Source organism: Abrus precatorius, unplaced genomic scaffold (genome assembly GCF_003935025.1).
Source record: "Abrus precatorius isolate BTA unplaced genomic scaffold, Abrus_2018 Scaffold3, whole genome shotgun sequence".
Classification (NCBI taxonomy): Eukaryota; Viridiplantae; Streptophyta; class Magnoliopsida; order Fabales; family Fabaceae; genus Abrus; species Abrus precatorius.
In genome coordinates this window covers 12,628,478-12,700,566 of record NW_020874373.1, presented here as the reverse complement: position 1 = coordinate 12,700,566, position 72,089 = coordinate 12,628,478, and the positions used below count along the sequence as shown (strand labels likewise).

The 72,089-nt window shown below is 30.8% G+C and overlaps 1 protein-coding gene across 3 annotated transcripts; it reads right to left on the bottom strand.

Annotated features, from left to right (window-relative positions):
- Positions 1-28,534: 28,534 nt before the first annotated feature.
- On the bottom strand, positions 28,535-66,140 carry LOC113861571 (protein NRT1/ PTR FAMILY 3.1-like). Of its 3 annotated transcripts, none has more exons than XM_027494485.1 (4): positions 33,610-33,777; positions 32,225-32,442; positions 30,019-30,578; positions 28,535-29,720 (listed from the first exon to the last, which is right to left on the bottom strand). In XM_027494485.1, the coding sequence occupies exons 1-4, from the start codon at positions 33,737-33,739 to the stop codon at positions 28,775-28,777; spliced, it is 1,854 nt and encodes a 617-aa protein (XP_027350286.1). In that variant the 5' UTR covers positions 33,740-33,777; the 3' UTR covers positions 28,535-28,774. The 3 variants fall into 3 exon arrangements, with proteins under 3 accessions (XP_027350286.1, XP_027350287.1, XP_027350288.1); XM_027494486.1 differs by lacking the exon at positions 33,610-33,777 and adding an exon at positions 65,971-66,110 and having other exon boundaries at positions 28,548-29,720; XM_027494487.1 differs by lacking the exons at positions 28,535-29,720; positions 30,019-30,578; positions 32,225-32,442; positions 33,610-33,777 and adding exons at positions 61,554-62,718; positions 63,200-63,759; positions 64,850-65,067; positions 65,971-66,140.
- Positions 66,141-72,089: the final 5,949 nt, after the last annotated feature.

Genomic DNA, 72,089 nt, shown 5'->3' with positions numbered 1-72,089 from the left:
CACTTAAGGACCTAAAGTTAAAAGGATTGAAGTCTCATGATTGCCATATATTAATAGAGAATTTAATTCCTATTGCTCTACAGTTTATTCTATCCAAAAAGGTTCGCATGGCAATCACGAAGTTGTGTTTCTTTTTCAAGGAAATATGTAGCAAAGTGATTGATCCTGGGAGATTACCATGTTTGCAAAACCAAAAAGCTGAAACTTTATGTGAGCTCGAAATGTATTTTTTACCGTCATTCTTTAATATCATTGTTCATTTGACTATTCACTTGGTGGAAGAGACAAAATTGTGTGGCCTTGCATATATATGATGGATGTATCCCGTTGAAAGATATATGAAGATTTTAAAAGGGTATGTTAAGAATAGAAGCAGTTGAATTTTGCAATGAATACCTGTCAAATATTGAATCATGTGGTATTCCAAAATCACGTCACACAGGAAGGACTTTAGGGGAAGGTAGCAGTGGTTGTCAACAAATAAAGGTCCCTAGACTGCAATGGGAACAAGCACACTTGTATGTATTACAAAACACCCCTGAAATTGAACCATATATAAGCTTGCACAAAGAGACACTGAAGTGTAGAAATCCTACCAAAGGTGAGAATTGGATAACAAAAGAACATAATCAGTGATTCATTGGATGGCTACAAGAACATGTTGGTGAACAGTTGATACAGAATAACAATTATGTTCAGAAATGATTCAATGGTTGTCAAAAGGTCCTTGTATTGATGCTTTTTCATACACTTCGTACTTAGTCAATGGGTTCACATTTTACACAAAAGAGCATGACGATCAAAGCCCAATGCAGAATAGTGGGGTCACTCTTGTTGCTAAATCATTGCATATATATAATGCAAAGGATAGAAATCCAATATATGCAAATATGTCATAATTTGGAGTCATTAAACATATATAGGAGTTGGATTACACTAACTTTCGTGTAGCAATCTTTGAATGCAAGTGGGTAGACAACAACAATGGTGTTTGAATTGACGATATGGGCTTTATAAGGGTCGATTTTAAAAAGGTCGGTTACCAAGATGATTCGTCTATCCTTGCATCTTAGGCTCGACAAGTGTTCTACGTCCTAGATCTTGTTGACAAGTCATGGTCAATTGTCCTAATGTCTAATAAAGTAAATGTTTTCAACGGTGGAGAATTAATGGAAGAAGAAGTTAATGTGGAGGATGATCCTTTGAGAAGTGTTGAACACATGTCAATTATAGATACATTAACAGATGACGAGGATTTTTATGCAAGACATGATCATGAAGAGGGTATTTGGTTAAATCCATCATTTCATTCAATAAAAGGTCATAGGAAACTTAGTAAGGCTCCTAAAAAAAGAAAAAAGGTGCATCTATTATTAAATTTGAATTGATTATATTTTGTTTTTATGATTTTACTTTATCCTTGAATGTAATTATTTAATGTTAAGCTTTACCTTTTTTCTTACAGAGATGACTTCTTCAGATAACATGGACAGGAGTACCCCTCATCACTCTACTGAGGCAAAAAAGAAAAAGGGTAGAGGGATTACCAAACTTAAGTCCATTAGCAAATCAAGGAAGTTAGGACAAAAGCTATAAGTAAATTGTCACCATTAATGAATATTATTGATATTCAAAGATCTTTTATGCTAATATTAGTAACACTAAAATGTCTCAACATTTATATTTATATATAGATTGGCTGGAATGCAAAAGGTCAACCAATTGACCCTAACAGATCAAAATTTGCACATTTCATTGGCTTTGTTACTAGGAGTACAGTGCCAATGAGTTATTCTGATTGGACAAATGTCCCTAGTAATGTTAAAGAACACATTTGGGAGCAAGTTCAGATACACAAGTACACTTTCAGTAAAGTTATAGTGGTTTACGGAAGAGGGTTTATCTGATATGTTTTTTGTTCCCAATGTAGCAAACTTTTGAGGTGGAATCTATTCACAAAGATTTTGTTCTTTCATTAGCTAGACGGGACCTTCTTGCATTCTGCACACGTTTAAGGAAACATATTTGTGACAAAGATGGAAATTGTGTCCCCCATCCTCTGAAGAAGTATCAGAGATTCATCATAGTCATTGATCACTGGATGGACTTTGTCAACTAAAGCTGCACATAAACTTTTAAGGTAAATTGTCACACATTATTACTTCAAATTACTGTCACCATCACAATTGGGAATTGATTTGGTACATTTCTGGATGCTTAATTTCATAAAGAAAGTAAGGCTAATGCACAAAGGGTGAAAGGAATGTCGTACAGATACAGGAGGTCAGCTAAGGGATATGCGCAGTTAGAGTAAGAGTTGGTATGTATATTTGTGTCTAATGTAACAATATGATGTTTTTTCATAAACTTATGTTAAACCTATTAATGAGGGCATTTAATCTTAAATTTTGTGTAGATTGTTACATCTGGGTCTAATTTGACCTCAGTACCTTGACATGTCCCTTGGAAAGCTGCTAGGGTAAATAAACAAGGTAGCATTGATGACGAAAGAGTTCAAAAAATGGTCCATGAATTTGTAAGTAGCTAGGCCTAATGTGTTAGTATTTTCAAATACATTAAGTTCTATTTGAATTTTCCTTTAATGACCTCAAGGTATTTTGTTATGTTTATTGTAGAAAACCTTTTCACAGGTCACTCTAGACACTGAGACTGAATCAACAGCCCAAAATGACATACTCTCTCAAGCACTTGGTGTAAGAGAGCATCTAGGTCGTGAGGGCTGTAGGTTTTGGGGTGATCCAAAACTCTACATTTGGGCGAACTACATGTCCACATCCTTCATCTACCGAGTGGCAAAACATGAAGCATTGGGTAGCGCATTTGACCAATATAGTGACACAGTTGACAGGGGTCAGGGACTACCCCTATTCATGTCAGGTCAGACGTCATTCAACCCTACTTATTCCCCACCACCATGTATGCCACCTCCTTTGAATATTGCTGCTCAAATGCAACCAATGGCAGACATTGGTCCCCAAACACCTGTAGATGCACCTTCTACCAGCCATAGAGGCAGTTGCACACCAATTGCATCTGTTGAGATTTCAGAGGTATTTAAGCTACAGTAAATCGTCATTTAGCTTTTAATGTTTAATGCTTTTGATTTAATTTTTGCGGAATATAACAAACTTCAATTTGTAGGGTGATCATAACTATATGCTATATTTGAACAAACCTTTTTGCCTGGTTGCAAGAGGTAGAGCATATCATACAGTGGCCCCACTCCTTATATAATATGGCTCTTCCTCTAGAGCATGGTAAGGTTTCTATAGAGGTAGTGCAACGACATGAGGAGGACTCTGCACTGCCTGTCCCAAATGAACAAGCAAACCTGTATTCCCTGAGAGATGTCATTGGTACTTATGTTGCTTGGCCATTGTCCCTAATCACTTTAAGACCCAAGGTATGTATACAAGCTTCTTTAAGGTTTGGAAGACTAGATGTTAAAATTAACAAATATATATTTCAGGTTGCCCCTTCATCAGCTAAACGGTTAGGGAAAGAGATAGGCTACTCAAAAGAGTCCATTGCTGGTCCATCCAATATAGGTAGCAGTGCTTCTATATCATCATAGATTCTTAAGTTGGCAGAAGCCCAAGGTGCTGCATGCTTGGATATGATGAAGCTGTTTGTGAGAAGTGATCAAGCCATTGATACAACTACAATTCAACTAACATCTAAGCACTGGGGTAAAGAGTTTTGTGACATTGTGGGGAAGGAAAACATTATAGAGGTCATACGTCGACATTGGTTGAGCGCCTCTAGAATTAACCTTTACATACGGTAAATTAATTTTCAAATTATATAATTCTTTAGCAATTTATAACTTTTTGAACCTTGATTGTATAATGCATTGTACTTTTGCAATACAAGATATTTGTGTGAAGGTTATTTGCATGGGACAGCAATGGCAAATAGATTCTCATTTATATCTCTGTATGAAATGCACGAACCGCTGAACCCACATCAACATATAGCTGAAATGTTGAAGCGTCATATGGGTGAAGATCACTTGATTTTTGCAGCTTATAATGTTGGGTAAGTCAATCTGATTGAGACTCTGCTTTATGTTTTATAATTTAGCATATAACTTTTAATTCTTGTAATCTTAAACATATATTTATACTCGTGGTAGGCAACATTAGGTCTTGATTGCCATCAATACTGCTGACGAGACTATGTATTATATTGACCCTCTATGCAAGCAGTTGAAGATCAGAACACATATGCAGAACCTATTTAATAAGTAAGCATTCATTTATGTCAACCAGCTATGATTTTAATACAATGTGGTTCAAATGTATCTAAGTTATTTGATGCACCATTATTAGTGCTCTTCTCACATATCGAGCAGCGAGGGAAGTGCAGTTGTCTAGGACAAAATTGACTCAAACAAGATGGGTCACTATACAGGTAACACTATATCATACAATATGTTTTTAATTTTTAGGTAAATATTAATTGCATTGTATATCTGTCTTAGTTAATGCTGGTTTTTTTGTTTTTATCTTCCACATAGTGTCCAAAGCAAACAAATAATGATGACTGTGGATATTATGTGTGTCTATTCATTGGGGATGCTTTGCAGTATGGACAAACTGTAATCCCAGTTAATGTAAGAATGTTACATATGGTAACTGTTTTCAATATGCTTATTATTTGACTTAATTAATTAAGCTTTGTGTTTTTACTGTTTTGTATTCAGTACTTTCAGAGGTGCAGATGCCAACTTTTCCTAACAACAGAATTCATCAAGTGCAAAAGGAGTGGTGTGTTTATCTGTACCATACATATTTAAAGGAGACATTAAGCACAATTGATTATTAGTGTTTTTTTTTACAATATTTAGACAATAAACTTATTCAAGGCATTAGGAAAAAAATGTAAATATGAGATTATTTTCCTCCTGTCAATGTAAACTCTTATTGTAATCTGTACATATGAATTATAATTGAATAAGTTTAATATGCAACTGCTTTCAAATTCTGGTATATCGGCTCTGTTTGAAATTTATATTCCAATTAAACTGGTTCTGAATATTGCATGTTTTACCAGGTATGCTAAAAATAGAAATTATGACAATTTTATTAAAATAATTAAAAAATGTTTCTTACTTTGGAGAGCGGTTCATGAACAACCACTTTGCAAAGTCCACTTGTGAGAGCAGTTCAACAAATAACCACTCTCAGAAGTACACTTAAGAGAGCGGTTAAACGTGAACCGAAGTGAACCACTCTTATATGTTTGAGATTAGAGAGCAGTTCATGTTTAACTGCTCTCTTAAGTGTACTTCTGAGAGCGGTTCATGTTTAACCGCTCTCTTAAGCATAGAGATTAGAGAGCGGTTAACCGCTCTCTTTGGTCCAGCTTCTGAGAGTGGTTCACTCATAACCGCTCTCCAAAGTATTAAAACTCTGAAAGCGGTTGCGTGCTTAACCGCTCTCTTTAGTGAATTTCTTAGAGCGGTTAACCGCGTAACTATTCTCCAAAATATACATTTGAGAGCAGTTAAATAACCGCTCTCTAAATATCAAGATATTGCATAGCGTGACATTTTATAGCACTTATAACCGCTTTCTATGTTCAACCGGAATTGCTCTAACATCTCATTTCTGGCGTAGTGTATTTGTCTGATAATTATGGAGTTAATCGTGAATTTAGTCTTGATATAGCCGAGAATAAATTGTTGAATGGTCAGATTTTAGATTAAAATCCAAAGTAGTATAGCTGAGTATATTTCTTAGTTGCTTAACTGAGTTGATTTGGTTTATAAGATAGATATATTCGTATTAGATGAGGACCAGTCATTGTATGAACACGTTTTAGGATAATACTCAAAGTATGTAAGGTTGAGTATATTTCCCTACTGTAGGATAATTGTTTAGAAAGCTGTGGTAGAACATGATGTGTTATAATGTTGTTTTGTATATGCAGAGGATGTTAAATAAATAGAAATACTTAAATAATGTTTTAAGCGGCTTAATTTCATTATTTAAATAAGTGCTGGAATGTTTAATTAATGTTGTGGAATACTTGATTTTACTGTGATAATATATATATGGGTTTGCTGATAATTTTGGATGAAAATGAATACATTGTTGTGATGCTTAAATTGAAATTAGATTTGATTCTATTGTATCATATTGATTTGGCTGTGCTGCACCACATTCATTTTCATCATTCCAAAGCTACATAAATTGTTGAGCTGTACTTGTTTGGATCCAGATACTGGGATGGGTCACTCCTAAACCGGAACAGTTCCTTTGCATTTGCATTAGATGGGCTGGGAAAGGGGCTAGACATGCTGCATTATTTGATTGAAATTGCTGTGTTGGTTGTTGTAAACCATAACTGCTATGTAAATGATTTTGATATATTCATTCTCTATAATTTATTAGTTTTATTTATATAAGCTCACCCTTGTGTTTGTTTGTGTTGTTGCGTGTGTGCTACGGTGATTGTCTTATGGTACATGAGTAGGAATGACAGGTGGAGTGTCTAATTTACCTACTGGAGAGTCTGGCTAAAGAATAATACAGGCCGAAGATTTTGGGATATGTATTTAATTTTAGCAGTTTAGGTTTTTATGTGAATTTAAGGTTTTGGTGTAACTGTTGTAGGAGCTCTACTTGGAGTCACTGTTGTAAATATATATATATATATATATATATATATATATATATATATATATATATTATGCTATCTTTATGATATGTAAAAATATCTTTATTAATGTGTTGATTTTTATGTTAAAGTCAAAAAATTTCTTTATTAATTGTATTATTGGTAATATATTTGTATTGACTCATAACATCCGATAAAAATTGGAAGTAGTAAGTCAGAATGTCATTAATCCTTACAAAAATTGGTCGTGACACACATGGGACAAAGTGACACAAACATCATCTTTTCAAGGAACCCCTCCACCGAGTGAGTTAGATGCGTCGCGTGACGTAGCTAAAACAAAAACAGGAAGAATATATGGCCTTGGATTGGAGTTTATTGTGGTAGCTAGTAGACCGTTTTATCATGGTTTAAGTTCTTCATCATCGAAGTGGGTACGAAGAGAGGAACTTCAAGAATTGAAAAAGAAATTAGAAGTTCAAACTGAAAGGGATGACCTTTGTACTAGGGTGGCAAATACTGAGAGAGATATTCAATTGAATAACTAATTATTACGAAAAATGATGGAAAAGATAGACTTCTAACCTTTTGGTTTACAATCAATGTAATCTATTTGTGAAGAAGCAACAAATGGAGAGTCAGAATGAAATATTTAATGTCTCTTACCTTATATTACTTGACATATATTTTTCTATTGTGTATGAATTAGAGACTTATGTAGTGTGTATGCAATTACAGACTTTAACAATTTGTATTATGTTTTAGATATTTATTATGTATTATTGTGTATGGTAAAGATGTCCTTATGTTTATGAAAAATAGCGATTATTATTAATGATATATCTCTGCCTATCAGGTTCAATTATGATTAATCAGTTTATATATTTTAAAATTAATATTATATTATTAGTGACCGATTTTGACACTAAAAACCAGTCTCTATCAATTTTGAAATTGGTTGCTAAATCAGTCTATAAAATTTGTCACTAAATCAGTTTCAAAGGTTAGTCACTAAATTCGTCTGAAAAGTTCATCACTAATTTTGTCACAGAATTAGTCTCTAAATCTGTTGCTAAAGTTTGTCACTACTTCAGTCTCTAAAATCTGTCACTGATTCAGTCTCTAGTTTTAGTCACTAGTTCGGTCTCTAATTTCAGTCTTTAATTCAGTCTCTAGTTTCAGTCACTAATTCGGTTTCTAAATTATCAGTCGCTAAATTCATTGTTAACCATTAGCCACCATACATTTAGCAACCTAACAATATCAGTCAGAAAATCAGTCACTAATTAGTTTAGCGATCAAAATTTTTTTATTAGTGACTAAAAAATCAGTCGCAAATAACTATTTTTCTTGTAGTGATAATTATATAACAAATATCATTTTATCTACTGTTGATGAGGTTGGAGCACAAAATGTTGTCCAAATAATCACAGATAATGCACCACTTTGCAAAGCTACTGGATCTATTGTTGAATCCATGTATCCTCATTTTTTTTGGCCACCTTGTGTTGTGCACACATTAAATCTTGCACTTAAAGGTATTTGTTCTCCATAAAAATAAACCAGCAGTGAGGTTGGTTACAATAAGTATAGTTGGACCTCTCAACTTACTGATGACGCATACTTCATAAGAAATTTCATTATGAATCATTCTATGCAACTTGTCATGTTCAATCAGTTTAATTCAAAATTGCTTGCCATTACCAAGACTCAATTTGTATAAACCATTATCATGCTTAAAAGGTTAAGAACCCTTAAGCATGGTCTTCAATCTATGGTGATTAGTGAAAAATGGTCTCATTATAAAGAAGATGACGTCCCAAGAGCTACCTTTTTGAAAGAAACAATTCTAAATGATAGTTTTTGGCATAAGATTGATTGTATCTTGAGTTTCACGAACCTTGTATATGATATGCTCCGTTCTTGTGATACCGATGAACCAACTCTATATTTGGTTTATGAAAAATGAGATTCCATGATCCAACAAGTGAAATTTGTAATATATTAACATGAGGGCAAGGATTTAAATAAAGATTCATCTTTTGATTGATAGGTAGACTAAAAGTACTAACACACCACTTTATTACTTGACTCATTCACTAAATCCTAGGTAAAGTTAATTAATTTGCAAGTTTCAATTTAATTACTTGTTGGGTTATAGTGAACTAACTTTAAGTTATTGATAGGTATAATTGAAGGCAATGGCTTGACGAAGCACCAAATTGAGTACCTCTACACAGGGACAATGAGATTTGTATAAGGAGAAACAAATATTTGAGAATCTACTTTTTGTATCCAAAGGAAAGATTAGAGGCATTAGAGGAATTTGTTAAATTCTCAAGTGATGGAGAAGAGATTGGCCAATTTGATTGTTTACAAGATAGGTGGAATTTGAAGTCAAAAGAATCATAGGTCATATATGGTGCTGCATTTCCTAAACTTCAAACCATTGCCTTAAAGGTCCTTTCGCAACCATCCTCTTCTTCTTGTTGTGAGTGAAATTGGAGCACCTGTTCTTTCATTCATTCCATCAAAAGAAATAGGCTCAACTCTAAGCACTACTAGAAAAGCGCTATTTACAAATGGTCATTACAGAAGGATAAATAAAGACGACTTTACAGATGGATTTTTGGATTTTTTTTAAAATTTTCTAAAAAATCTATTTGTAAAGTCTGTCTGTAGTTTGTGACGCCTAAAAAAATAGCAGGATTTTTTTTTTAGTACGAACATAACCTCTCTCTTCATAGAGAGTTTTAATTATACAAATAATATTCCGTATTCCATAGACAATCATCATTTCACTTTCCAATTTCAACCACATAGTGGGATAAAGACAAACATAACTCGTGACATAAAGGTACCTCAAGGTATTTAATCATCAGTTTGGTAGAAATAGTAAAATATTCAGATAGCGTCAAGAGCAACAAACATTAACCCAATCCATCAAACATAATCACAACATAAGTAAACTAAAAGCCCTACGAGCAGTCCCACTAGGACAAAAACAAACAACAAACGTCACTCATAAGGTGAATAATCCTCAATGGGATCAGACCCCTCAGAAGATGTCGGGGAAGCAGAGCTAGAGGAAGCAGCGTCCTAAGTGTCCTCTTCAATCTATCCAGCAGTGTGAGGTGGTGAATGGATGATAGTGAAGGGCGAATAGGTGTTTGGGTAAGTAGGGAGCATGTGGGGCAGTACATCATCACTCCTCACTGAGGGTTCTGCCATATGGACATCTCTCTCATGGCCACAGGGGGTGGAGCAGGATCCTCAGTAGGGAATGGTACAGGTGCAGGTACTGGTCTAGAATTGGGAGTACGGGGATCAACAGACATGGGAGAAGGAGTAGCTGCAAGTGCAAGATAAGGTAGGTGAGAATCTCCAGGTGGGGTGGAGAAAACAAGCTCGATGGGGTGTCAACCATAAAGTGGGTGGTCCATGAGTGTCTGACATCCTGTCTATGAATCACTCATGCCATTTCATGGAAGATGCTTTGCTGTGCTGTCCCGTTGAACACCCAAACGTCCTCCTCAGATGGCAGGATCCACACCTTCACTCGGAAGCTGGTTATCTGTATAAGGCATATACAAAAGTACAACAACACACACAAATAGGGGTGAGTTCTCCAAATACAAGCAGACATTCAATAGCCGTACCCCAAGGAAGGTGGCTTTTCACACCATCACCCAAACCACATCATTATCCAATCTCAAAACAAACATTGGTACAATATAAGTTAGTTCATACTTCTCATAGATAATTCCTAGGTTCATCAAACTAATAATGCACATGATGCATGAATGCAAATTTCTTTCCTCGCTATCCATCCCTCGAATTTTCGTTTTAATGCATATGGTATGCATGGGGATCCCTTACTCTACTGCCAGTGACTTGCCCAGCATTCAGTGTAGAGTTAACAATTTCATATCCAAGTCGTGTGGCGATTAGAGGACTCCATTCCCTGCATCACAATTGCACAGAAAAGAGTTTATATCATTATTCAAAAACACCCAAACTGGTGTTGGCCCCAAACTCGGTCTCTTCGGGAATGGACCTCAATGACCCTAGGATGTGAAGTTCTTGTCGGGCTTGGCTAAGGCTTGCAAGTAGGGTCACGACCCGGCCACTGAGAGCTCTGCTGCGCCATCTAGGTCGACTGTTCCCCCTTTCGCCACCCCCGTAGGTTTACTCGGGACCGAACCTCCAATACCTATAGCTGTGCCTCTGTTATGCCATCAAGTCGTTCCAAAGAAATGTTATGATGCATGGAGCATGATTTTCTTTTCTCTCCCCAATGTTTTCTTAATCTTGGATCACATGGAATTCAAAGCACAGAATCAAAGCCCTCACAAGGCCTGCTCAATCATTATTCACTTTCTCATCCAGCATAAATTTGTTAAACAACAAGGTTTAGGAATTACATACAAGCTTCCAATCCCATCAATACACATCCACTATTTCTCAACACATAAATTTTAGTAATTTTAACATAATCCACTCAGATTTTCCTCATCCAATTCCATTATAATAATTTACTATATCACCATCGCTCATTTTATCATTTCCATCGTTATTAACTATACTACTTCCTATTTAGATATGACTTGTTTCCACTTTCCTCTTTCTCTCTGGTTTTTCCATTTATTTATTTTCTAATTACTTGTATTGATTCCCGACTACCTATTTAATTCAAGGTTACTTAGTTTAGTTCTAGCTCTCTTTAGGTTTATTAATATTAAGTCCTCACGCGATGGGTTCTATTAAATAGCTAATAGTGAGATCTTTCCAAGAATGACTTTTATCAATTAACTACTATGTCCAGACACTTAATTACCATCTCCATACCTTTAATTACTATCTTTTTAGTTTGGGTAAACTTTTCATCAAAAAGGGCTGCACTTGATTTTCCTTTTTTATTCCTTATATAATGCAATGAACATGATGCATGATTCATCTTAATACTCACGGATTCAGGTGCAAAAAGCAAACACACCTTATCATTATACAATCCTTATCACTCATATTTCACCAAAATTAACACAATTTCAAGTACAACTTTTAGGATTCCTTATCATAAAAACTGAGAGTGAATAGTTCTCACTTTCTTGTCCACCACAAATTCCCAAAGCACCACATGCATGGAACTTTTTAAATCAAGTGGAAACGTACATCACAATCAATTCAATCATCCATCATCCAAACTAGCAAGCAACCATTTTCATGCAAATCATACAAAATCCAACACGGTTTTCAAATTCTAAAGTGTAGTTCAATTTATTTTTCCATATGGTTTGAGTGTCCAAAAATTAAGATTTTCCACCACAATTACCTTTTCTTTTTGTGTGACTTCCCTTTATAATTTTACTAACTTTCCTTAAATAGATTTTTTTTTTGAACTTTAAGTACAACGTTCTAGTCTTTTACATGAAAAATCAAATCTGTCCAGCCTTTCCACTAAATTTCTGTCAAGTTAAAAATAGGTAACACAAAGGAAATTAACATGCAATGACATAGTTTCATCGTCCAAGTGCAGGGGCAACATTTCCAAGTGACATTCAAACTTCCAAGGGAAAACCGAAACACTTAGGGGCTGAAATCAATATGCAATGGCTTCCATTTCACATGCAATCCATGGTTTATTGATTACAAGGGTGAATCAACATTTTAAACAAAGAATCCAGCCAAACAAAAGCGAAACCGAGGCATGCACAAAGGGATCCAAAGCATTTAATGGTTAAAATTCAACATGCAAGTGAAAGGATATGTTAATCAAGTTCACGGTTCATGGTTTCAAGGAAGAATTATCATTAATTCAAGGATTTCACCAAAGGAACATAAAAATCGAGACATGTACAAGGGAAAATCCACATCCACACATCAAAGTTTCAAGCTTTTAAGGAACAAAGTTGATTAAAAGTGGAATCAAACTCTTTAGAATGTAACCGAGGCATGCAAACAAGGAAATCCACACACTTTTCGGATAAAATTTAACATGCAAGTTTAGATTTGAAGTTTTTCAAACATGCAGTCCAATATACACTATTTTTCAAAGGGAAAATAAGCAAAAACAGCCAAGAAAGGGACATGCAAACACATCTATGGTGAGAACTCCCCCTTGCCTTGAATGTGTCAAAAATTTGTGAGCAAAAGGAGTTAATCTTGGCTGGTTCTTCAAAAGAAAGGTGCTGGACCGAGAGGATGAGTTTCAAACTTCAATCTTTCTTCTCTTGGTTAGGTTGTCTTCCTCGGTTCTTTGAAGAGAAAAGGGGAAAAGCTTCAAAATGGTTAAGATCAAAGTGAAAAAGGAAGTTTTAGGAGCTTTTGGTGTTAGGCTTCCATGGTTCTTCAAATCAAAGAAAGAAAAGGATGAGAAAGCTTACTTTCTTGAAGGAATGGTCACGGTTTTGAAGAATCAAGCAAGAGAATGCAAGGGTGAAAGCTTGGAGCTCCTTGGCTTGTCTTGAAAGGTTGAGAAAATGAGAAATTTTGAAGGGATTTAGGGAGAGAGGGTCTTGGTTTCTTTGAAGAAAATGGAGAGAATGGGAACTTGAAAGAATTTTGAGAGAAAGAGTGGGAGGCTCACGGTTTTTAGAGTGAAAAAAAGAGAGGAAATAAGGTAGCTTGACCTATTTATATGAAGTGTTCAATTTTCCTTTGCCAAATGTAACTTAATGCTCACGGTTTGGGCTTGTGGGACAAGATTCAAATGCTAAAACTGCACAAAATTGATTTGAAGCAATTTGAAAGTGAAATTTGGTGAAAAACTTGAATAATAAGGGTGCCACGATTTTTGTGCATAAATAGTGAATTCCTTTTGCAAACTTGCAAGTTAAGTAAATACATTTTGGCAAGCAAAATGCATGGAGGAATGTGGAGGCTACATGCACACGGTTTGGAGTAGAAAATTCCAAGAATTTCACAAAATTCCAAAGGCTAGATTCTAGGTAGCAAATGCATGCAATGTGATTGGCCGACGAGGAATTTGATGTGACAAGATTGACTTTTGAAGGGACATTTGACATGGTGCAAATTTCAAGAAAAGTATTTAATTAAAGTAATCATGATGCCAGCCTTTTAGAAGACAAGACAAGAAAGTTCCAGAATAATTATGTCTACAAATCGGGAGGCACGAATCTTTTTGCATGAAATTCTAGTGGCCGATACTAGATTTGAAAATCTTTACAGTAATGATTACTAGATTTCATGAGATTCCGTGCAAAATTTCGACGGCTAAGGAATGATTACAAAATCTTAGCAATGATTACAAAATCTCACGTTTTTCAAGGCAAATAATTTTGATTTGATAATTTTTTAAATAAGACAAAAATTTAACTTTTCTGGATAAAATTATCAGGGGCATTGCAGACAGTACAGCTGAACATACTCAAAGAAATCCTTGGATGATATTGAAACCATATATTGCATGCAGTTACCCTAAAATACCGAACTTAGAAATAAATCAATATTCTATCAAAATAAAATAATTTAACCTCTATCTAATTATTCCGATACTAATGAACCAGAATAAGTAAGTAAGTACGATTCAAGGGTTGCTAGCTAAATCAGGAGAATCGGGGCGTTACATAGTTGATCGACTATTTGGCGCGAAATATTATAGACAGGAATTACAAACAAATTTTTTCATCTATAATTTGAAAATGAGAAAGAATTTGGAGTGAGAGTTACAAATAGGAAAATCCGTCTGTAAATATTGTCATTTTTTACCGACTTTTCATTTGTCAATTTACAGACAAATTTTTCTGTCTATAATTATATTTGACAAATTTATAGACGGATAAATCTATTTGTAATTGAACCTTTAAAATGCACCATTTCATTACACCATTTGTCACAACCCCTTTTTATAAGGATTAATGACATTCTAACTTACTACTTCCAATTTAGTTTGAATTATGACTCAATACAGATATATTACTAATAACACGATTTCTAAAGGAAATTTTTTACTTTAACATAAAAATCAACACATTAATAAAGCTTTAAAGATATTTTACATATCATAAAGATAGCATAAGAGTATATATATTTACAACGGTAGCTCCAAGTAGAGCTCTTAATACAAAATTTTTGTATCGTACGATCATTGCAGCATAAACACACAATAACACAAACAAATACAAGGGTGAGCTTATATAAATAAAGATCTTAATTACAGAATATGGATATAGCAAAATCATTTGCACAACATTTATGGTTCACAACAACCAACACAACATGTCCATCCTCTTTCCCAATCCATCTAATGCAAATGCAGCGATTCAGTTTCCAGCTGGTTTTACAGCCTAAGTAATTCAGAGGAACTGTTCTGGTCTAGGAGTGACCCATCCCGGTATCTAGATCCAAATAAGCACAGCTCAGTGATTTATGCAACTTTAGAATGATGAAATGAATGTGATGCAGCACAGCAAAATCAAATTTAATTTCAATTTCAACAACACAACAATATATCCATTTTCATCCAACATTGACAGCACACCCACACATATATTATTACAGCAAAACCAAGCATTTCAGTACATAATATCAAATAAAACTAAACAGGTCAAAATATTAATTAAATATCCCAACACACGCTCTCGATCATAAATCACTGCATTCCAGCATATTATATTCTAGCACGATTTTCTAAATAGTTATCAAACAGTATAGGAATCTTCTTAACTACTCAAACTCTGGATTTTTCCCCAGAGTTAACTCCTACAACCTATTATTCTCAGCTAGAATGAAATCTTTTATCTAAACATCTCAACCTCTACTAAATAAAATAGATCAGTTTAGGTAAGCTCCCTTTACCTTGAACGAGTTCCAAGATCTTGTTTCTCGTGAGTTCCAAAGAAATACACCAAGTGTTTAAGTAGAAGATACAGCTCGAACGGTGCAGATCTACTCAAAACAATGCGTATAAGTCTCTTGAGAAAGAAAAAGTAAGAAATAAGAGTAAAGATAGAGAACTAGCTATAGGAACTCACCTAGATCTTGATGAGGTAGATGATATCACTTTAATCGTGAAATAAATCAGATTCAAATGAGTTTTCTTTAGGAAGAAGAAGTGAGAGAACAGAGAGGAATGAAAGAGGAAAGTTGTCTAGCGAGAAAATTAACATTTCTAGCGCTGAAGCCCCTTAAATACCCCTCCAGATCCACGCACACTCACTTGGACAAGCTAATTCTTGCTTGAGCGAGCTCCTTTCTCGCCTGGGCGAGAAAACTAGAAAGTGGAACCTCCCAGATTTCTACAATTCTCACTTGAGCGAGGTGACCTCTAGCCTGAGCAACATACCTTCTCGCCTAGGCGAGGGAACAGTTGGAGAGACCCTATCTTGTCTCGCTTGAGCGAGAAAACTGTAGAATGTTCCATTTTGCATAACTCAGTCTCGCTTGAGCGAGAACTACCTCGCTTAGGCAAGACACTCAGCATCCCAAACTCTCAATTCTTCCTAAAATGAACCAATAGAAGTTGTTGGCTATAATTATTAAGTTATCACACGCACAACACACTTAAACTTAATCCCTCACCCGCACTGTTAACCACTTACAACAACACCATCATACCTCACTCTAAATACACTGCTCTATGTCCAGCCATTATATAGCTTCCTCATAGTCCAAGCATATACTGTACCATTCAAAAAAATTAATACTTATATATATAAATGTTTGATATCTAATCAAATTCTGCACTACTAGTCTTATTCAATGGTCAACCAAACGGCACTACAACTTAAAACTACCATCTAGTAACTGCACAACTTATCCATTCACAATCCAGCATGTGGAAATACATATTGTCCAAATATATGTGACATAATTTAATAGGAATAATTCATTTATAAATATGCTGACCTGACACCATTTACAGATGGATTTTTCCATCTGTAATGTGCAAAACACATAAAATTGTGCCTCCTCCTTCTTCTTCCTCATTTTGCATAATTTCCTCTCTCTCTCTCGCCTCTCTCTCTATGTCTCTCTCTAGGAGCTTCAGGTTTTTGGCCTTTGCGAGTGATTGGAGCATCCATTTGAAAGATAATTTGCATCATTGTGTTCTTGGTACAATACTCTAACTTTTAATCGGTTTAGTTTTTTTATTTTGATGTATTTTAGAGGCTTAAAATTTCTAAGATAGAGTTGTAGGATTGGAGATTGTATAACTAGAAAGAAGAGCGTAAAGGTCCTTCTCTGAACCTAATTATTGTGTGCTGTGAGATTGTTTGTGTTTGCAGAATTTGTAGAATATGCATGTTGTAGAGTTATAAGAGAATGTGCTCTAGAATGGTTTAGGATTATGATGTATTTGTATTTTATGCATTGATTAATATATTGTTATATAATATATTAGTTATGTGATGAAAATTTTGATTTTTGTAAAAAGGTGGTAAACAAACGTAAGGAAATTGACATGTATTAAGGGAGATTCTGCCAAAATTTATATTAAAAATTTGTGTAATGTATAATAAAAGGTTGATACAACATTGTGTATTTGTATTAGGTTTATATAGTTCTTGATTCAGATGTTTCTCAGAAATCGTCAGTGGATGTATCATAGGTTGAACCTAAGTTGGGGAGAATAACACCTAAATTCTTTGAGGGTATAGAGGAATTCATACATGTTTGTTGTAATTCGTAGCAATTCATCACCAACCAAAAAGGTAGGTGTCCATGTTCTAAGTGCAAATGTAGAAAGTTTTTGGATATTGATTCAATTAGGTATGATTTATATAAGTTTAGATTTAAACATGATTATTGGATATGGACTAAGCAAAGGGAAGTAGTTAACGTGAAAAATCAAGTAGGCAATTCAAATATATTGCAATCAGGTGAGGGTGTAGGTAATGTAAGTTGGGAAGAAAGCAATAGTCGTTATCAAGAAATGGTTTATGAGGCTATTGGCCTAAATTTGGAATTTTCATGATTTTGAAGTTGAACAAAAACCTAATAGAGAGGCTACAAAGTTTTATAATGTTTTAGAGGTAGCAAACAAGCCTTTATGGGATGGGTGTATGCATTCAGAGTTATATTTAACAATAAGAATTTAAGCATAAAGTCAGAAGGCAATCAAAGTCAAAGTTTATTTGATCAATGGGCTACATTAATTAGTGAACTTAGTCCCCAACCTAACTCAATCCTAAAAGACTTTTACCAAGCAAAAAAATTAATTTCCAAACTTGGATTAAAAGAAGTCAAAATTGATTGTTGTTTGAAAGGCTGCATGCTGTATTACAAAGATGATGTTGTTTTGACCAATTGCAAATTCTGTGAAGACCTAGGTTTAAACCAAGAAGAGGTGGTAGAAGTAGCAAACATAAAGATGTACCGCAAACTAGAATGCATTATTTGCCTTTAATTCTTAGGCTAAAAAGGTTGTATGCGTTTATGAGTTCAGCTCCTTACATGATGTGGCATGCTGAAAATAAAAGAAGTGATGGGATAATGACTCATCCATCTCATGGTGAGGCTTGGCAACATTTTGATCAAGTGTATTCTAAGTTTGCATTTGATCCTAAAAATGTAAGGTTAGGATTATGTGCTGATGCGTTCACTGCAAACAATCAATTTAATAAACCATATTCTTGTTGGCCTATTATGGTTACACATTTTAAACTTCCTCCTAAAATGACCACGAAAAATCCATATTTGTTCTTAACTTGTATAATTCCTTGTCTAGAAAATTCAAAGGCTAAAATTGATGTATACCTTCAACCTTTGATTGATGAGTTGGAAGAGTTATGGTGTGATGGTGTAGTAATTTATGACCTATCAAGGAAGCAAAATTTTAATATGAAGGAAGCACTCATGTGGACGATAAATGATTTTCCTCCTTATTGAATGTTGTCTGGATGGATGACTCAAGGGAAATTAACATGCCTAATTGTATAAAGGATACAAAGGCATTTACTTTAAAACATGGAGGAAAAAAATTTATGGTTTGATTGCCATAAGAGATTTTTAGATATAGAACATCCTTATAGTTGTCAAGCCTACAAATTTAGGAAAGCAACAATTGAGAATGAGGACCCTCCCATCTGTCTAAATGGACATCAAGTATGGGAGAGAGTTATACACTTGCCAAAAATAATAGAAGTAGGAAAATTCATGAGGTTTCTTGGTTATGGGATGACACATAATTGGACTAAACAAAGTATATTCTGGGAGCTCCCACATTGAAAGGATAACTTAGTTCGTCATTGTTTACATGTGATGCATGGAAAAAATGTATTTGACAATATCAGGGATACTGTAATGGACACTGGTCGAACTAAAGATAATGTAAAGGCAAGGCAAGATTTGGAAGAATATTGTAGGCGTCAAGAATTGAGGTTATAACAACTTGTAGATGGTCAATGGTCAAAGCCAAAGGCAAGTTACAATTTGACTATACCACAAAGACAAGATGTGTGTAAATGGGTGAAGGACTTGAAAATGTCTGACAGTTATGCTTCATACCTCGGTCATTATGTGAATGTTGAACAAGAAAGATTTTTTGGGATGAAAAGTCATGATTGCCACATATTCATGGAATGTCTTCTACCTTCTGCAATTAGGAAACTACTCGACCATGTTTGGAAGCCATTGACTGAGTTAAGTGAGTACTTTACGAACTTATGTTCACCTATTCTTAAGGTTGAAGACCAATTAGTGATGGAGAAAAATATTCCTGTGATTTTGTGTAAATTAGAGAGAATACTTCCCCTTGGTTTCTTTGACTCCATGGAGCACTTGCCTATACACTTAGCATATGTGGACTAGTACAATACAGGTGGATGTATATGTTTCAACGAGAAATCAGAGGGTTCAAAAGGACTGTGAAAAATAGAGCTCAAGTGGAAGGATCCATATGCTAGGCATATATAGCAAAGGAGACATTAAATTTTTGCACATACTATTTCAAACCTCATGTTCAATCTAGGAGGACTCGGGTTGGTCAAAATGATGATAGGAGAGAATGCAGTAATGAGCCAACTCTACCTATATTCAACCAACCAGGTCGTGCATCTGGGAAATGCGAAGAACGATGGATCTTAGGTGATGAATCAGATGCTGCACACTTGCATATCTTATTAAATTGTGATGAAGTTCAATTATTCAGAACGTAAGTGAATTATGATTACTTTAATGAATTTTTTCCGATCATAGTTATTCAAATCTAATTAATGATGTTGCAATGTTTACAAATATTTTGAACAATTATATGGTCATGAATGCCTTAATCAATTTCCATCATGGCTCAAAAGTGATATACGTCATGGAATTTTCTTGACATTTTAGTTTATCAACTTTTTAATATTATTCTTATTCAATCAATTGACATATTTAATGGTATATGTAGGTGCGTCATACTAGTAATGGTATCACAGATATTGACCTATATAACTTGTTCAGAGGTCCAAAAAATAAAGCATATTGTTGGCTAATTTACTATGTTAATGGGAAAAAATTCCAAACTATTAAACAAATAATAGTGGAGTTAGTATGAGAGGAAATTCAAGTGGTGGTGACTGTGATTGGTATGAGAAACTTAATGAAATAATTGAGCTTGAATATGCTAGTGAAACTATAAAAAAGATTGTCTTATTCAAGTGTGAATGATTTGATCTAACATGCCCAACAGGGACACGTAAACATAGCTATTACAATATAATTGAGATTAACCATACCAAAAGATATAAAGGCTTTGACCCCTTCATCATTGCACAAAATGCAAGACAAGTATATTTCCTATCTTACCTTGGAAAATGTAATAAAAGTTGGAGGATTGTAATAAAAACTAAACCAAGAGGTTGAATTGAAAGTGATGAAGTAGATTATGAAGATGCATATCAAATTGATGACTCAATCTCTTCACGTGTAGTAATAGACACTGTCGTCCCTCCAATTTTATCTTCTCCTTTGAATGAAATTGAAATAATTGACCCTCCCACCTAAGCTCTAAGAAATAATGAAATGGATGACATGACTGAAGATGAGGAGGAAGGATTTATAGATGACATTTCATCGAGTGATGATGAAGGTAGTCTTGACCTATCAAAGTAAATGAGGTAAATTAAATAGGTTTGTCAATATTAACCAATATTTTATAACGATTATAGTATTTATCTCTAAACATATATTGTATTTGATTCAGATATGGTAGGTAAAGGTAAGAAGGTTATTGTTTAGTGTCTTGATCGTGGTAACACTCCTTCACCCATCGCTCCCACTTTGACCTCCACATCAGCTATAGTGTAGACCTCCCAGGTTAGGGGGTAGAAGCAATTTATCATAGTGTCCAATCCTGGGTATATTGCTCCTCCCGCTCCAATACAGCGAGTTTCATACTTTGCACCGCCTACTACACAGGCCATACAGTCACCTTCTACATAGGGCACAGGAGATGGATCCACTGTTGTCCCAGCTATAAGTGGGCAGCGGTCATCACAGACTAAGGCATCATCGAGATTGTTAGAAACTTTGAGATAGGATGGGTCTACTTGGTAAGTTTTCTTCAAAATATGTCTAACATTGCGTATTTTTTGTGAATGTTATAATAATTGTTTTATTTTATTGTGTTATCAGTTGGATACCACCACAGAAAGGTCTCTACCAGGTCACAGATACCATTAAGAAGATGTTTGATGCGCCTTACACAAGTTTTGCAAAGGTGTCAAAGGATACAAAGATGGAATGGTTCAAAGTTTGGAAAGTAATAATAGTTAATTAATTTTAACTAAGTGTAATTACATATGACCATTTGTACCTCTTCTAATAAAGTTGTGTTTATGTAGAGCAACTTTTCCATTTCCCCCAGGACGAAAAGATTTTCAAGGTCTATAAGAGTCGCATTGTAAAGCGACTAAGACAGATGTACACAGAGACCCGTTAGGACCCTTCTACTGCTGATTGGATAGAACCTAACTTTCTTCATGCCTTGCAGGAGTATTGGTGTACAGATGAGTTTAAAAATCTCTCTGTAAAGAACAAGACAAACAGGGTATCTAATAAGAGGGATCACTGCATACTGGTGGCTCTACGACTTTGGCTGGCACTAAGGCAAACTTGGTATGTGATTTTAAAATTTATTTTACTCTATCTATAATTTCATTTTTGAAATTGTGATTTAATTGGAATTGCAGTAGAAGTCATTGAAGAGGCCACCTACGCATGGAGAGTTATTCAAGGAAACACACACTCGCAGGGGAGACAAAAACCTGCGTATTGATACATGATCTCAAGCCACATATGTAAGTTATTCTTATTGATACTATATGTTATTATTAGTGATTTATTAAATAGTTCTCCAGACTAATATCTAATTATTTGAACTAGACTGTAGGATGACTATGTTTAAAGGCTTAAGGAGGCATCTTCTCAGGATCCTAAGTTAGTTGATAAGGATGCTATGTGGTCACAGACAGTGGGTGGCCTTTATAAAGGTCGCATTTATGGCAGGTGGGCCGCTTTGCAGACTCGATATCCCCTGCATTTGTCACCAGAGATGCCCCTTCTCTTTCACTTGAGGAAGTGGAGGACATGGTCTGCACTCAGGTCCATGCCCTCAATGAAGAACTCCAAAAGAAAATGGAAGAAAAAGATAGAAAAGAAGATAGCATTGATGATACGAAAAGAGGTCCAACAGCAGATGGAGCAACAACATATGCAGATGCAGCATTGCATGCATATTTTGAACTCATGAGAGCAAGCAGCTCCACACCTCTTCCTCCTCGACCACCGACTCTAGCACCACCAATTTTTAGCTCCATGCATCATTCCTCTTCTGATTCCTCATCTACTGATGATGATGCTCCTTCAAATGATGATCATATAGATTATTTGTGATGAACACTTGAATTTTATTTTTAACATTATTTGTTTGGATGTTTTTGTCTTCATTTGTAATGACATATAAATTTTACATTGTATAAATCATTTTGAATTTTTAGATTTAATTTTGTAGTTTTTATTACGCTTATAAATTGTGATAATCAGGAACAGACAGAAATAACTATGTATATAAACAGAAAATAACAAAAATATTAAAATATATCATGCATAGATTTTTCTATTTGTGACTTACAAATGAATTTTTCTGTCTATATGTTAAAGATAGCTTTTTTTGTCTGTAAATTATAGACAAATATTTTCATCTTAAGTTAAAGATAGATTTTTTTGTCTTTAAATTACAGACGGATTGTGAAATCTGTCTGTAATTTTTTACTGACGAGGAAATTACTAGGAGAAAATTACAAACGGTTTCTATCCATCTGTAATTTCAAAAATTGTCTATAATAGTTCAAAAATTCGTGTGTAAATCTGTCTATATATGTAAGTTTTGTAGTAGTGAAGAGGGCTGAAGATTTAGGTTTTATACATACAAATCTTCAATTACTCTCAAGAAAGAGTAAGAATTATTATGAGGGTGAGACCAAAATGTAGGATATTGGTGTTGATTAGTGAGATCTATTTGTAGGGGTTAGTTTTCTTGAAGTTGCTACTTTCCCTTGACTAACTAGATTTGAAGGCATTGCTTTTTATTGATGATGGAGAAGGGAATGATGAAATTGACACTATTAGAGTATGAATGCTTAGCCTATTTGTTGTTGATTGTAGAACAATTTATAAATTTGTATTTTTGTTGGAATCTTATTGGTTTGATAATGTGATTCACTTTATGTTATATCATTTTTAATGGATTCTTAGACAATTTTATGTCATTTAATCATGTCCACGTTAAATTTTATTTATTTATTTTTTGTTATATATAGACGTACCTATACCCATGTTTTTGGAAAATTAGCATACCCCTATACCTGTATCCATGCAACGTAGATCAAACATGATATAACATAGATAAATAACACCATAACTCATGCACATCAATTATATAATGTAATCTATCACTTTCTCATATATGAATGTCCTCATGCATTGTGATTACAGTCAAATGTTGCTTCTCACATCCTATGAGGTCTTATACATGTAAGTAAATAATCGCTGATTAGTCCATGTACACTAATACATTGTACACAATATCGAGCCGTTTAGCTAAAGTATAGTCAGGAATCTAGTCGAGAAATGAGTGTGAGACTTGTGATGCTTTCGCTTTCATCAATTTATCCATAACTGCTACGAAAAAATTTATCACCCTTATTTCTCTCATATTTTTCAAATTGTCTTTCAACTCTGTAGCCCAGTGTATCTTTATAACCATTCACACTAATTTCTTTCATTATCACTATGGATAATATGCTTTCCTATATTCATTTCTCATCATTTAGTCTAACAAATAGTACCCAAGGCTAGGCACATTCGGACTTAGTCTAAATCATGTATTTTAAATGAAACACATTTCAATCAATTCAAGTAAGTTAAAAATGCATCACCAACCTTAACAACAATAAAAATCTAATTTAAACATATATTTATAAAATAAAGAAGCATACTATCACACTTTCATAAGCACAAAACATGTACAATGTTTTAATGATAAGATAGAGCTTTCCTTACCTCGATGCGTTGATTTGTGAAAATTTTTGTGAAAGAAATTATTCAAAACCAAGTTCTTTTTATATATTACAAAGTAGACACTTTTGAGACGAGAGAAAATCGAAAAATAGAAGTGAGCTTAGAAGATTGATGTCATGACCCCCTTTTATAAGAAACTGAGAACATTGTTTCTACACCACATACTTATTTAAGATAAATAAATAATAGAGAATATAAGTATAAAAATTCACTTTTCATTCAAAATAAAACAAAGTCTCTTACAACAAATATCCAATAGAACAACATAATATTACATTTAGTTCATAATATTCAAAATACCCAAAATTATACTACGTAGCTCCCTCTACATGAGGTCTCAAAATATAAAGAAAAAGAACTTTGATGCAAAATTACTCGACTCCAGCTTTTAACATTTCTCCACTGGCCCCTCAGCCTGTGAAGTAGATGCAACGCCTGCTACATTTATTCACATACCACCGTATAATCATCGCAATACACACACACACAACGACATAGAAAGAAATGCAAGGGTGAGCTTACAAAAAATAAAATAAAATAAAATTGTATATATATATAGAGAGAGAGAGAGAGAAAAAAAAAAACATTACTCACAGAAACAACCCTATGCATTACCAACCCATCTAATGCATAACATGAAAACGGTTTCCAACTGGTTTCACAGCCTAAGTAATCCAGAAGGAATCGAGCCCGTCCGAGAGCGACCCATTCTGGTATCTGGATCCAGACAGCACAATACAACAACTCAGCATGAACTTACCGTTACACGTCTACTCACCTAAACATGTAACTCAGCTCTATAATAATGCAAAACATATATCTCAGCATGATGCAACACCGCTAAAATTGTTTTAATAGCTGAATTAAGATAAGTTTATGATAGATCAGTCAAAAATCTTAGCATTTTAATCAATTAACAGCAGTTACAGCTTAGAAAATAGTTTTTATTCAACAGATCTAACAAAATCATATCAAAATATCTTGAAATAGCATATTAAACCATTCAAAAAGTAGTTCATAGGTTAAAGTAAGCTCCCCGTACTTTAGAACGGTGATTCACTTCAGATCTACCGAATATTACTTGTTTTATAGCAAGATTCACTGAAGATTTGGCTTTAGAACAGAGTTTCTCCTAAGAACACCATGAACTTCTATAAGAAAGAGAAAGAGAAGAGAAATAAACGGTAAATCTAGCTTCAAATTTAAAGAAACTTACTTCAAATCCCGTAACGAACCCAAAATCATAGATCTGGAGAGAAATCTAATTTTAGGAGGGTTTAATATGAGAGAAAATGGTGGTATATGGCTTTGGAACCTTTGAGAACCTTGGATAGGAGTGGAGAAATGAAAATTTGGTGTGAAGTCCCTTTTTTATAGAAAATTTTCAAAATTTACTGTTCACTGCCGGAATTATTGTTCATCACTAGAAATACTATTCACCGCCTTACTATTCATTCCGAAAACAGTGTTCAGGATACTATTTATGCCAGAAATACTATGCACGCATATTGTACACGCACTATACGCATATGTGACATCACTGATGACGGCAACGGTCACTGTACATATGCACTTTGTATGCGATTTTACTGTTCATAGGCAGTTTTACTATTCATTGACACTGTCATATGGTATTGTTCGCTTTTTTTTTTTTAATAATTTTAAACTCCATTTAAATCTATTCTAATAGCAAATAATCCTTCAATTAACATTTAACAAGTATAGATTACTCAATAATAGATTACAAGCCTGACAATTAAGCTCAAAAGAACTTACTAGGAATTAAACGGGAAAGACATCCTAAGTTTGGATTCAAAGCTAGTTTGGAATTCAAGGGAATTTTCCCTTGAGAAAAGAAAAAGAGAGAATAGAGAGAAAGGTGAGATGTATTTACTTGGCTTGTAATGCAAGTTTTAAAATAGGAAGTTCTTTAAATATCTTTTTTTCTTGTGTTTCTCATTTGAGCTAACAAGTAGGTTCTCACTTGAGCGAGACTCACTCTCGCTTAGGCGAGACCTTTCTTCCCTGCTCGATAACATCAGAAAAAAAAATTTTACTAAATTTTCTAATAATCTCGCTTGGACGAGACACCTTTTTGCTTGAGTGAGACCTAGTTTAGAGAACTCACATTTTTCCTGTGTCGTCTCGCTTGAGAGAAATACCTTTCACCATTTTTATAGTTTAATTTCTTTTACTAATTAGCAGTTTACCAAACAATATAGTCAATGTCATTTTCCATTATTATTTAACATTTTACATAATACTAATATATATATATATATATATATGTAATCAATCATTACCAAGTCAACTAAAATATTTGAATAATCAAACTGTAAAATGATACTGCTACCAATTTAATGATTTGTTCAACTTTAAAAATTTTAATTGGTAGATAGATATTATAAGATTGAATTTTGTTAATTGTAACACCCTTTTCTCATTTTTTGGTAATTATATTCTATTTAATATTGGGTAGCATTAGAGTGCATTTAGAAGGGAGTACAGAGGATTTTGTGAGGATTTTGGTGTAGAAGATCTCGCTCATGAGAGGTAAATCTCGCCCAAGCATGATTGAGCGTGCAGAAATATCTTTCTACAGGGCTATCTCGCTCAAGCGAGATGATTCTCGCTCAGGCGAGATAGGACAAATGTTGCCCAACCATCACCTCGCCCAGGCGAGAGTGATGTCGCTCATGCAAGGTGAGGATCTCGCCTAGGCGATAAGGGTCACTCTGGCGAAGACCCATGAGAAAATGACATGCTCTTTGGACACAATCTCGCTCAGGCGAGATGGATGAAAAGATGTTTGTATGATGAGTTGAACTGTTTAGTTATTTAGACTAAGTGGTTGATACATATGTATTATGTGATGATTATTCAATATGAAATATTACTAAACTGACTGAGTGATTTTTGTGATTTTATGAAATATGTCTGAGTAAAATGATATGAGGAAATGATGTGAATATGAAGGTTTACGGTTAAAATTGTTTCAATGATTGTATACGTGGAATTGATTGGAATGGAATTAGTCTAGAAGTGCTTTACTAAGAACGATTTGTTGAGTGAGAAAGGATAATTCTGAGAATGACTATAAGAATCAGATTTGGATTGATCTAGTGTGAATAGTTACAGAGATACACTGGGGGTATAGAGTCTGGAGATGATGAAAATCTGAGAGAAACGTAGGGTGGTGAGCGACATTCGCATATAAGTATACACTCTTTTTGAGAGCGAATGTGTCACATGGCCTCATACTCGGTTACTAACTAGACTCCTGACTATGCCTTTGTTAAGGGGCCTGATTATTGTATATGTTGTATTCATGTACATGGGCTAACCGACGACTATTTATCTAGTTGAGTAAGACCTCGAGAAGTGCTAAAGACATCGGTATTTGTGATCACAGTGCACTGAAGTGCGTATTGGAATGAGAGAAAGGAAAATGAATGATAAATTATTAAATGTTATGTGTGATGTAAATATGTTTACAAATATGAATTTATGAAATTGAATATGTTATATGTGTATTAATATCATGATTATATGCTAAATATTTGTAAAGGATAGAATAGACGTTCATCCTTACTAATAATTTCAGGGAATCAGAATGATAGAGCCTCAGGAAAGAATTAGATTAATTGATAGTTCTGTACATTTTAGGTTAAATTATGTGTTTAATAAGTATCAAAGGATAAATTATTTTAAATTTTCTATACTAGTAGAAGATGAACCTAGGGTTTTTATTATGATAGAAATAGATTTTTCCTGTAGTATTCCTTTTGACTTCCCTAGGAGTAGGATACATCAGACTCTCTATGTATATATGTACCGAGGTACTTTTAGGATCTCAGTAGCTTTTACTTATCTTTTCACTTACCACGACCATGACTCTCTCGGAAGACAGTTCAGATGAACCTTTGAGCACATCACTAGCACAGAGGTTAAAGTTGATTCAGGCGATCTTTACCTGATATCATACAAGGATTTGGATTCAGAAGACTTAACTGAGATAAAGAACTGGCATGGAGTGGATGAGTAGGACCAATCTTCAGTAGTTGGTTTTAAGGAAGACTGCTCTAAGGATCTGTATATTTTTATCGATTGTAAATATTATAATTAGGTATATATTTATTGTTGTAAATCTCAATTATTTTGACAGACAATTTGTAATATTTAAAGTTAAAATATATATTGTATATATAAATTTCTTATGAAGACTTCTAAATTGTAGTTATGATGTTTATTTACTCCTTTCAATCTTCATTAATGTCGTATTATTTATATTAATCTATATCAAACTATTTGTATAAGGTACTATATTTTATAGAAATTTTCATTAATTCAATATAATTAGTTCATTAGATTCTGCAAATGATAATTTATTTTAAAGGATTAAGTAGAACTTATACATTGTATTTTGAGAATAAAGTGTTACATTAACAACATTTAATATTTGAACAATGACATGTTAATTTCAAATGATTAAAGAAGTACAAAATGACCTAAAATATAAGACATGCTTGCATATGCCACTTTGATGAGGAATGAGCATTCATCGCAGTTCAACAATGCTAAATACTATATCAACGGCATAATCAATTCATTCATCTTTTGTGAATCCTCTCTTTTCTTCCTCCTTACCATCTTTTAAATTGATAGAACAGACATTTTCATTGGCTTGTTCCAAATCATCTTCCTTGTTCTTTTCACTAATTTCTTCCAAGGGCTTGTAAGCGTAAAACCAAGCACATATTACATAATAAATAAGATTTATAACTTGAATCCCACTAACAAGAAAATAATAGCACTCCAATCTACCCCTATTGAGGTTCCTATCTGGCAACCAATTCCTCTCCTTACCAGTATAGTTATGCACTAAGGTTACCAATAATGTACCAATATAGTTCCCGATGGCTGTAGTTATGCAATATAGAGCAGCAGCACTACTTCTCATACTTTCAGGTGATTGATCAAAGAGAAATTCCAAGTGTCCAACAGACATGAAAACTTCAGCCACCCCATGGAGACAATACTGTGGTACTAACCAAAACACACTAATAGGAATAGTGGCTTTTGGATCATCCAATAAGTGGTACTTGGCAGCAACAGATTTCCTTTTGATTTCCAATAGTGCTGAAACCACAGTGGCTACTATGTTTATTATAAAGCCTATTCCCATTCTTTGTAAGCATGTGATTCCAGAAGGGTTCTTAGTGAATCTACGAGCAAAGGGAACAAAAAGGCGTTCATAGAGAATAACTCCTGTCATCATGGTTAGAACACTGAAAATAGACATGCTAGCTGGTGAAATTTGGAATGAGGGAGAGAGGTGTCTATCCATTGATCGAGCTTGTTGAATCACAAAGCTATGTAGATGTGATGAAGAAGTTACAAGCAAAATCCCAGAAGCCCAAATTGGAAGCATTCTAATTATAGATTTTAGCTCTTCAACTCTGTGAACAGTGGCTAATTTCCATAAGTTTGGTGTTACATTTGGATCTCTTGCCTCCTCCTCCTCTGTGACAATTGCTGCCTTGTCCAACCATCTACACACATATATATTTTAGTAGTTAAGTAATATAAAGTGTACATGTGTAAATTCTCATTGAATATGAAGGCACTTTCAAATGTTGGGTCAATGAAGTTCCATGTCAATTTAGTGCAAAGTCATTCATTAGTTTGTTCAGCATATTCATACATATAAAACAAGAGAGTGAAATATGGACTTTTAAGTTGATCATCGAAGGCGTCATTATTTGAAGTTGGTGTATATAATAAATCCCATGAAATGAAAAATCAATAATAAGTTTGGTTTGAATCAAAATAACCAAATGTTTAACTTACTTATATTGATCAGAGTGCAAAAGCTTCCCTTCCAAAGAAATAGCAGCATCAAGTTCCCAATTTTGGTACAAAAGCTTGGTATCTTCTGGCAAAGGTTCCTTTCTTTTCTTTATAGCTGCCACAATTACTTGGGCTAAACGAACCAATGGGCTTCCTTCTGGTTTAACAGTCTTATAGAGTGGTGAGCCCAACACAAAGGCAATGATGGATATGAACATGGCAATGGTTGGAATTCCAAGGCCCCAACCCCAACTCATATTGTCTTGAATGTAAACCACAATGGTCAAAGCACTTAGAGAAGCCAATCCCATGCTGAAAAAGTACCAATTGAAGAGGTTCCACTTCCTTGATGCCACACCATTTTTGGACATATCAAATTGGTCTGCTGAAAAGGGCACAACACAAGGTCTAATGCCACCTGATCCAATAGATGTGAGGAGAAGACAAATGTAGAGAATCCATAGTTGTGAGGATGAAGCTTCTTGGCAATTCACTTGTGTTGGACATGGTGGGGGACGCAAATTTGGTAGTATAGCTGATACTGTGATACTAACCAATCCCTGTGTCAAGCAGAAGAGTATATTACAAAGTTGATTGGAAAATTATACTAGAATGGAAAATGCTTGTTATTCAAATCATTTATTTGGATTTGAAACTTCATGTGAATGAAACAGTGATGTTTCAAGTTTGAGAGTCCTAAAATCTAAATAGATTAAAGAGAAAAAAAAAACGAGATTAATGTTGATAGATTTCTTTTTTAATTTTTTAATGCAAGGTAAAAGAACTAGAATGATTAACTACAGGGGTATGACTTAGTGGTATCAAATAAAAAATGAGAGAAATGTCTGCAGAAAAAAAAAGGTTTAACTTTAAAAAAAATCTATATTTTATTAATTTTCTGTGTAATATCATTGTTCTATTTCTCTATGTGAAAACACATAATAAATATAGAATTTCTAAAAAATCTTGCATGAAAAGTTAAAATATTTCTTTACACATTTTAAAGAAAGATGTTTGATATACTACATATATGCCCAAAAAGTTATTTGTGTAGTCTACAAGCAATACATAATAAAAGATTAAAAAAAATATATTGAGGAAGAGTAATAATATCACCCAGTCAATAGTTGATATATAATTAGATGACAACATAACTTTTGAGAAAGCGTCTACAACATAGTATTCTCCAAACCCATTGCAACTCCAAAAAAATAATATTTTTGCGAGATGTCAGTTTTTTTTTTAATTAGATGACACCATATATGATTAGACTACAGTAGTTTATCAATATAAAAATGATGAATTATAACTATTCAATTAAAATAATTAAAAATATAAATTATTTAAAATAAGTAATAATCTAGCTACAACATATGAATATAGAAAAAATGATTTCTGCTTTTTCATATCAAGGCTACCTTAATCTTTAGGTGTTTAGTTGTTTCATATGAAAAAAGTAGGCTTAAATAAGTTTTTTATTTGGTTTATTTTTTTTTTATCATTTCTCTCAAAAATTATTTTTCTTTTTATTTGGTCTCACTGTAATATGTTAACTTATTATGTTATTTACATAACATTTGAATTGACTCATAATTTTATTAAGAAATGAAATGAATAAGATGTATCATGAATAACATCATATAAAAAAATTGAGGTTATAAAATTAAGAAGAACGCTAGTAACAAAATTTCTAACATTTTTTTTAACATATTTCTTATTATTAGTTAAAATTTATTAAAAAAGATATAAAAAATCAAGTTAAGAGTAAAAATAGTAAAATTCACATGATTTATGTATTTTTTTTAATAAATTTTGTGTTAAAAAAGGTGTATTAAAGAGAATGTTACTAGTATTCTTTTAAAATGAATGTTTTTGAAATTGAAAAATAAAAATATATATCATACCATCATTTATATTCACATTAATATCATATCACATGAGTTAATTTAAATGTTATATAAATTAATACAAATAACGAATTATTTGTATAATGATTTATGAATAAAAATAATAATTATTAAGAATTTTGTGTAGACAAAATTAAAAATGAGAAATTAAATATACAAAATTGTAAAAATTTTAAGTATAAAAACCTCATTTAAGGCAATAAAAAGATTTGATATAAAAGTATTGAAAAGAAGTGTAATTAAATGAGTAGGTGAAGATGATAAGCTTAGATTGCAGAGGAAAGGAGAGGGTAAGAAACCATTTCATAAATGAGAGAAGCAACAGTAATGGTCCAAAATCGGCCAGCAAAGGAATCTGCTATAAGAGCCCCAATGAGAGGAGTGAAACTCGATGTTCCTCCAAAGTTTGTCAGTGTGTTTGAGGCAGATACCAATGGCATGTTCAGCTCTTGTGTCAGGTAACTTATCAAGTTACCATGAAAACCAGCAGTTGCAAATCTGTCACATACTTCATTTGCTGCATTTGTGTATGTATATATATATACCCAATAACTCCAAATTAACTTCATACTCAACCATTAAAATAAACAGTTTTTTAATTTTAAAAATAAATATATTAATAAACAGTTTTGATTAAATTTAATTTAGTGCAATAAAACTTCACTATAGTAATCCAGGTTCGCACCACACCCTATTTTGTTTTTCCCACAACTTTTTCTTGGTTACAGAAGATTATTATTCATTCTCTGACCCACTTGTGTGGATATCGTCCGTTGGTACATCTGATAAAGGACACTATACACTATACTTATATATGGCTGGAGAGATAAGAACAAAATATTATTTAATCCTTCCTTCGTTTTTATAAGAATTATTTAGAATCTTTTTTATCTTTTAATATAAAATTCTTTAAAATTTTAAGGATAATAATAATTTTTTATATATTTATCCTTTATCGTTAATTTTTAAATTTTCAATAGTTAATATGATAATAAAAAATGATTTTAATTAAATATAAATTTAAAATATTGTAAATAAATTTTCAAAAATTAATACATTAACAGTTGAGAAAAAAGTAATTAATTAAAGGGCAATAGTTAGTAAAGCTGATAAAATGATGGTTCTAGTTATGTATTTGAAAGGTCCCATCTATTATTTAAAAAATTGTAAAAATGAATGATTAATAGTTTTTTAAAATAAATTCCCAACACGTTGTTAATATAATGTATATAATTTTTTTGACAATAAAAATATTAAAATAAAAAAAGCATTACAGCATATTATCATCGCAATATTTTTTTAAAATAATAAATATCCTCTATCATAAGTAATTTTATTTCAGTTAAATAAAATTACTATAATAAACGGCAAAGTTTTAATTCCGAATATTTAAGCGATCTCCAATGAGACAACATTATTGTACACAGTGAAATTGTAGAAAAAGTTATATTTAATGTTAAGAAAAAAAGTATTTAAAAAAGCTAATATTTATTAATAAAGAACATAAAACACCTAAAAGATCAATTATACTTGCATTTTATCCTTTCAAAAACTATAAACATCTCTCATTTATCGAAGGATAAGTTGAAGAAGATTGAGTGAGATATGAATCTGCACAAGTTAATTGATTAAAAAGGTAGAACTTTGGAATAGTAATAATAATGAAGAAATGTGAGTGGCATACCAAGGATGAAAGGTAACGTTCTGAGGCCTCCTCGTCGATGGTGCTTGGTCTTGTTGTGTAGAACTTGGTCCTCTTTTTTCTCCACCATCTCTAGATTGCCCTTAGAGATACTTTTCTTCTCTGTCTCCATTTCTGTTCTTTCTGGATTAGTGGCTATTGGGTAGTGTGTAGTGTACCTTTTGGGTGTGCCTCTCTATATATATCAATAGCTGTAATATGAAGACACTTATGTGGGGTCACATAATTCAAGTAGATCACCACTTATTTTATGCATTTTTTATTGTATATAACACTTTCTTTTCTTCGTATACCATTAAACACACAACGGTTTTAAAAATTTTCCTTGATTGGTATAAAAAAAATGAGGATACTGTGATTGCTAAGAAATTAAAAGTAAACAATTAAATATTTTTTATGTATTAGAAACTTAACAAAATGTTTTAAATAGTTCTGTTTTTATCTTTTGTTATAAATGTATTTTTCAGTATTAGACCTTATAACAACCAATAACATTTTAATTTGCAGTTTTAAAATGCATAAAAAAAATGTCAATATATTCTTTTTAAATGATAATAATAAATTTAAAGTATCAATGTGTTCTTATAGTTTCACTAAATTCTTAAAAATGTTCTTGATATCTAATATTTTTTTAATGATGTCTCTATACTACTAAAACATTTCAGATAAGCCGTTATATTTTTAAATAGGTCTTCACTGTCAAATATAATATTTCATAATTAAGTGCCTAAAACATATAAAAATAACAATGCAGAATGGTATGCAGGCCCGTGAACGCAAACCTCTATTAACTTAGACTAACGAACGTCAACGAATTCCTTAAATCATACTTTATTGAAATCGAAGTCTTAATTAAGTAAGGATTTTTTTTGTAATTAAATAAGGATTTTAAAGTTGGTAAGAGCGCTAAAATTTAGTTAAATTGATAAATCTATTAACTATGCATAATATTTTTTTTATGAATATGGTAGTTATTGAGTAAAAAATATATAAATTTAGTTAACTAAATTCTATAACATTAAAGTAAACGTTAATTTTTGTACAGTGAGTAAAGTAAGTGAAGGGCTAAAAAACAAAATACTGCCGTTGGCGTTGCATAAATGTATAGATAAAGGATTAAATAATCTCTTGAGTTTTATACAACATTCTTTTTTATAATTTAGTTCTTATAAGTAAAAAATTTATACATCAATTTCTATACAAAAATTTATTCCTAATTTAGTTTATACCATTACAGTAAATTATAACAACTTGAGTTTTTGCTCATACTTGATAGAAGGTTATTTAACATAACTCATTATTTATACATTTTTAAGGTTTAAATGGTTTTTTTATCCTTCGTACAATATTTTTTTTCAATTCATTTAGTATAGATTCCTATATGCAAATTTATTTGCAATTTCATTCATGTTACAGTGACATTTTTTCATTATCTTTAGAAGAGTGTTTTATATTTTTTTAAAAAGTCTTGTATTTTGCTTCATATATTTTCAATTTATGATGTCCAACTTTATAATACAATAATCAAAGGATACATATGAAGAAAGTTATTAAATTTTGACACAACTTAAGGAGAACATGACTAAGATTTGAGAAATTGGGATAAGAATGATAGAGGAAAAGATAAAGATTATGATGAAAATATGATGAAGCAAACAATTAGTGATATTGAAAATAAAAATGCTAGAAGTAATGTTTATATAAAGATCAATCAAGACATGAAGTCTTCTTATAATGGTTCTTACATGAGTTCAAAGCAAAGAATATTGATTTATATAATGAAGTTGAATATCATAAATTGAAAATGCATGAGCCAGAATGAGACTTTTAATAAGTTTGTATTTTGCATATATATATATATATATTATCAAGTTTTTATACTAATTTCTATGATTATTGTGTAGATTAATATGAAAATGTTACAATTAAGTTTTAGATACATTTTAGACGCAAATTGGTTGAAAAATAGAGTTTTGCAGTAACTAGCATGCCCATGTCCCAACGCTATTAAAGGAACTTCATGGGCAGAAGTTTAGGCATCTCTTTCCACATCTTTTTGATATCTCTCTTTTGACATCATTGATCTATGTTTGGTAGCTGTTGACTATTATTGGATCTTCGAGAACGTATTTTGGGATTAGGTTATACATAAAAAATAAAAGGATATGTTTTGTAATGAAAAAGTTAATAATTATTAGTTGGAAATTATAGAGGAAAGATTGTCAAACTAACCGTTAGAAGTCTCTAAGTACTTTTATAAATATCCTTTGTAATCACAATTTCTTATATGAGAAAATAATATTGAATTTCCAGGAATTGAATCCCTTTGAGTACTGTGTGTGTTCTTTGATTTTACGTGTGGGTCCCGCATTCGTGATTATAGTGAGAAGGTGTATAAGTGGAATCTTTTCCACTTATAACAATTGGTATCAGAGTTAACTAGCAACGACAATGAGAGGTTCAACAACAAACAAGGATATTGAAGAACGTATTCAAGTCTTGGAGAAAAGATTGGAAGAATGTCTTGTTGAATCACGTCACGACACAAAGAAGCGATGGAGTCAATGTCAGCAATGCTGGAACAAGTTGTTGCAAAAATATCATCAATTGGTTCCACTTCTAGCAACAAACCTGAGATCAAAGTTGAAGACGAGAATAAAGTCAAAGGATGCAAAGTGCTCGAATGTGCTCACATTCCATTTCTTTCATTTGATGGATCAAACTACCGGGAATGGCGTGCCAAGGTAGAACAATTTTTTGAATTAGTAGATACGCCAGAGGAACAGCAAGGGAAACTTCTTCTTCTATCCATGGATGGAAAGGCTTTCACATGGCAGTGACAATACATGGCGTTCAATGCATCCAAGAACAAATCTTGACGAACGATCTTGACTGATGTCGCAGCACGTTTTGACATGGGTAATTATGATGATCCACTTTCTGAATTATCCAAGTTGAGATAAGATTCAACTATGATAGAGTACCTTGAAAGATTTGATGAATTATTAGCTAGAGTAACAGTTTCTGAGGAGATGGCAATTAATTTTTTCTTAGGAGGCTTACATTCCTCTTTGGAGAAATCTGTTCGTGTTCACAATCCTAAATCTATCCAAGATGCCATGCGAATTGCACAACTACAAGATGATATTATAAAAGAATTGGAGAAAAGATTAACAATAGCAAAGAGTCCCTATTCTGAAACCGCAAAAGGGAGAATTCATGCTTGGAGCTATTCTAATGAGCCAACGAAACATTCTGATAAATGCTCTAAAGACTTAATCCTATATTATGATAATTGAGAGTTTTTAAGCTGTTCATTGATAGATATTATAATTAATCTCATTTTATTTATGTTTCAAGAAAAAGGATCAAGGATATGAAAACCTCAAAGATGTCGAGAATTGAAGAAAGGAGAACCCAGAGATATACACGGGAAGATACACGTCCAATATATGGTCGTGTATCTCACTGGAATGCAAAGAACAAGGAAATATTCAGCCAGAGATATACACGGGCAGATACACGCCCATGTATATGAGCGTGTACATCACTGGTATTGTCAAGGAATGCATCATTTGGGCAAGAGATATACACGGTCAAGGTGCATGACCATGTATATAAGCGTGTACTTCATATAAAGATTGTGAAGGCCAAGTATCACAGACCAGAGATGTACACGGCCAGATACACGGCCGTGTACATGAGCGTGTACTTGTCAGAAAAGATTTGAAGGACACCTATTAGAAAACAGAGAAGTACACGACCAAAGTACATGGGCGTGTATTTTACGCGCGTCATAAATTTAACTTTTGCGAGAACCCTAGGACAACTCCTATAAAAGGAGAATTGGTCTTGAATCTGAAGAGGCAGTTTTTGGAGACGAAAAACTCAGAGACGGCAGGAGGATAGGATCAAGCGTTTTAATTCATCTTTTTTGTAATTTTAATTTCAAGATGTTTAGGTTCTAACTTTCCTTTGAGTATCTAGATGTAATGAATCATAATTAACTAAATTTTCTGGAATTCTTCTAATGTTATTTCATGTTCCTTTCTCTTGAGTTTAATTGAGTAGTATCAATTTTCTTCTATCTTGTTTTCTTGTTTGAATTTGAGTAAAATTCTTGCATGAATTTAACATTGCTCAATTAAAAAGACTTGAATGTATTTCTAGAGATAGAAAGATGTGAGTTTTCTGTATTAGGATTAACCCTAATTATAGAATTCATAATGAACTTAATGCAACCTAGGGGTATTAATTAAGGAAGAGATTTTGATTAATCAACTGAGGGTTAGGAATCATTATCCTTGAGAAAGGTATTGATTTAAATTAAAATTTCCTGCAGCGATAAGGGTTTGGAACTAAGTAGTTGAAGAAGAATTTCAGTTATTTGGATACTTAGGGGGATTTACAGTCTAGATACTTGCCTTTTTCCTTTGAATACCTTTAGTTATAATTTTCTATAATTTATTTTCACAAGAATATCAGTTTCTTTTAAATTATTATTCTTTTACTTTTAGCAATTTCATCAACAAAGTTTATTTTTCATATTTATTAACAATTACGCAATTAAGGAAGTAATTCTTAATAACAGTCCATGTGGATACGATACTTGATACTTTAATTTTAATAATATTACTCCGACAACGGGTATACTTGCCCAGTAATTCAATTTTTACACACCACATTCCTATCACTAATCTCTAACAATCTCAATCAGCAACATCTATTGTTTCTAATACATAGAAAGAGACCAAGACAGCGGGTGCTACTCCAAATAGAAAAGAGATGAATGAGAGAATTTTTAAAGGCCTGTGTAGATTTTGTGGTGAACCATGGAAAAAGTTTTATAGACAGAAATGCAAGGTCTGGGGGAAGTTAAGTGTCATCTTTGTTGCACAAGGAGAAGACAGTGATGATCAATTAGAATTTGAAGATACAACAACAGTAGAAGAAGCCTTGTACATTGAAAACTAACTTTTGCATGAGGATTATGTCTACATTTCTCTGCAGGCACTTAAGGGCATTGTTGGAGGCCAAACATTACAGCTAAGAGGCCTAATTAAGAAACAAGAGGTCCCTTTTTTAATGGATATTGGCTCTACTCATAACTTTATCAATGATAAATGGGTTAAGTCTCTAGGACTCAAAAATCAATTCATAAAAGAATTTCTAGTAATTGTAGCCAGTGAAAAACAATTACTCATTAATAAGAAGTGTGAACAATTACGTTGAAAATTTAAAGGGCATGAGTTTATAGGTGAGTTTTTAGTTCTCCCTGGATCACACTATGGAGTAATTTTGGGCATAATTATGGATTCTTTATTTCTTTTCTATTAAAGATTCTTCTAGTTTGTATTTACTTTTTGAATAATTATAGATTTATTTAATATTATTTTGGTTCTCTTTTGTATTATTTTAGTTAAATCTATAATTAGGATTATGATAAATTCTTTGTATAATTATATGAAATTTTTATGATTTAAAATAATTTTATATTTATTTTCTTGCGAGTTAAATAATTGACTTGAGATCAACTTTAACATTAGGCATAAAAATGGTTAAAGGCATAAAAATGGATGGAACAAATTAGACTATAAATTTTAGGGTTTCTATCCAATGAAAGGAATTCTTAAATCTTCTAATCAAAATCTCAAGATCCTATGATTCTCTTACATCACATTTTGAGTTATGTCGACTACATTTCTTATAATTTCTTACCTTCTCGTAATGTTTTATTCAAATAAGGTAGAAATTCAATTATTATAACTTGAAAGCCTCAATAGGATAATTGTTTAAAGGTCAAAGTTGATGGTTCTATGTATCAGCAAAATATAAAACTGTCTTATAGATTTAGTGCGCAAATTGCAAGGAGATTTGTATCTAATATCTTGGGTAATCTGAGCTAATGTTCGTCTATAAAGGAAGAACTTTGGAGTTTTCATCTTGATATTTAACTAATTATAGAATTGAAACTTGAGAGTCACGAGTGAAATTAATTCTAAAGTGGCCATCCAACTAAATAATTCAAAAATAAAAAACTCTTATAAATTGTATCCTTTTGTTTAAGATACCAAACATACGGTGTAATCTTGTAGGATTATAAGTCTTTCTTATTTAGAACCGTCAACTTAGCTCATTCAGGTCATAGTGTTCTAAGTAGGGTCTAGGAATATTGTAATAATTCTCTCTTAGTTAATTCCCTTGTTAAGAGAATATGAGCACTTTTAAATGATTAATGGATTCTATTTTTGTTATGCATTAGTACCCTGTAAATAAAAAGAATAATTAATTTTCAAACATGCTCTTCAGATTCTCTCTCACACTCATTTCTCTCTATTATTAAATATAATTATTATGTAATATCAAATTATTATATAAACTTATATATATTATCTCATTTCATTTAATAAACAAATTTTAAAATAAGAATAAAAATTATCACCCAAGTTTTTTTAGATATATTTTATAAATAATTTAAATAAATTAAAATATAAAAAGTGAAACTTTTTTTAAAATATATAGAAAATCTCAAGTTATATAAAGCAAAATAATTAAATGTGTCATTTTTCATTTATCAACTATTTCAATAACTAATTTTATTAAATAGTTTTAATTTATTTAATTAACTTATCAGCTTTAACATTTTACTTATTTTAGTTCTTAGCTAACTTATTTATGAATTTTATCAAATAGTATAAGTGACAAATAATTTAAAATATTTTTTTCTAAAGTGACAATTATTTCAAATTAGCGGAAGTATATGGAAAATATAATTTTTAGACATATTTTTTATTAATTTTTAATTAAAATTGGCGTTTTACCTTTCTAACTAATACCAACATCATATAGATTTTCATTATATAAGTTATTAAAATAAAACCTCAAATTTAATAAAATAATAACACAAAAAATGCTTTACAAATTTACTTTTAAATTATGCCATTTTTATGTATGTTTTTATTATTCATCATTTTATTTTATTTTCACCATTTAAAATTTGAATTCAAAATGCTCAAATTGTACAGTCGATCACTTTTTCTTTCGAATAAGCAAGTTTCATGCAAATATTTGCTTAAATAACTTTTACTCATTGTTCCTTTTCAATAATTAGTGTTGTCAGTTAAATATTTTGTTTATTTTCTTTTCTTAAATATAATATTACTTGTTTCACTTTTTTAAATATTCTAACAGATTTAGTATATTTTAAATGGGTTAAATATTTTTTTTTTCTCAAAAGAAACTGTATTTTAATTTGTATTTGTTAATTTGGCCCTTATATTTTTGCGAATGATTAATTTTGGTTCCTCTTAATAATGTAATTCTAAAGAAAAGCGACACGTGACACAGGAAAGTGAACCATAACAACGTTTGAATCAGTCGTGTTATCGTTTAAAAGTTACAAAAGATCAAAATCAATAATTTTTTATTTAAATTATTGATGAGTATGAAGTGTTAATACTTTGTAATTAATCTATTATTATTATTATTTGATCAACTATGCATTTTGAATTTTTTTTTACTACAGGAGCAAAAAATCATTAAAATAAATTGTTGTTGATATCCATATATTTTTTTTCTCCCAACCACTTTGTAATTTGTGAATTGACAAATATATTTTGATAATTGATTGAAGGCAAATAAGGGGTGTTATGGTATATGTACATATTTTATATTGCATTGAAGTTATGTCATTTTGTTCTCGTAATTTTATTTTATTTTGAATTATTAGATCTTTTAGAGCTAGTTAAATGTATTCAGTGCTGGATCATGTTCCCCAATTGAAATATTTTAGTTATAGTATATAGCCCTTTTTTATTTTGGCCCATGATTCGTTCTGAATTCATTACTTTCCTCGTCTATCCCCCTCCCCTAACACAATGCTATTTAAGTGATTTTTTTTTTGTATTCATTGATATATTTACATTTTAAAACTAGCTTGAGTATCTAATATATGTCACCTATATAAATCATAAAGAATATTGAGACTCAGATCATCTCCTTTTGCAGTGAAAACTAGATCATTTTAGTTCTATTTTTATTTAAATGAAAATTTAACGAAAAAAATGCTAAAAATATATAATATTTACTTAAATGAATATTTTTTGTTTAGCTATTTGCTTAAACAAATCTAATAAGAGCAAGGATTTATGTAAATAAGGATGATAAATTTGAACATAATGTTTCTCTCCAATGGTAACCAAAGCTTCAAAAGCCAAAAGATTAATCAAAGGGTTATGTTTATCACCAGGTGCATCGAGCTACACAAAATTTCACACTTGCATGGATGAACTCTCTTTATACCTCTTCAAAAACTGGCTTCGAACCCTTAAAATAAAAGAAAAACAAGAAATGCACTTGCTATTTTCATAGCACTAGGTAAGCTTTTAATTCCTACACTACACGAAGTGTAGCATATGTGAACGTAGTAATGCTACTTTTGCGACTTGAAAAAGTCAAATAAAATAAATAAACAAAAGGTTAGAATAAAATTCCTACTTTATTGCTACTATAAAATGATAGCAGAAGGAGAAGAACTCTCTTATTTCTATGGTAACAATGATAAGTGAAAAGATATCGTGCAAGATTAGTAGTTAAATGATAGGATCAAAAAAAAGGTATTGATTTCAATGAGATATTCTCTTTAGTTGTCAGACTTACTACTATCAAAGCAGTCATGACTATGTGTGTCATTTTCGGCTTACATCTTAAACAGATAGATGTAAAGATTTTTTTTTTCATAGAAAACTTGAAGAAGAAATATATATATATATATACACACACACACACATACTTGATTTGCAGGTTGATCAAAAGGCTTGAAGTAGGCGCTAAGGTGTCGGTACAAAAGATTTGATCCCTTTATTATTAGCCTCAGATACAACATATTGAGTTCAAACCATTATACATACTTCAAGAGATTTAGAGATAATGACCTTATTATTTTACAATTATATGTGAATAACATGTTCGTTGTAGGCCCCAACAAAGATCAAGTCTAAGAATTGAAGGCACAATTAGCTAGAAAGTTTGATATGAAAGACTTTGGACCATCAAACAAAATTTTAGAGATACAAATTCATTGAGATATTAAAGATAATGTGATTTGATTTTCTCAAAAGAACTATCAACGAAAAATTTTGTGATGCTTTAATATGCAAGACTATAAGCTAATTTCAATCTCACTTTCTGTCAATTATAAATTATCATCAAGTATGTATTCTAGCAATGAAATAGATAGGATGCAAATGTCTCGAGTAATGATATGTACAAGACGAAATATTACTTAATTAGGTAGTCCAAAATGTTAGTGATTTTACGACTCCTAGCAAGAAACATTGGAATGTTGTTAAAAGGATCCTAAGATACATTAAAGAAAGATCAAATGTTGCATTGTGTTTTGGAGGATCAAGTATAGAAACTGAATACATGACAATTATCCAAGCATGCATGGAGGCAATTTGATTCAATGTTTATTGATGAACTTAGGCACAAACAATAAAATATTATTGTATATTATGACAGTCAAAGTGTTTTGCACATTGCAAGGAATCTAACCTTTTATTTTAAGATAAAGTACATAGGAGTTCAATATCATTTTGTTCGAGAAGTAGTAAAAGAAAAAAGTGGGGATATGCAAAAAATTCATATTAAAGAAAACCTATTGGATGCCATGACAAATCCAATCAACACGAATAAATTTATATGATGTAAATTCTCATATTACTAATAAAAAACGTAAGCAGCAAAAAATTAGAAAGATTTTGAAAGTATAATAAAATTAACATTAAGTGAGAGATTCTGAATGTAGTAATGTCACTTTTGTAGCTTAAAAAAGTCAAATAAAATAAATAAAGAAAATGTAAGAATAAAATTTCTATTTTATTGTTACTGTAAAATAGTGAGAGGAGGAGAAGAAATCTCTTATTTCTATGATGGTATTAGAGGTTGAAGTTTGTGAACTTCATCTATAAATTTAAGTGTTTTTTATTTTGTTTAATCATCTCATTTTGAGTCTAATATCTAAAAAGAAAGAAATACAGAGAGGAAAAATAGAGTCTTATGTGAGATTCTCTTGATGTTGTTTTCTCTTATTATTAAAAGAAAGTGTTATTATTTCCTCTTCAAAAATAAAGACAAATTTTATTAATCTTCTATTCAATAAAAGTTTAGAATTTTATTGACTCTATTTTAGTTATACATATTATTTATATAATTTTGGTACCTTAGAGCGTAGTGTGCAATATTTGCACTTGCAGTGTCAACCCTATGTGATATTCCCCCCTTACAAAGATTTTTCTTATTAGATTTGCTTAAGGGAATAGCTAATAAAAAAATATTTGCTTAAATCTCAATTTGTTTAAATAAAATAGAACTTGATGCTTCGGTTTCTACCCGAATGGACCCCAATGGAAGATTATTCAAATTGGAAATGTTGTTGTATAATTTCAAAGAAGAATTAATTTGTGCTATGTATCCAAATTAATCATGTGCATCCTTCCAAATTAGTCATCCCGCATGATATTACGATAAGGTATTACATCGATAATACTTTCTATTGTTTCTCAGCATATTCTGTTCTTCAGTAGAATATTTTATTGTTATTTTTCTTTTTTTTTGTAGTTTTAAGTCAAAATTCCTTGATGTCGTGAATATCCAAATATTAGATGATGCACTTGGGCTTTTGTTTGCATTATATTTTGATTTTGAACTTTATATAATCTGATGTTGCAGGCATAAACCTATTATCTTACAAATACAAAAATAGCAGATAAGATAATCTACAGCAGAATATGTAGATCAGATGTGATACGAGGGCATCAGTTCTAAAATATGTTTCACAATGTGTACAATTGAAGATAATTAGACATTGAATTGTTATAAACAGCTAACTTTAAGATGTGTTTCGTACAATTAGTGGACAATCTTGTTAAAAATTAAAAATAATACTGTAAGTCTTTTTGAAAATTAAAACATAAAAACTGAAAATTGTTAAATTGAAAGTGTTTAATAAATCTACTAGTTGAGAAAATTACTTGTATTTAGTAACTAAAAATAAAAAATAGTTATAGTATCATTTTAAAAAATGTTAATAATTATCTATTTTAATTAATTTATTAAATAATTTATTAGTTAATAACATAAACTTTCAGTTAAATAAAAGATAGAAGAAATTTCAAATAACATATTTTCAAAGAGCAATCAATTTTTTTATTTATATTTAATCTTTTATAATTATGATTACTAATGTCTTTAATATTTTTCTCTCAAATCATTTCTTATTGTTGATTTCATATTCTCCAAGAATTCTAAGATACTATATCCAAATTTAACTTTATTATTGAATAGGAAGTGGGTTAATTAGCCAAGGAAAGTGAACAACAATGAAAAAAAATATAAATTGTGATGACGTCCCCGCTTACGCAAAGTGAATTGGAATGAATCGAAAAGGCAATGTGGACGATATGGTTTTGGTATTGTTGAAGTAAGTTTGAATGGAAACCTTATCTTCCGATAAAAGGACAAAGGATGCATTGCAGATTGCAGTCTCACATAAGAGACCAAATTTGTGGTGCTTTCGGCACAGTGATGTCCGTGACACAAAGCTAGTCCCCACTTCTCCACCTACACATGCACCTTTGATTCTCTGCCCACAGGATCCTTCATTTCCTCTCAACTTACTCTGCACCTAATTTTCTTCATTTTGTTTTCTTCTTTCTTTCTTTATTCTTAATATTACTAATAATATACTTCATGCTCATCTTGTTCAAGTTTATAAATTACGACCAATGACAAACAAAGACAGCGATCACTCTCATGTCCTCCACATTCACAAACAACACACAATCCATTCGGTTTTAATAAATTTATAGAAAAGTATTTATAAAAAAATTAATATAATAAATAAACCATTTTTTTCATAAGTTAGAAATAATTTATGTTTTTTATAAAATTTTTAAATTTGGAAAGATAAATTGTTTTTAATTTATGCGACAAGATTTATTATTTTTATACTATTTTTTTCTTATAAGAATTTTTAAAAGTTTACTCAATTTTTTGAGTGGAGTTTTGAAAAGCAAAAACAAAGTTTTTATTTTCTCTTAATAAAGAATGCTGCTAAAAAATTATATACGTACATAAAGGAAAATGGAAATTTGTTTTTTAATTAAAATGTCATCGAGAGATGCATTAGATAAAAAAATTTGAGAGCAAAATAATATCAAATCACTGCAGGATATGATTAAAAAAGTATGAAGACAGCTTTTGCAAATGAAGACAATTAAGTGATGGATTTCTTTTATTAATGGTAACCATATAATATAAGGACGAGATAATACAAGTAATCTATCTTTATATTAAATGGAGGACTTTATCTTTAAATGAAAATCCTTTTAAAAATCATTTTAAATAGAAAGATTTTATGAGAAATTCTATTATTATTATAACACGTGATTCTTTTTACATTTAATATTATATTTTTAATTTTAATATCCATATTTTTAAATCTCAAAATATATTTATTTCATTTAATCTTATTTAATAGAATAATTTTTAATAACAAAATAATTATTTTAAAAAAATATTAAATATTAAAAAATCATATGACATATCGTTAATTTTTTATTTACAAAATTATTTTAATTTAATAGTATACCGTACACACGAGAAATTCACAAGTTGATAGAAATGTTATGGAATCGGATTATAATTCCAAGATAACAAAGGCTAATAACCAATTTTTACTTTATTCATCACTCTTGATTCGAGAATTAGTGTCGTAGGATCCATTTAAAAACGTAAGAGGAGCTAATAAATAGATAGCATTGCCCTATATATAATGTTCTTATCCATGTTGTCGTCTGTCTTGTTTTGATCTATCATTCTTTAAACTTTTTTTATTTTTAACTCTTCCGCATATAAATGTCACTGCATATATTTTTCTTTGTGACACATCTATCCTATATTACACATTTTTCTTTTTTCTTATCTCGTAATTGTATATGTTTTTGTATAATTTTATTTTATAAGAATAACTTCTCTTTTGAAAATAAGCAAGAGTTGCAAATATATTCAAGAAAAATTCTAATTCATTTTTAACATGTTTTATATTATATAAATCTTATATGTGTCGCTAAATAATTTAAATTTATTTTGTCACGTACTAGGTAATTAATAAATTTTGAAAACTTCAAAACTGTAACAAATTCTATTTAACAAATGAGATTTAGAATATGAATATATAAGTATAATTTTATAATTTAAGTGTTATCAAGATAAGTTTAAATTCGAGATGAATTTTTAAACACAGTCTCACTCTCTCTATTAACTATTGAGAAAATATTATTATTATTATTATTATTATTATTATTTTTGTTATTATTATTATCCAAATCCAATCAAATCTAGCTTTTGGTGGCAAATTTGACACAATATGATGAAACAAGAGGATGATTCTTTTCTTTTTGAGCCTGAGAGTCCAACATATTACTTGAATCATGCGTGTATTCATCATTACCATCATCATATCGATCATGGCCAGCATTCAGGGAGGATCAGGACACTGACGCAGACATTCTGTACCTTAGCAATAGCATCAAATGATTCAAATGGGTCATTGAAATATTGAATCATTGTTACTGTCATTAACCATAAAATATTATACTTGGCATCTATATCCACAAACGGACATAGAAAATGAGGGACCATAAAAGGAGACTGTGTTGTTGCGGCACCCAGATTCCAACGTGTTCCCCCACTTTTGACTTGTTTGCAAATAGTACAAGGGCAAGTAACTATCCCACGTATGAACTGCATAATGAAACGCTAAGCCATATGAATGATATTGATAACAAGTGGATTCATGATTGATTGATAAAATTGTATATACTTCCTCATGTAACAATTATTTAAATTACACGTCTTTTAAATATATTTTTCATTTTTATCATATATTTTTCACATCATTAAGTAATTATATTAATTTTCATACAATATTGGAACGATCGGTTTTAACAGATTTTGGATTGCACGGGATAATTTTTAATTAGACGGTTTCTAATAAATTGGACTTAAATAAGACTTTTTTTTTTTATTGATTTACAAATTTTTTAAGCTATTATATATGATTTTTCTTTTTTCAATTTTTTATTTGGGCCTTTGTATTTTCATATGAACTTTATATAATGGATTGACCATAAATAAATTTAGCAGCCCCAACCTATGCTAAATTCAAATTAATTGAATATAATAATAGAATGAGAACATCTAAATGACATTAAAAAGAAAAACTTGGAGCTGAATGTATTACCATTTACCATTCCCTCGGTGTTCAATGTTCAGTTTTTAAAATAAAAATATAATAACAAAGATATAATGTTCATTGATTGTATTATTAATATTATTAAGCTAATTAAGTTTTAGGGATAATTATTCTTATTTAAAATTTGGTTTTTGGAAGAAATGAGAGGAAAATAGATGACTTATATAATGATTATCTTTATTTAGAAGTTTTAGGTGAGAGGGGAAAGATTTATAAACTCTCTTAATCTCATACTTTTAAGTTTCTCTAAATTTTAAAGATTTGTATTAATCCTCTTTCTTTCCCTTTTTCTTTCTTTCCTTTCAATTAAATTGAGATCTTTAAAATTCTCCAAAATAGACATCAACTAATTTTAAGTGCAAATTAATAGCTCTGTCATTTTAGAGTTTAATGAACTTCTAAATATGTCCAATACTCTACCACAAGCATTGAAAGAGTTGTCAAAACATCTTTGACCGTATATGTCAATACTAGAAATCGAAATACATTTATTCTCCACCATTTAAGAACGTAAAATGTATCCTTTCCATCAACACATGCTTTAGCTAAGTACCTTTCTAGTTCATTTTTTTCGTCAATAAGATTTGTTATTCCTTAAATATTGTTTAAATGTATTTGTTCTTACTAAATGATGTGAACTTTCAATAAGACTAGATGACTCAACATGAGAAAACTCATCTTGTGTTGTTGCTCATGCATTGTGATATAGGGTTTATACACGAGCTGGATTAACTCGAATAAGAGCTTAGAAGGGTGTTAGTTAGTTTTATAAAGTTACTTGTTAGTGCAAGGCAGTTATTTAAGATTTTCCATTAAGTTGGTTGTTAGTTACAAATATAAATAGAAGTTTTTCATTTTTTTGAGATATCATATCACAATCATTATAATTTTTCTTTGTATCTCCTTCTTGAATTCAATTAATCATTCAGAGTCTTTTCTCTTCACCAAGATTCCCTATTTTCTTTATATTTCTTCAGTTTCTTGCATTTCCTAGACTATTTCTTCCCTATCAATTGGTATCAGAGCTTGTCCCTTCCTGCACAAGCTTACTTTTATGGCAGAAAACACAAAAACTCAAGTAGCGATGAAAGATGTGGAGGACCATGTTGTAGCACGTATGGAAACGCGGTTGATGAAGCTAACTAGAAACATTTAGAAAGCGTTGAGTGAATCTTTGAAAGAAATTGTTCAAGAAATGCTTCAAACTTCACATGATCATGATGATGATCCTACTTCTTATTCTGAAATCGCATTCAAAGATGAGCGTGTTGTTCATTCTTAATATTTATACGACACTAGGTTAGTAAGACTTAATTTTCCTAAATTTTATAGTGATAATGTTCATCAATGGATCTACCAAGCTGAAAATTATTTTGCTATTGATAATACACATGAAGGAATGAAGGTCAAAATAGCTATAATTCATCTAGAAAGGAAAGCTTTACTGTGATACACTGCTTTTGTTAGGACAACTAGTGCTTTTCCTATTAATAATTGGGCAAGATACACATAATTGTTGATTGAGAGGTTTGGTGTGGTGTTTGATGATCCAATGGTAGAATTGATGAAATTATGACAAACGTTAATTGTTGAGCAATATCATGAGGACTTTGATAGGATTATTACTAAATTATAGCTTTCAAAGGAACACACTTTAAGTTGTTTCTTAGGGAAATTAAAAAAGATATTCAAATGTTGGTTAAAATGTTTCAACCAGATTTTGTGAGGAGGGCGTTTAGCTTGGTAAAATGTATGAAGCTGCTAGTTCTCAAGGTCCTACAGTACCAAGTTTTAATAAACAATCTAGAAATATACCTGCAACCAAGTCCTTGTTAGGAGAAAAAAACCTGTTGATCTTGTTGTAACTAGTAAAGATGTTTCTAAATTACCATCTAGAACGGAAAAAACCTTTACTCTAGCACACATGGTTGAAAAAACCTTTGTTACTTTTGTGATGAACCTTTTACACTAGCTCATAGCATGATACATAAGAAATTACAGTTATATGTATTAGAAATTAATAATCTTGAAGATAAAATAGAGGCAGCAAATATTTATCAAAAGACTGATAAATTAGATGTGAGTGAACCACATATTTTAGTAAATGCTTTGACTGGAAGAGCAAACTTTAGAACTATAAGGGTTAGTAGAAGCTATGGAAAGAAACCCATTCATGTGCTATTAGATAGTGGAAGTACATACAATTCTTTGGATATTGCTATGGCCAAAATATTGGGCTGTAAGATTGAAGATTTAGACTCTTTGAATGTAGCAGTTGCAGATGGTACAAAGCTAAAAATTTCATCCATGGTTAAGAATATTACATGGACTATTCAACAAACCTTTTTTTACTTCAAATAGTTTGCATATTCCTTTAGGATATTATGATGTGGTGTTAGGTATTGACTGGTTGGTTACTCTAGAAAATATTATTTAAAATTTTGAAAAGTTGACTATGAAATTTATAGTCCAAGGCAAAAGACATACTATGAGAGGTGTTGTAGTAAATGGAGTTTAAACAGTGAAAAAATAGCAGTTGTAGAGAAAAATTAATAAGGGTGTCCATCTTACTATGTTGTAATTATGTTTTGAGAAGAATTCATTACTTCATTCCTTGATCACACATGCTGATCAGCCTGATATTCTGCTAGTGATTTTACAACTCTTAGATGCTTTTGTGAATATATATTAGGAGCCTACTCAACTACCTCCCACTAGATCTCACCGTGACCATAAAATTTCACTTATCCATAACACTAATTCGATAAATAAGAGACCTTATAGATTTTCCAAACAGCATAAAGATATCATTGATAGCTTAATCTAAGAGTACTTGAAAACTGGAGTTATTCAGCCTAATAGTAACCCTTATGCCAGCCTTGTTGTGTTAGTAGGTAAGAAGGATGGATCTTGGAGGTTATGTGTTGACTACAAGGATTTAAATAAAGCTACTATTAAGAATAAGTTCTATATTCTTTTGGTGAATGAGTTACATAGTTCTACTATATTCTCTAAAGTGGATAGAAGCAATGCATGGTTTCTTAGCCATTTCCTTAGTCAATAAAACAACTCAGAGGATTTTTAGGATTAGCTGGCTATTACAGGCAATTTGTTCATAGATATAGAATTATTGCTAAGTATCTAACAGATATGCTTAAGAAGAACAATTTTTGTTGGACTCCTGAAGCAAAGGAGGCATTTCATCAGCTAAAACACTTGCTATCTTTTACACTTGTCTTACTCCTCCTCGATTTTAATAAAGAATTTGTAATTGAAGTGGATGCTTTAGGTTTTGACATTGGAGCAGTTCTGATGCAAGATAACTATCCTATTGCTTACACTAATAGATCTTTGAATAAGCAACAATAATCCCACTCAACTTATAAAAAGAACTATTGGTTGTGGTATTTGATGTCCAAAAGTAGAGACATTACTTGTTAAATAGGCATTTCATCATTAGAATGAATCACAAAAACTTAAAGTTTATATAGGAGTAAAAGTGGTGGCTGATACTCTTTACAAATTGGATTTGGTTGAATGTCACACATTAACTATTTAGGAATTACAATAAGAATTGTTGATTAGGATTCAACACTTGTGGTCCACTAATCTTGATTTGCAAAAGTTGATTTCTGATGTTACAAAGGATCCTTCATCCAATAAACATCATAGTTAGTTGAATAGCGAATCAAGAAGAAAAGACAGACTGGTTGTAAGTAATAATCTAACTTTAAAATAGGCTTTACTTCAAGGTTATATGCTTCTATAGTTGGAGGCCATTCTGGCAGGGATGCTACATTACAGAGAGTTAAATCAGTAGTTTATTGAAAAAGATTGAACAAAGATGTGTAATTGTTTGTTCATAAATGTACTACTTGTTAACAACATAAATATAAGACAATAGTTACTCCCGCTCTTCTTTAGCCACTCCCAATTCCTGGACATGTTTGGCACACATCACAATGGACTTCATTGAGGGACTTCCCTTTTCTGATGGCAAGCAAGTCATTTTTGTGATTGTGAACAGATTGAGGAAGGCAGCCCATTCATAGCCTTGTCTCATCCTTATACAGCTTGTCAAGTAGCTCAATCATTCCTTGACAATGTCTTTAAGTTACATAGTTTTCCTTACACTACCACTAGTGATAGGGATGCTGTTTTTCTCAGTCAATTTTGGAAGTTCAGTTATCAACATCTTATCACCCTCAAATAGATGACCAAACAGCAGTGACTTAAGTGGTTGTCTTTGGCTGAATGGTGGTACAACAATACCTTCCATTCCTTCATTCAAGCTACTCCTTATGAGATAGTATATAGTCAACCTCCTCCTACACATTTGCCTTATCTTCCATATGAATTTAAGTTGGAATTGGTGGACAGAAGTTTAGTCAAGAGGGAGGAAATGTTGAAAGTTCTAAAGTTTCATTTAAGACATGCTCAAGATAGAATGAAACAGATGGCAGTCCAACACAGAATTGAGAGACAATTTGCCATAGGAGACATGGCTTATATGAAGTTACATCCCTCTAGGCAAGTTTTTGTTGCAAACAGAAGCAATGCCAAGTTGGCACCCAAGTATTTTGATCCTTTTAAAATCCTTGATCATATTGGACTTGTTGCTTATAAGTTATAGCTTCCTGCTTCTTCAAGGATCCATGTAATATCATGTACTTTAATTTAAATAAAATGAGATTTGGATAGAATTTATATTTAATATATATATATATATATATATATATATATAAACAGTAAAGCCGCCTATGAACAGTATCGATAAACAGTAAAATCACCTATGAACAGTACAAACTGCGTATGTACAGTGACCGATGACGTCATCAATGACATTATCATGACGTCATGGCTGACGTCACATCCGCGTACAATCCGTGTACAGTACGTGTGCATAGTATTTTCAGCGTGAACAGTAATTCCGACAATGAACAATAAATTTCAAAAATTTTCTATAAAAAGGGAGTTTCACACAAAATTTTCATTTCTTCACTCCTATCCAAGATTCTCAAAAGGTTTTAAGGCTATATCTCACTATTTTCTCCCATACTAAACCTCCTAAACTTAGATTTTTCTTCAAATCTGTGATTCTAAGTCCGTTTTATAGGATTTCAAGTAAGTTTCTCTAAGTTTGAAGTTAGATTTACTGTTCATTTTTCTTTTTCTTCTTTTTCTTATAGATGTTCATGATGTTTTTAGGAAAAACTCCGTTCTAGAGTTAAAATCTTCGGTTAAATCTTTGTAAAAGCTCTGTTTTGAGGTAAGGGAGCTCTACTTTATCATTTTGTTATGTTTATTACTTGTATTCTCATAGATCTTGTCATGTATGTGATTATATGTGGAATAATCATTGTTTTATGAGAAATAATCGGTGAAAAGTGAGAATAATTGGCTGTTTATGTAATCTTATGATGAATACATGATGAAAATGTGATAATGTTCAAATAGGGCATGATAAGGTATATTGATAATGGTTGATATGGTTTTATGATTTTGTTATATGAAATATACAAAGAGATGGATGTTTCATGTTTGAATATATTGTGTTTCATGTAAAAATGATGTGTATTGTGAATATGCCATGATTTGATGTATTTGATGAAAAGTAAGCGGAAATATAATGAAAAATATGTGTGAACATAAGAAATGGCATATATGAACATGTGAATATACTTGAAAGAGTATAAGATGGAAAAGGATATGATGTAAATAGTTACATAGATACACTGGGGGAGTGGAAGATGGAGACGATATAGGATATCTTGGGAAAATGTAGGGTGGTGAGTGACATTCGGGATTGTGCACAGAATATTGTGTTCGAATGCACCACATGGCCACACACTTGTTTCCCGACTTGATTATTGACCATTACCTTTACTAAGGGGCTGTCTATTGCATGCGTTGTATCCGTATTGCATTGGGCCATCTAGCGACTATTTACATGGATGTGTAAGACTTCGGGATAGAGGCATCGGATAACTGTGGCCACAGGGCGCAGTAAGCACGGTTAAAAGAAAAAGAAATTGTAAATCTGTGGAATATAATATATATTTGTGTGTTGAGATGAGAACATGCTTTATATGACCTATGATATGCAATGCCATGATGTTTTCTTTAATCGTGATAAGATGTGTTTTGTGATGAATATGTGTGACGTATGAGTGGTAGGGTAGAGACTCACCCTTACACAATATTTTTCAAGAAACTAGGATGAATAGTACCAGACTCATAGTGCATGGATGGATGAGAACTACTATAAGACTTAGTTATTTTGAGTTATGTAATGGATATTTTCAGTTCTATAGCATTCTTTTGAAACAGTTGTAAAACTACTATTCTTTTTGTTGATGATAAAAATTCTAGAATCTTTGTTTTCCAAAGTACTTATGAATTAATGAAATTTTACTCTATGAACCTTATATCACTTAAATGTCTCTTTCTTATTAGAGAGTTTTTGAAAGAAAAATTTACTTTGTCATCTAAATATTTATGAAAATTTATCATATATTTAGAAAAGAAATATAAGGCGTTACAATCCACAATGTTTTTCATATTTTCTAGCTAAAAAAACATGTTGGTGACACAATTTCAAGCTATATTCTTCCATTTCATTCTTCTAATGCACTTGCTAACAAAGAACCTAAACCTATTTTAGACAGGGTCACTGTCAAGAGGAGAGGCCAAGTTGTCACTAAAGTTTTGGTTAAGTAGAAACATCATCTTCCTAAAGATTTTACATGGGACTTCTACAATGATCTAAAGAAGAAGTTTCCCTCTTTCAATCCTTGAGGACAAGGATGGTTCAAAGGGGAGGGGCTTAATATGGGGTTTATACATGAGCTAGATTAGCTGAATAAAGAGCTTAGAAGGGTGTTAATTAGTTTTACAAAGTTAGTTGTTAGTTTCAAGGCAGTTAGTTAAGATTTTTCATTAGGTTAGCTGTTAGTTACAACTATAAAAGGTAAACTTTGACTAAAGTGCTCGTTACTAAACAATGAAGAAGTCTTTGTTAGATTCAATCCACCAAATTAACTTTTAAAAGTATTAAAGTTTAATAAATATGCTTTAGTCAAATTTAACCATTTGACTTCTATGAATTGAATCATTAGTAAGTAATTATTTTTATCATATTTATAAAAAATGAAATAAAAATAAAAATGTACAAAATAATATATATATATATATATATATATATATATATATAAGCCATAATACATCATATCAAAAAATAAAAATTTAAAAATATAATACAAGAAATAAAAAAAACTCAATAAAAAATAAGAAACTTACTCAAGATATATAAGTCATAATATATTACATCATAATATGAATCATATTTGTCAATATTCATGTTGCAAGAATCAAAATATACAATTAGGTGATAAAATTAGAAGAAAAAAAATCAAAGTAAAAGGAGAATAAAAATTAAACAAATTACTTGAGGTATATAAGTCATAATATATCATATCATAAAATGAATCATATTTATCAATATTCATGTTACAATAATAAGTATTTACAAGCCATAATACATCATATTACAAAAATAAAAATAAATAATTAGAGCTAGAAACAAAGAAATTACTTAAATACAACACAATTTTACTTGCTTCTCAATTGATCAGTTGATCTTTTTTTTACTATCTTTTTAAAAATAACAACATAAAAAATGTATATCAAAAGATATTAAAATAGCATTGTCTAAAATAAAATTTAGGCGGCTAAACTAACAAATCAAAGTTTTAATGAGGAAATAAATTTGAAAGATGACTAAGACGAACTTTCAATCTTTAATGTAATAAGAATCTCAACCATCCATAATCTAAGAGTCCAACAAGACACATTGAATCAGAACTTTAATAGAAAATGGAGAAACAAGAACACAAAGAAAACAAAAATATATTTCATGAGTTAGGGGAAATTTCCCAGAAAGTCAAACATGAAAATATAACAAATAAAGAGATGATAAGAGGAGTACTATTAGATAATGAGAGGGAGGGAATGATGTTAAAACCATCATCATTTCAAAGTTTGAGAGTCAAACTAAGACCAAAACTATAGTACTCAAATCTTTTTTGATTCATTGTGTCAACGTCACATAATATAAAAAAAATATATAAAAAATAGATGAGAAAAGACACTAATTAAAACAAAACTTGAACAGTAAATAGAGAAACAATAAGATGATGAGTATAAAAAAAAATGATATGTCATAAAAATAGGGAAAAGTGATTGCAATGAAACTCAATATGAACATATATCAAATAAAGAGATGAGAAGAAAAGTACCTTACCTAGCATGATGAGAGGGAGGCGACAACATAGAGTCATTCATTGCAAAAATCAAAGAGAGAAAAGCAAGGTTTAGGTTTCAAAGTAAGGGTTTAGTTTTTGGAGTAGAGAGAGTAAGCAACTAATCAACTCCAACGTGATGTTTGTCTTTAATGTGAGCACTAACTACTACAAAGTAAGTAAACTTTGAACCACTCAAAATGATATGACATAAAAATCCTAAACTAAAACTCTCACTCAATCTTGAAAACTTTCACTCAAATATTTTGATGTTGGATTATTGAGCTAAAGTCCAAAGACTCCAGGTGTGTATATTGTATATAGACAAGACAAGTTCATATAAGTCTTAGTTCCTATGGTTTTAGATTTTGACGAAATAAAAAGTCTAAATATATTATTGCTCGTATTTATTCACAATTTAAATTGTAAAATGATTTTTTAGACTAACTCAATTTTACTCCATACACTTAATTGCAAAAATTATGCATCAATTTTTTGAGTGTTAGTCAAAAATGGGTTTTTCAGCCGCCCTATTTAGTTTAAGAAAGTTCAAAATTCAAAGTAAGAAGAGAGTCTACAACTTTCAACAATCCATCATAAAAAAATATTTGAATGATTTAATTTATCAAACAATTCATTGGCAAATCACAAACATATCCAATTCATCAAACAATTTTTTATTCGAACCTAATCCTCCCACCTTGTATTATGATGCTCAAATAAAGAGATCTTTATTTTAAGTGAAGGTCCATTAACAAAAAAAAAAAAATGACTCAAAAATACAAAAGATAATTGAATACTTCGTGAATGCAATACTGACCTAAAAGAAGTCCAACTAGAAGAAGCAAATAATGTTGTGATTGTACTTATTCATGTCCAAGAAAATAGAGCTCTGATAAATAAAAATGGAAAGACATTTTTTAAGATATTTTTGCATATAATTTTTAAGAAATAAATTTAGATGTCTATCTTTTCAAAATAAAAATTTAATACTTTTCAAATTCTTCAATTATGATGAGCATTAGAGTCATTATGATGACTGGTGAGAGTTTTTCGAAGTTAATGTTTTTAATTAATTATACTAGAAATTTTTTGTTAGTGTGAATTTAATTCTTATAATTTTTCAAGAGTCATGTAAGGGCGCTAAAGCAATTTTTCGTAGAGGCTAAGTTATGTAATTCTAAAGGATTAGATGAATGGATATTAAAAGAAAGAGTTTCTCTATTGTGTGAAACTTCATCGTTTTTTAGCTTTTGTAAAATCTTTTGTTGTCTTTCTTCTTTATGACATTAATTATTCAAATTAACAAAAATTCTATTGCCAAGGTTTTAATGCTCAAGTTAGTATTATAGGTTTCATGCATTAGTTGATACCACGTTTTGATGTTTAGGCCAATATTGAGGCTATTATGCTTAAGTATTTTCATGATCAAGGTGGTCTTTGGTGCAATCCTTTTGTGTTGGTCTATGTCAAGTCTTTCAAGTTCAAGTTGGTACCATATGACTTTAGTGTTTATTCTACGCTGAACCTTTCATGCTTGGGTCGGTATTGAGGCATATATGCTCAAGTTTGTGTACGACTTTACTTTTGCTCTTAAGTTTGTCTAGACTTTTATACTTGAGTTGTTATTAAGGCTTTAATGCTAGAATCTATTTTAAGACTTTCATAATCAGGTTCAACCTTCTAAGTAATAGCTTTTAAGTTTGATGATCGCTAACAACATATTTTCTAATATTTTTTATTATTAATTAAAATTTATTGAAAACTACAAAGTATAAAAAATTGACTAATTTAAGAGTGAAAATCACATAGTTTAAAGTAAATTTTAATTCATAATAAAAAAATATGTTTGAAAATGTGTTACTAACATTTTTTTTTAAATTTTGTACGCTTTAACAAGTATATTTAATTTCATAATAACATTTTTATCCATGAGCCTCTCAAATCTTACTAGCGTGAGATACAATTTTTAATAACTTTTTATTGAATAATTTTATTATAAAATTCAATTATTAGATTAAAAAATTTTATCCTATAAAATATATTTTCATAATTTTAAATTAATTTTAAAAATTGATATCTCATTAATATATATATATATATATATATATATATAATATACTTTGATAATATAAAAGTAAAAACTCTTAATTATATTTTAACAAAATTTAATATAAATAATTAAAATAATATATAATTATATAAAATTATGAAAATTTTAAAAATAATTTATATTAATTTAATTTTAACCTCTCTTCATTCTATCTATATGTACAAATAAGTCAAATAAGTGAAACTTATCATATTATTTGTGAAATATATAGCTTTTATCAAGAGAAACATTAGTAATATATATATATATATATATATATATATATCTTAATAATATTTTATAGTCTTTTATGTTTAAAAATATTGTAATTGTTTTTATTTAATTTTTTAGTAATAATATAAAATAATGTCTATATAAAAATTATAACTATTAGTTTTTAAATGAGAATATTTTTAGGGTTAAATTTTTTATCATATCAAGTGGTCTAATAATAATAATTATAATATTTATTCATTTGATTTATAAAATTTATTTGCAATTATTTTTTAAAAATAATTCAACTTATTGATATTAGTACAGTTCACTAAAAAATGAATAATAATAATAATAACATTTAAACAAGTTTATATCTATACTCTTAATTAATTTTTTCTTCACTTTTTTACATTTTTTATTTTTATTATTATATATATATATATATTAGTATATTATCATCGTATAAATAAACATTTAAATATATATTTATTATTATTATATTTTCCTTTAATTATAATGTTAAAATTAAAATTAAAATAATAATATTTTAGAATATTTTCTTTTTATATATAAATAGTTAATTTTCTTACTACATTATAAAAGTATTTCATTAAATGAATAAAAATAATAATATTTTATTGAATATTTTAATTTATTATTATAAATTATACATATTAAAATAATTTTTTATTAAAGAATATAAAATTGATTCATAAGTAACAAGTTTAATTTTATTTTCGCACTTCCCTTACAATATTTTTTATTAATTTAATATAAATAAAATAAATTTTATCAATTCACATATCTCGAGAATTAAATATAATTTATCATATAACATTCTTTTTATTAATTAAAATTCAATAACACTTACGAACTCTAATTTATTTATTTTTTCTAAATTGGCCTATGGTTCAAGTAAGTGATTTATGTCCCTTAGAGACATGCTTCCCACGACAAGACTTCATAAGGCAAACCACGCCATCCAACCAACACTCATCATCATCTTTGTGACTCTCCCTCATCCATATCTTATCAAGAGGAATCTAAGATACGTTATTGTCCATAATTATTATTTTATTGAAATGTATATTCACTTAAAATGTTTACAAATATATTTTAATAATAAATAACACTTTAAAAAAATATATTAAATAGTATGTATATTACTAGGATTCTTCCTTCTACCAATATCTTGTTAATGTTGATTCAATATTATCATTATGGAAAGAAACATGATAGGCAAGTAGTTTCTATACCTAATTTTGTATATACATATAAGAAGAGAGACGGAGAGAGAGAGAGAGAGAGAGACTTGAATATATATTTTTTTAAGGAGAAATAGTCAAGTTTCACTTGAACTAATCATTTGTTAATTTAATTTTTATTAACCTAATTGAATTTAAAATAAATTTATAGCTTTATTAGCACCATGTGTAATTCTTTTTAAACGAAGACATTTTAAAATGTCTGTACATACTTTTCAAATTCTAACGAATATGATATTCTCCTAATTTTTGTTTCTTTCAGTTTTGAAACCGTCAACTGCCATAAAAATATACAAAAGAGAAATAATATAAAAATGAAGCTGAGAAGAAACAATAAGATGAGTGGTGGTGCGTGGTATTCAAGAAGTACTACGCCAAAATAAAAATCTGAGAGTGGTTTTATTTTAAATTAAAGAATGTTTAGAACTACTCTAAAATTCTGCGCTATTTGATGTGTTATATTTAAGAGAACGGTTAAACAATCGCTCTCAAAAGTGGAACCGCTCTTCAAAATATAAGTGTAAGATTAGAGAACGGTTCTACGTGAAACTACTCTCCAAAATATAAATGTAGACCATGAATCTGAAATTTAAAATTAATTTATTTTTGAGTTTTTGATCTGTTGTAAAGTAAAATTAATTTATTATGTTTAAATCAAAATTTAGAATTAATTTCTTTGAGTTTTCTTCATTTTTATCACAAATCAAAATTGAATCTTGAGTTTATACATTTGGTGTTAACCAAAAATAATCCATATCTGCATGAACCAAAAAAAAAAAAAAGAACAAATTAGTAGGATGATTTTTAATGTTAATAGAGAGAAAAAAAAAAAGAATGGATGTTTCACCGTTAACAAAGAGAATAAGAAAGAAAGAGAGAATGAAGAAGTATCTACAAATGTGGAAAAAAAAAATTGTTAGTGCAGAAATATGAAGAGAACAACATAGAATGAAGAGGTAACTACAGATATGAAAAAAAAATTAATTGTTAGCGCAGAGAAGATGAAGAGAGAAGGATGAAAAAGTACTTACAAATGTGGAAAAAAAATTAATTTGTTAGTGAGAGAAAACAAAGAGAGCAAACTAACAGAAAAGATGAAGAGAACATAAAAGAGAAAAGAAGACGAACAGAACTAACAGTAAAAGAGACCAACTTTGTTAGATAAGACGAAGAAATGCGTTGAGCATGTTTCATTTATAAACGACTTTAATGACTTTAGAGAACGGTTAATAGAGAACCGCTCTCTAAATATATAATTATAAAGCGATTTTTATTAACCGCTATCTAAGTTAGTGCTTCAAAAACTCATTTATGACGTAGTAAAGATAATTAATCTAAGAGTATACAGAAAGAAGATGTGTTAATAAAAGTTGATCATTTTAAAGTTAATGATAAATTTTTAAATATCATAATAATTTTTAAAAAAAAAATAAAGTGTAAATAAACATTCTGTAATGTTAATGTGTGACCTCATCTCACTTTTTCATATTCTATTATGACAAAAATTTAAAAGTTAAATTGTATCTTTAATTTTTCTATAATCTACTTTTTTAGTTCCTATACTTTACATATTTAGTATTTGATCCCTATAATTTAAAAAATTTAGATTTTAATATTTATTACAACAATAAGTCAATGCATAAATCTTGTAAGATATGATTAGTTGGACTAATTTTTGACATATTAAAAGAAATAAAATTTAAATAGAATAGCTAAAACCAAGATAAACTATATGAATTAAAATATATTTAATCCACGTTTGAATTATTATAAATACAGAGAGTTGATATTCATACGGTAACTTCAAGATAATTCTGTTATACAAGGTCAAATGAATTGAGCACAATGGAAACTAAAATGAAATACTCAGGCCTATGCTTACATACATCACTTGTTGAGACTTCAGAGGTTTCAATAATGCAAAATACCCACTGTGAACGTGATCATAAATACTTTCTTTTTCTTATTTCTAAATTTCTCTATCCAGCATCTCTGCCATCTTTTGAATTGACAAATGAGAGCTTTGTATTGGTCTGTTCCAAATCATGTTCCCTCCTCATTTCATCAGTAATTTCTTCCAAGGGCTTGTAAGTGTAACACCAAACACATATTCCAAAATAAATGAGATTCAAAACTTGAATCCCACTAACAAGCAAGTAATAGTTCTCCAACATACCCCTATTGAGGTTCCTATCAGGTAACCAATTCCTCTCTTTGCCGGTATACTTGTGAACAAGTGTTACTACTAGTGTACCAACATAACTCCCAATGGCTATAACTATGCAATATATAGCTGTAGAACTGCTTCTCATGCTTTCAGGTGATTGATCATAGAGAAATTCAAAAAGTCCAATAGACATGAAAACATCAGCCATCCCATGAAAACAATATTGAGGTACCAACCAAAACACACTCATAGGAATAGTGGCACTTGGATCATCCAATAAATGGTACTTGGAAGCAACTGCTTTTCTTTTTATCTCAACAGGTGCTGAAATTAATGTGGCTACAATGTTAACTATAAAGCCTATTGACATTCTTTGTAAGCATGTGATTCCAGAAGGGTTCTTAGTGAATCTACGAACAAAGGGAACAAAAAGGCGTTCATAGAGAATAACTCCTGTCATCAAGGTTAGGACACTGAAAATAGACATGCTAGCTGGTGAAATTTGGAATGAGTGAGTTAGGTGTCTGTCCATTGTGCGAGCTTGTTGAATCACAAAGCTAGGTAGATGAGCTGTTGCTGCTATGAGCAAGATTCCTGATGAACTAATTGGGAGGGTTCTAATAATAGATTTGAGCTCCTCCACTCTATGAACAGTGGCCAATTTCCACAAGTTTGGTGGTGCATTTGGATCTCTACCTTCCTCGCCTGTGACTATTGCAGCCTTGTCCAACCATCTACACATACATTTTAGAAGTTAAGTAATAAAAAGTTTGCATGTGCAAATTTACGCTGAATTGTGAAGGCACTTGCAATGGCTAGTGAGTAGTGAAGCCCTTTTAATTGGATTCTGTTATTATGGTAATTCATGCAATCAATGTGTAGTCATTTATTTTTTAGCTAAGTGCATATGAAATGGTTTCTTAAACGTGTGCATAAAAATCCACAATAAAAATTCAACAAATAATAATTTTTTAATTAAAAATTAAAGCAATTAATGTTATAAATACATTAAATTTTGTGATATTTTATAATTTTAATAAAAATTTACTATATATATAAAAGTTCTTATTATGTATCTTTCAATCTTTGAACTTAGTTTATGACTTTTGCAAATTAAATGAAGGGCAATACATGATGACAATAATCAGCCCCACCCCATTATTCATAGACCAAATTTTTTTTTATTGAATTAAGAGAACTAAATATTTGACTTACTTATACTGATCCGTGTGTAAAAGCGTTCCTTCCAAAGAAATACCAGCATCAAGGTCCTTATTTTGGTACAAAAGCTTGGGATCGGTTGGTAAAGTCTCCTTTCTCTTCTTTATAGCTGCCACAATCACTTGGACCAAACGAACCAACGGGCTTCCTTCTGGTTTCACAGTCTTATAGAGTGGTGAGCCCAACACAAAGGCAATGATGGATACCAACATGACAATTGTTGGTATGCCAAAGCCCCAGCCCCAGCCCGTGTTGTCTTGAATATATACCACAATGGTCAAAGCACTTAGAGAGGCAAATCCCAAGCAGAAAAAGTACCAATTGAATAGGTTCCACTTCCTTGAGGCCACCCCTTTCTTGGTCATATCAAATTGGTCTCCTAAGTAGGGTACAACACAAGGCCTAATGCCACCTGATCCAAGAGATGTGAGGATGAGAGAGAAGTAGAGTATGCTAAGCTGTGAGGGTGTAGCTTCTTGACACTTTACTTGTGTTGGGCATGGTGGGGGGCGAAAATGTGGCAATATTGCTGATATTGTTAAACTGATCAACCCCTTCAAGCAAGAGAATGACATAAATAATTGGCATTAGTCTGATATGCAATATCCTGTACTCAAATGGAAGATTATAAGAACTCAAATAATTATATTTGGATATGAAATTGCATTGTCTATGACAGTTTTAATTTTTTATGGAGAAGAATTGAATTTAACTTTTTGGAGAATAGAGCTCCGTGAAGATATTCTTTAAATGAAATGTACAAAATCATTCGAATAAAGGAAAGGTATAGCATTATTCATTTTTTTTAGCTAATTTTCTAATCGAGCGATTCTATACATGTTTTCTCAAAAATCATTAACCGACAGTTAAAATCAACTATTTTAACAACGGGAGAATATTTTGTCTGCCGTTCTACTAATTGAGTTTAGTAATTTTCTTAAATAGTTTGGTTTGTTGAATTCCTTATATTAGTAGAAAATAAACATTGTTTACTAGTCACACGCATAAGAATTAAAGGAGATCATTAATGAATGGTAAATTTAAGATCTTACAATCAATCAACAACAAAGTAAATGATAACTTTATAACTTAATATTGCTTTTATTATTTTATTTGAGGAGCACACGACTGGACTCTGAATCTCAAAAATTTATAGATAGAAGTAAAAAATAAAGTGTTAATAATTTATTAATATATGTACAGATTTAAGAGGAAAATGTTTAATGTAGATGTCTAACCAGTGTTCCTTTATTTATTTTGCAAACATCATATACAGAGAAAAGTATTAGACTTTGATTCAGTGTAAACTTTAGTAACTTATCTCTGTTCACATTTTACTCTGATATTAGTTAAGAATGGTTTTCTAAAACAAATAGGTCAAAATTATACTTAATAGAGAAAACTATGAAAAGGAAAATAGTTGAAAATATCAATTTGCTTATATTTAGATTTTTTAAGCAATATGCTAAACACTAAAACATATTCTGTAAATAAAAAAAATTCAATTTTCGAGTTAAATATACGTGATCTTAATTATTTACTTAAGTAATTGAAATGATCAAAACACTTGGAAGCTTAAGGTTGATGAGTATGATTATGTAGGCAACTAATAACTTGGAGAAGTTAAAGGAGAAAATAAGAAACCAGTTGATAGATGAGAGAAGCAATAGTGATTGTCCAAAAGCGGCCAGCAAAGGACTCAGCAATGATAGCGCCAAGGAGAGGGGTGAAGCTAGCCGTTCCACCAACGATTGTGAGAATGTTGGAGGCAGATACCAATGGCATGTTCAGCACTTGGGTTAGGTAACTTATTAAGTTACCATTAAAACCAGCCACCGCAAATCTATCACATAATTCATTTGCTGCATATATCCACACCCAACTGGTCAAAATTAACCTCTTTCATATACAATATGAAATTCAGGATATTCATCTTATTCATTTCATACTATGTGCATATTTTATTCATTTAAGTTTATTAATGCCATTTAGTTAATCTCAACAAATTTTAACTAATAATGAACGTCTCAAAAAGTATATGTTACTAGCATTAGAGTGTGGTTCAAGTGGAACTTGTTGAATTTAATCGTGATGTTCTTTCTCTCCCCTAAAAGTGTTACCCGCAAAGGTAGCAGTTACATGTGCAATAAGTCAAGCATACGATAGTTAGTCAAAAGATTTAGTCAAATCGTGAGTTAATTAAGCTACAACTTGACCTATTTAGAAATGGTTAAATTACTGGCACATGAAATGGTTAAATCACACATTTATCCACGAATTAATAATATATAATGTTAATTTATTGTGCTGAAAAAAAAAAACATTTTATAAATTTCATACAATTCCACGTACGTAGTTCAAAGAAAACAACTGGCTGGGTTTTTTTTTTTTTTATTACCTGTACTCTTGTTTTGTCTATTAAATTTCTCATATAATGACTAAAAATCAAAATCCTTCATATAAAATTATTATTTTTTGCACAGCTATAAGCTAAATGAACATAATTACGTATGAACACACCTCTTCTCTCTCCCTCTCTCTCTCTCTCTCTCACACACACACACACTGACATGTCCCACCAACAAATTGATTAAACAAGATAAGGCTACGCAAAATAGAGAAGAGAACGAGAAGGGGACAGATAATTACGAAGATTGAGGATGATCAACGAATATGCAAAAGTAGTGAAAGGTTAATTAAGAGATTATATAGTAATAATGAGAATGAAAAAGAAGATGATGTGAGAATGAACAGTGAGGGCTTACCAAGGATGAAAGGCAATGTTCGGATGCCTCCTCGCTTTCTCTTCTTACTGAGTGCCTCTTCCTTCACGACCTCCTCGCCACTGCCCATCCTCTTCTCTACCTCCATATCTCTCACCAGATCCTATATGCTACTCTTTTCTCCAATTCATCCATTTCTATCACTCATCTATAAATATACCCCTTATGCCGCGCATATATATATACACACGCCCATGCTGTCAATCCCCAGGTATTATGGTAACAATAATATAGAATGACATGACACCTTTAGCACGTGCTATTATGCTCCAATCCTGTTTGTTCTCAAATCATTTACTCATAAGGGTTGGGATCAGGATTTAGGCAAAATTTTATATTTTTGTTTAAGTAAAAATATAAAATAACCTAACGGCCTTAAGTAAAAATATAAAATAACATAACAGGACGGTGCAGTTATTGCACTGAATCCAAATCCTAAGGATTGTGCGGTGATAAGTAAATAGCCGACAAAAGTATAATATGTTTAATTTTTTGTTTTTATTAATTAAAAAAATATTATGATTTTTTATTATTTTTTATTGTGATCTCTCTTATGTTTATATATAATTGATGTTGTGATATATTTATGTTTACATTTATAGTTTTATTTTGATTAATAAACACTTTTTATATTTTTTATTATTAAAGTTTTTATTATTTTTTAGTTATTTGAATAATTTAGACTTATAAATAAATGTTTTAATTTTATATTTTCAGATATTCTGACCTCTGACTATTCTTTTGGCCATAACGTTTCTATAGATATCATTTTTAGCTAATTCCAGTTACATTGGATTCTACACATTCAAGGCTTCAAAATGCATATATAGATTGCTAGATTTGGAGTTGATTTCAATTTTTTATGATTTTTTGAAGTTGAGGCAGATTTGTTGAATGTTATTGCGAGATTGCATTTGAACCATTTGTTATTAGATGATTGTATTTGGATTTTTAGTTATAATTAAGGCTCGAATTTTGGCCATTTAGTTTACCCTAATCAGAGCTTATAAATAGACTAATAAGGTTTTGATTTAAGGAAGGTGATTAAACACTTTGACATTTTGAGACTTGGTCGAAATAAGAATCTTTGTTTTTACTTTCTCTTGAACTCTCTCGTTCTTTTCTCATTCTTGCGTGGGTTAAGTGTTTTGATAAAAGGCTAAACCCTCTCGTTCAATCCGCGGAATCCAAATGATATAATTCCAACTTGAGTTTTATGCTAAATTGCTTTGAATTTGTTCTCCTCTTTCTCTCTAATCTCAGAATTGTGTATTGCAATTGTGATTAACTTTTCTGTTGTTAGAATTCAAATTAGAACTCGATTAATGCTCTTATTTGATAATTAATGCGGATTAGGTTAAATGATTATTTGATTTAATTCATAACTATGTTCAATTAGGTTATTTGATTGAATTAATAATTGAATTGGGTGATTATTCAAATGCGGATTTAAATCTTTAAATACTATGATAGTCGGAGTTACATGCATTTGGTATTCTTTAGATTGATGTTTCTTAATTCATTTTTACACAATTTTATTATGTTCGTGATCTAATTTGATTAATTTACAATTTTTGAAACCCCAAAAACTTTATTTGCATTTTTTTAAAAGAAAACCTAAAATTAAATTTGACTGAGAATGTGTCTCTGTGAATCGACCTAAGTTTGGCTCTATACTACAAAATCTTTAAAAAACATAGTTATTTTGATAACAACTCGATATTGTCTATCAATCAGTACTTAGTATTAATTGAACTTTGTGAAGTGTTGTGTTAACTAATAAAATTATGACATGTGTAATGTGGTAAAATTCAAAAGTTCCAAAAAAAAAAAATTAAACGGGAGACAAATGCTTTCCTTTATTATTAATTTAATTAAAAAAATTACTAGGATAAGCAAATAAAATATGAATTGTATATGTAATTTTCAACACTCACTTGTATACAAGAATGAAATGATATTATTCACCATCTTGAGCAGTAAAGAATTGATAGTCTAGAATATTATCATTAGACTAATTCTACTTTTTCCAATCAATCATTTCATTCATCTCATTGAATGTTTGTTTTTGAATTCGCCCACATATTGTTTAGAAAGAACATCGGTCGGCATCTTCTGCAACTACCACCTTCCCAGTTGCAAACACATCATTCATGTATTACATCAATTACAATCACACAAGCTATCAAATCATAAACATCAGGAAGAAAAAGCAAGTTAGAGGGGGTGGGAAATGGTCGGTTCAAGTTCGTTAAACCCAAAATCAAAATAAACCGACAATATATCCTTATGGAAAGTTTTCTATCTCTCCTTCTTCAAAGATTTTAATGTAAAATTTAATAAATAGTTGTCACTTTATCACAATATAAGATTTGAAACTTCTTCAATTTGTATGAAAACTGAATGTTTAATTTTTTTTCTTTTATAAGCAAAATTTAGTCTATTTAAGCGAATTTTTAATCTTTCACTTAAGCATATAAAGAATTGACTTAAGCAAATAAACACATTAACTTAAATGAATTTTGTAGCAAATATAAGATGGTAGTTTTCATACTCGCTTAAATGAGACAAATTTGTTTAAGCAAATATATGCTTAAGCGAATATTAATAATGTTGAATGAAAATTGGATAGAGAATACAATCTATAAGACATCTCAACTCACTTAAGCAAGATAAATTTCATTTAGGCAAAAATTGGATAGAAAGTACTATTTTTCAGATATTCTCATTTGCTTAACCGAAGCTTAAATCGCTTAAGTAAAGTTGAACTCGCTTAAGCAAATATAAAATAGCTCAAGTAAATCAAGTGCACTTGATTATTGTGCAATAACATCATCATGTAGAGGATGATCCTCTTCCATGTGATCTCTTTCCTTCATAACATGTTGCTCTTCATGACCTTCTTCTTCTTTAGGGTGACTCATTCGTCAATATATCCCCTATCATCAACCTCTTGTTGCCCTTGTCCTTATTCATATCCAGGAGATACTTCATATTGGTTGGGATAATTTGAGAATAGAGGGGTATCTCTAAGCCTTGAGACATATGTTGCAAACTCTTTAAGGTATGTATAAGCTCGATGATTTGTTAACAGCTAGTGGTGGATGTATGTGTAAGCTAGATGATTGACCTCTATCTACTATTATATTTGAGTTAGATTTTGTGTGAGGCGGCACTCCATAGGTGTCATATTAGAGATGAATGGTGATGGTGTTGGTGGTGCGGATGAAGAAGGTGCATCTCCTTGCTCTAATTGGTTGATACAATAATTGTAATTAATTGGGCGTTGATGGGCTCAGTTTGATACTTGATGTAGGAGTGTGTGGTATCTGAACACCTTGGACAACACAAAGAGCAATGATCAATACTAAAAATCCTAATAGTTTTGTGACAAAATAGTGATAATCACAATGATGACACCCCTACATTAGTCATTAATGATGGTATAGACGATTCAAAAGGTGGGTTGAACTACAAAGAAAAAGGAAAAATAAGGGTCCAATAAGAGGTCAATCCCAAAGCCAACATTTTGAAGTACATATATTAATGCATTTACCAATAAATAAGTCAATTTTTCCATTCTTATTAATCATGTGTGCATTAATTTGTCAATATTTTAAGAATATTAACTCATCCCTTTTGAACCCTATGACATCTAATGTTTGGCACCTCCATCTTATCATCATCTTTATACTTTCAACAATCAATTCAGTTTTACTACATTATTGACATTAAATTCATAAAACATAAAATAGTTATTTATTTTTCTACTTCATTGTATAATATTTTATCCAATTATCTTTCTTTTCATAGGAACCTTTAGATGACATAACTCATTCAATCTTTGATCAACTTTAATGAATTTTGTACATTATTTACTTTGTTCAATGTTCATTGAAATCATGTAAGTGTATATAATTTACTTTTTTATTTATTTATCTTTTAGCTTAGATGACCAATTTCTGATATGATTTTTTCTCAAATTTTGCATTATTTGCTTAAGTGGACTCATCTTTGCTTAAGGGCATATAATTCACTTATGTTATTTAAGCTTCACTTAAGTTAATGATAGTATCTAAAAAATAGTGTTCTCTATTCTTTTTTTGCTTAAAAATTTATAATTCGCTTAAGCGAATTAATATTCTCTTAAGCAAGTTTAGATGTCTTATAGATTGTGCTTTCTGTCCAGTTTTTGCTTAACATTATTAATACTCATTTAAGTGGATATTTGCTTGAGTGAATTTGTCTCGCTTAATGAGTATCAAAACTACCATCCTATAAAAGGTATTTCAAAATTTTGCTTAAGTTAATCTTTTGCACACTTAAGCGAAAGTTCAAAAATTCGCTTAAATAAAAAAAGAATCGAATATTCATTTCTTGCACATATTGGAGAGAATTTGAATCTCACAATATATATTTCTTACATTAAAAGTCTCATATTTTTTCCACTACAACAAAAATAGACATTAGAGATCGATTCTGCATCGTTTTAGAGAGTGGTTCAAACTACTATAATAAGCACTGTTATGTAAAGTAAATGCACTTGAAAAGTGGTTATCTAAATATCACTTCGAGAGCAATTTTTATAATCGCTTTCCAAAATACAAACTGCGAATTTGAAATTTAAAATTTTTTCTCTCATAAATTTTTATTACAAATCAAAATTAATTTATTGTTACATTTAAATTTGAGTTTGTATGTTTGAAATTCAATTTTCTTCCTTCATGAGTACCTAAAACACAAGATTATATAGCGTGTTAACCAAATAATCAACATTCAAATGAACAAAACATTAATAAACAGAAAAAGAGATCAAAGTAACAAGATATTTCATGAAAAAGTAAAAAAAAGAAAATAGAGTGAGAAGTGTAAGTAAGATATTAAGGTTGTAGAAATGGTCAGCTTCATTAGCATAAAGAAATATGAAGAACAAGATATTCAAACTAAAATGTGATTTGATCAATATTTCATCATTGTGTGTATTTGTATATATTTTAAAATTTTAATTTATAAAAGCAGTTAGTACATAATCACTTGCTACAAAAAACTTTAAAAACAATTATATATTTTTTAGAAAACATTTACGTATATTAAATGTTCTATGTCTTATATTATTTCACTCTCACATTAAAAGATCTAAAATCTCGTAGTGTTGACTTTATTAAAAGTTTTTTCCTTAATTTTCTACAAACTCTTAGTTTTAGTGCGATCCTTCTTGTAATGTCATGAGCTACTTATCTATGAGACAAGTTGTAAGGCATCTACAATGCCAAAAAAAAAAAAAAAACATTTGATACATCAATTCACCACCAACTCTCTTGCCCCCTCAAAAAGAAATGGTGTTACATTGTTAAGTACTTCTTTTTTATCCCATCATCCTTCTTTAATATTTAATATTCGTTTGAGCTGTTCGCCAAAATACACCCTTAGTTTTAATACTTGTTGAAAAAAGAGAATATTTTAAGAAAACAATTGTCTTTTACCTTCCTCTCTATCAAAACATAATCCTTTGCCTTTCTCATTCATAAGGTATTCAAATAAATACAATTATAGAGGAGTAATTTTAGGGAGGTATAAAAGGAAACAAAATATTTGATACTAAACTACCATCATCCCTTAATCATAGGAAGCTCAACAGCTATAATCCTAATTACACACAAGATCTGGTATATTTGTTGACCCATACCAACACTCTCCCTCAAGTTGGTACGTAGATATCTCTAACACCTAACTTGTCAAGTGAGTTATGGAAATCCCTACTAGAAACAGCTTTTGTGAGAATATCTGCGAGCTGGTCTTCTGATTTGACAAAAGGGAATTGAATGATCTTCTCCTTAAGGTTCTATTTTATAAAGTGTCTATCTACTTCTATGTACTTTGTATGATCATGTTGGATTGTGAGACATGTTGATAGCAGCTTTATTGTCACAGAATAGATTCATTTCAGAGGTAGGGTCGAATCCAACTTCTTTTAGTAATTTTCGAAGTCATAGAAGCTCACACAATCCTTTAGATATACCTATAAATTTGGTTTCAGCACTGGATAGTGCTACCACCTTTTGCTTCTTTCTTCTCTATGTGACTAAGTTTCCTCCCACAAA

Excerpts from the sequence above, each read along its gene's own strand:
- LOC113861571 (XM_027494485.1), bottom strand. The coding sequence starts at position 33,739 with ATGGAGACAGAGAAGAAAAGTATCTCTAAGGGCAATCTAGAGATGGTG. Across the intron at positions 30,579-32,224 it reads CTTCTCTCATTTATGAAATG|GGATTGGTTAGTATCACAGT; the intron begins GTTTCTTACCCT and ends TGCTTGACACAG. Across the intron at positions 29,721-30,018 it reads TTGCACTCTGATCAATATAA|ATGGTTGGACAAGGCAGCAA; the intron begins GTAAGTTAAACA and ends ATATGTGTGTAG.